Source organism: Amblyomma mixtum, chromosome 1 (assembly GCF_055824585.1).
Source record: "Amblyomma mixtum isolate Tamu chromosome 1, ASM5582458v1, whole genome shotgun sequence".
NCBI lineage: Eukaryota > Metazoa > Arthropoda > Arachnida > Ixodida > Ixodidae > Amblyomma > Amblyomma mixtum.
Genome location: NC_143012.1, coordinates 79,454,873 through 79,526,314, shown reverse-complemented (window position 1 = coordinate 79,526,314; position 71,442 = coordinate 79,454,873). Strand labels below are relative to the sequence as shown.

Here is a 71,442-nt window from a genome sequence, read left to right as displayed (position 1 = left end):
CTCGGCGCATTCCGCCTCGTTTGTCGGGCCGCTTGTGGTCGGACAAGCGAGGACAGCAGCCGAGCTAGGCGAGTGTTACACGTGTGGCGTATAGGCTGCTGCTTATAGAGGCGCCCTCGGTTTCGGGCTGGAGACAAAGGCGGTCCCATCCGATGCCGGTTTACAAAGGAGCATACAGCACGCGGGTCGCTCGCCTGCCGTGTAGTGCTATTGTTGCTACGGCAAGAGCGGCGCGCCTCTGGGACAGAGGTGAAGTTTCCAAAGACTGACTCAGTGATATCGAGTGGAGAGTAAGAAAGACTTACAGTGGACGACCACTAGACAGATTTTTACAGCGAAAGCTCTACTCTTCGCGCTGCAACTCCCAAGGTCAAGTGTGGTGCGCGTTTGACCTTGAGCCGATGGAGCGGAGGTGTGGCAAGTGACGTCAGACCACGTGACTTGATATGGAGAGGCACCGCAGCTGCGCTCGCTGGGAGCCTCGCTGTCATCCCACTGCTTCCTAGGCAGCTGTAATGTTTATACTTCCGGGCGGCAAAGTATAACTGACTAAAATCATGGGGGAATGCAAAGTAGTCTATTACGCGCGTATGCAGCCCTTTTTATTTGGCTCACGGAACTTTGGAGTTTATCTTTGCGCACCTACACGAGATCACTGTCCAAAAGATGGGCCTGGCGAGCACTACTCTTAAATCACTTCCTTCTGGGTTACAAAGAACCAACTTTCTGGAAGCCAAACTGCGGTTTCAGGACCTTTGCCGGCCAGTTTCTTATCAGTCTAGTAGCAGTCTACTTGCTCAGAGTGAGCAGTATACCTCAAGCGTTACTGTGAAACGGGTCGGGCTGGGCCCGGGCTGGGCTTCACTCCGGGATTCACGGGCCGGGCCGGGCTCGCTAGAGCGATAATTTAGCGGGCCTGGGCCGGGCCCGGGCTTGAAGCCGCGGGCCTGGGCCGGGCTTCAGGTCTCGGGCCCGGGCCGGGCTTGGGCCTCAGATTGAGGCCCGTGCAGTGCTCTAATAACAGCTGCCTCGCTGGCGCTCGGTCGCTGTCTCGCCATGGTTGAGGCGCGCGCTGGTCCTATTTCGGCGCCAAACTATGCGTAACCATACTTAACTGAGCTTTTGTTCATGTTACTAGGCTTAACAAGCGCTAAACCTCTGCTAGGTTTTTTAGACGTTTAAAAACAACTTCCCGTTGAAACAACGCGCTTGTCCGGAATTTCTGGGTATGAGTGAAAAATCTAGGTCACATTAAAAAAACTTGAAAACAATTAATTCTCCTTTTTCCGTGCTCCAAATTTTTCCTGAGCAATGTAGAAGCATTGTAGATTAGTATCAGCCGAAACCCAACTGCCAGCAGAAAATGCTTTTATATTATTTTGTTCTATATTTTGTTCCAAAAAATACCATTTTTACAATTTTTTTCAAAAAACGTATGCAAGGTTTGTAAGCCATATAAAATGATTAGTCCGCTGTCTGGGACGTGCACTATTTGATAAAAATGTCTGAAACTGAATAGGACATAATAGTCTAATGAAAGCAATTCAGAAGTTGCCAAAAAGTGCGATCTGCTTCTCGTGGGGAATCCAAAGGGAAGGTCGTTCGCACCGAGCCGAGCGTGGGAAGAACACTGTCGGCCATTTCCCAGCCAGTCATCATTTTTGGTGGGGTCATCGTGGGGTCAAACGACCTGTCGAAATTTCCGCTGCTGTTTCCGCCCCCGTGGTCAAACGCGAGTCGCAGGCTGAGTCATGACAATAGCTAATATTAAATGTAATTATTCTCAGCAATTTTTATCAAAGCAGTTTTGGGTTTAGGCGAGAAAAAACGGTAGTTGTACGCCATGACTAGGTAGGTACGTAACAACTTCTTTTTTTTGCGAGATTTCTGAGAGATTTTTTGGAAGCTATTGAGATCTGACGACTGTAAGCCCCAGCACCGCTGCTGCCTCCGCAGCCCAGGTGGCCATCCTCTCTTGAGCGGCGGCTTCCGAGCTGCGCAACAGTCTCCCACTGTACGGTTGTGGCGATTGTTGAGTACGTGAAGGGTAGGTGTTGACATTCAAACAAAAGTAAAACGGCGAGTTGAGCGAGTTGGTACACCTTGAGAAAAAAACAGCGCCGGAACAGGGACATAAGAAAAGAAGACGACAGCGTCTGTCCCGTCGTCTTCTTTTCTTGTATCCCTGTTCCTGCGCTGTTTTTTTCTCAAGGTGTTGACATTCCCAGAGGGAGTGTCGTGGTGTGGCTGGTTGTGAGCAGAATTCGCATGTAGATGTGCATCTATCTGGACCTTCTCAGCGAGCTATGGAAAGAAAAGTGATAGGAGTAACGTTAAGAGATCGGAAGCGGGCGGAGTGGGTGACTGAACAAACGCGGGTTAATGACATCCTGGTCGAAATCAAGAGGAAGAAATGGGCTTGGGTGGGCTGATGATATTAAGAAGTTTGCGAGGATACGGTGGCCGCAGCTTTGGGAGACATGGGAGAGGCCCTGCAATGGGCGTAGTCAGGCTGATGGTGATGATGATGATGATTCTGGAGAGCAGAAACGGGTGCGGGTAGGTATTTGTCTGTAGCCGTCGCCACGCGTTCGCTTGAGTTTTGGTCAGCACCTTGTGCGCGGGTGGATAGACGACGGTCCGCGACAGTCGGTATGCTGATGTAATTTCTTAGCAAGTTTGGAGGCTATCCCCGGATTCAGACTGCATCTCTCGCCCAGTTATTTCCCTCGCCCGATAGACCAATTCTCGGGCTGATGTGTGGGCAGTTGCATTACCTGGGAGTCCAGAGTGAGCTAGAGTCCACATTAGGTGATTTTCGATTGTGGTGAGAGAATGCGACGTGCACCTGGGGGGACACGGCCGCAGACAAAGTTGTGGACGGCTATGCTATCGCTGACAACTGAGCGGACGTCGACCGTAGCAAAAGCTAGGGCGATATGCCGCCTCCTCTGGGATGGTGCTCATTATGGAGCAGCTGCTCTTAATTGTTCCGTATTCGTCTGACGCCATCACCACCGATGATTGTTGTCCAGTAATGCAACTGCACTGCATGGCACGCTCTCACCAGCTCCTAAGAGGAACCCACTGGATGATTTGTGCTCTGTATTTTTTTTTTAAAGTGGCCTCTAAGAGCTGCGGAAACGAGTTGCTTCTTTAGAGTGAATTCGTGTTCAATGTCAGTACTAGCTCTCGCTGTTGTTCTGCGGTATTGTGTAACACGATGAAAGGCAGGTGACATATGTTAGTAGATTTGTATACCCAGCCGAAAATACCATTGGGAAAAATTGGAAAATTGGTTTTTGAGGAAAGGAACTGGCACAGTATCTGTCTCACATATATCGGCGCACACCTGGACCGCGCCGTAAGGGAAGGGAGGAAGGTAGGAGTGACAGAAAGAAGAAAAAGAGAAAGAGGTGCCGTAGTGGAGGTCTCTGGAATTATTTCAACCACCTGGGGATATTTAACGTGCACTGACATCGCACAGCACGTGGGTGCCCATAGGAAAATTCCAAATTGTATTTTTTGGAACCAATTAGGACCAACTGAACCGCACATTTCGTTCCAAAACGCAATTGGTTCCAACTGGAGCATGCAAGAGCTGTTGTTGAACGGTTGGCTCCCAACTGATGTGGCAGCTCTAAGTGGGCCACTGGCAAGCATGCATGTCACATAAGCTATAGGAACACTAAAGGCCTGAAGAGGCAACACAAAACCAGAGTGTTCAATCTACGTCCACTGAAATAACTTCTCTTCTGTCTTACGTACATACCATTCACTAAACCCTCCTCCTGAACCCAATGGCGCTGGTTCATTCGGTGAAGTTGTAATCACCACCGTAGAGATGGTGGAAATGATGAAAACAATTCAGTACATTAAGCCGGTAATATGTTTTCTTTTTTCCAGGAAACAATTTTTCGCTATTCTGTGCTTGTACGGAGTACTATGTAGATCTCAGTTGTGAAATCATTGCCTTCCAAGTGGGCCTTCCAATTGGAACATCCAATTGGATCTAATTGGAAGGTCATCCGATTGGAGGTCCAGTTGTGCGCTCCAATCGCACCTGCCAATTGAATGATACAAGTTGGCTGCTCAGTTGGATTCATGAGTCCAATTGCCTGACCTATCGAGTCCATTTGATTCCAGTCGGATCCATTTGAGATGCATGTCCTATTGAACCCAATGTTTCTTTTTTTTATTTTTTTGCCTGGGTTGGCACGTTTTTAAAAAATACTTATGGATCAATTACGTACACTATTCAGTTTGAACCTACAAAACCAATTAGACGATCCAGTCGCGGTTCCAATTGGATACAACTTGATCCAATTAGAACCTCAAGAACCAGCAGGATGATCTAGTAGGATTAACCCATTGTAAATAGGGAAACCAATAGACGATATGCGAAATGCGCAGCGCCATCTCTCGGCGCTCCGAGAACTAAGTCCTCCATGTTGGCACGGTACAGAAAACGAAACCGCTGCCCAGCGTTGGGTTAAAACGGCTGCGCTTCGTTTGAAAAGTAAAATGCCGATGCAGTGTTGCGCTACCCTCTCCACTGTGAAAAGACACTACGATGCGTGCCAGAACTAGGTGCGTTGAAGCTTTTCACTTTTCTATTTTTTTACTCCGTCCCAACGTCCCAACACAAAACGCCATGCGAGGTATCATGTGTCAGCACGCGGATCAGTGCGCAGCTTTCGCTTTCTGCGCTGATTTTTGACAAATCTCTCGAGGTGATTTGCGTTTAAATTAAGATAAGGACCACACCCTTTGTTGTCTCTGATCAAAATTAGAAGCCGATTTCGTGCATTTATCAACTCTCCGGTCGGGCGTGAATATATACAGACGCATACTTGAACAACGTAAAAGAGAAGGTAATTTTTTTGAGCGGGCCAATCGCTTGTGCCGTGGCGGAATAAGTTCACTCGAAGAACCATATGCCGATTACTGCTTAGTTTGCTACGTGTTCAGTTAAGTTTTTCCGGTGTTCAATTAGTTTTAGAAGGGCGAGCAAACTCTCTGGACCATATACGCATATGTTATGCACGTTAAGGAGTCTTTGTGAAGCAATACACCCTACGTATAAAAACTGAGGTGCGAATGGTTTATTTCTTGAGGATTCCTATACCTTCGATATCTGCGGCGACGAAAATCTAAAAAAAAGAAGCGAATAATATAGCTACTTTATTATGAAGGAGGGACGCATGTCTAAGCTAGATAGTACGTGCAACAGTGTTCTGAAAACGCTTCAGGCCATCAGATTTTATTATAGTTGTGGCAAGCTCCAACAGCTTGCTTCGCAACAAAGCCATTTGTCCAAGTTTGGGAGTAAGCTAATTAAGTTTTGGAAGCAACCGAACATGCTAATTTCGCCCCTGCACACACAGCTTGACCAGCGTATCGAGTCCGTGCATGCACCTACAGCTGTAACATCTTTCTCTAATCAAGCCGCCGCGGTGGCTCAGTGCTTATCTGAAAAAAAAAAAAAAGCTGCGTCTTTGCTTACAATATTTTGAATTATATGTGCATGCCTACTTTCCTCTTGTTAATGTCGACTGACTGCGTCTTAAGCAGGACGCGGTTTCAACGAATTGTGGCGAAAATCAACCGACGCCGGGCTCTGAAACGGTGACGTTGAAAACCGCGGATGCGCATTGCACATTACAGTAAAGGAATCGAATTACGCAGCTGGTCGAGGAATGCACGAAGCTCCTGGCGTCGGCGCGAAATAAACTTATCGCATATCGCACTGTCACAGAAGTTTGTCAACACACGTGCGCACTCACCGCAAAATAACCGCTCGCTACCCTACCAGATGAATTCGCGTCCACCTGGGAATAAAATAGCCATGATAATGCGTGATGCTTGAACTGGTGCTTTAATGCGAGCATTAAAACGACAACAGCACACGGTCACGGTTCGACTTTCCAACCCACTTTCGAGTGCGGATTATTGCGATCATCAGCGCCAGACTTCAAGCGAAGCTGAGGATGCGGTAGGAGTAAGCTGGCGCTTATTGAAAGCACCTACATTTGGTCGAAGATCAGCTGTGAAAACAACGCAGCAGCTAAAGCTTGCCTGTTGAAATTCCACTCGCAAGAAGAAAGTACGCATAGCAAACGATGCACCAGCTCGACGAGCTCGACCGCGCCAAGATGGAAACCGGAAGTTGTGGGCGCGGTGTTGCCAGACCGCCAAGCAATTTCGCATATCGTCTATTGGACTGCTCAATTGGAAGGGAAACCATTTGGACTCACCAGTGGCAGTATGAGAACTAACTGGAATCTCCAATTGGAATCAAATGGACTCAAATGTACTGCATAATTGGATTCATGAATCCAAATGGCTGTCCACCAGTCCAATAGACGATATGCGAAATTGCTTGGCGGTCTGGCAACACCGCGCCCACAACTTCCGGTTTCCATCTTGGCGCGGTCGAGCTCGTCGAGCTGGTGCATCTTTTGCTATGCGTACTTTCTTCTTGCGAGTGGAATTTCAACAGGCAAGCTTCAGCTGCTGCGTTGTTTTCACAGCTGATCTTCGACCAAATGTAGGTGCTTTCAATAAGCGCCAGCTTACTCCTACCGCAGCCTCAGCTTCGCTTGAAGTCTGGCGCTGATGATCGCAATAATCCGCACTCGAAAGTGGGTTGGAAAGTCGAACCGTGACCGTGTGCTGCTGTCGTTTTAATGCTCGCATTAAAGCACCAGTTCAAGTATCACGCATTATCATGGCTATTTTATTCCCAGGTGGACGCGAATTCATCTGGTAGGGTAGCGAGCGGTTATTTTGCGGTGAGTGCGCACGTGTGTTGACAAACTTCTGTGACAGTGCGAACTTTCGTTCGCGCCGACGCCAGGAGCTTCGTGCATTGCAGTATAATCACACAAAACCCTCGACCAGCTGCGTAATTCGATTCCTTTACTGTAATGTGCAATGCGCATCCGCGGTTTTCAACGTCACCGTTTCAGAGCCCGGCGTCGGTTGATTTTCGCCACAATTCGTTGAAACCGCGTCCTGCTTAAGACGCAGTCAGTCGACATTAACAAGAGGAAAGTAGGCATGCACATATAATTCAAAATATTGTAAGCAAAGACGCAGCTTCTTTTTTTTTTTCAGATAAGCACTGAGCCACCGCGGCGGCTTGATTATAGAAAGATGTTACAGCTGTAGATGCATGCACGGACTCGATACGCTGGTCAAGCTGTGTGTGCAGGGGCGAAATTAGCATGTTCGGTTGCTTCCGAAACTTAATTAGCTTACTCCTAAACTTGGACAAATGGCTTTGTTGCGAAGCAAGCTGTTGGAGCTTGCCACAACGATAATAAAATCTGATGGCCTGAAGCGTTTTCAGAACACTGTTGCACGTACTTGCTAGCTTAGACATGCGTCCTTCCTTCATAATAAAGTAGCTATATTATTCGCTTCTTTTTTTTTTTAGATTTTCGTCGCCGCATATATCGAAGGTATAGGAATCCTCAAGAAATAAACCATTCGCACCTCAGTTTTTATACGTAGGGTGTATTGCTTCACAAAGACTCCTTAACGCGCATAACATATGCGTATACGGTCCAGAGAGTTTGCTCGCCCTTCTAAAACTAATTGAACACGGGAAAAACTTAGGTGAACACGTAGCAAACTAAGCAGTAATCGGCATATGGTTCTTCGAGTGAACTTATTTCGCCACGGCACAAGCGATTGGCCCGCTCAAAAAAATTACCTTCTCTATTACGTTGTTCAAGTATGCGTCTATATATATTCACGCCCGACCGGAGAGTTTATAAATGCACGAAATCGGCTTCTAATTTTGATCAGGGACAACAAAGGCTGTGGTCCTTATCTTAATTTAAACGCAGATCACCTCGAGAGATTTGTCAAAAATCAGCGCAGAAAGCGAAAGCTGCGCACTGATCCGCGTGCTGACACATGATACCTAGCATGGCGTTTTGTGTTACTAAAACGTTGGGACGGAGTAAAAAAAATAGAAAAGTGAAAAGCTTGAACGCACCTAGTTCTGGCACGCATCGTAGTGTCTGTTCACAGTGGAGAGGGTAGCGCAACACTGCATCGGCATTTTACTTTTCAAACGAAGCGCAGCCGTTTTAACCCAACGCTGGGCAGCGGTTTCGTTTTCTGTACCGTGCCAACATGGAGGACTTAGTTCTCGGAGCGCCGAGAGATGGCGCTGCGCATTTCGCATATCGTCTATTAGTTCCAGTTGAATTCAATTGGAAAGCTCAGTTGGACCCAATGGTTTTTCTCAGCTGGGTAGCAAATCGAGTCGTGTTTTCCAACCTACATAACTTTCTTCTTTTGCTTTTCTTTACTCGAGAGAATTGCGTACAATTCTCTCAGGAGGCATAACAAAAGGCCCTTAAAGAGCCTGCACATGTGTATGCCACCCTGACAGCCCTATAAGGTTTCCAATGAGAGTTTTTGTTCAAATAACTGCTTTATCGGCAGTATGCTATGGTAGGTGAAATGTGGAAAAATGCTTTCTGTGTAAGGAACGTTAATTCAGTGCCCGTAACGCTCGGTTTCGCAAAGATAACAGCGAATTAATTTGTTTCGGTTGTTGTTAACCACGCCAAGGAAGAGTATGTGAATCGTGAATGTACATGGCCATAGTTAAATTTGTCGCTTATAGCTTTTGAAGGGAGGAGATACCTTAGTTTATTTAGTGTCTCCACAGCTCTGGAGACGCCTGTTCTTAGTGCGTCGACATGCAATGACCATGAAAGGTTCTCGTGAAACATGACTCCTAAGAAACGTATGGTATTTATTTACCTATTGGAGAGGCGGTTTTTTAAATTGCAGAGGTAGGGTAGGTAGATTTGTAGTTCCTTTAGCTTTGAACAATAAGTACAGAGGGCAAAACGCATGTCTAGAACACGTTCTGAGCGTGTTTCGGGCTGAACACGCGATAACTAGCGATAAGATTTGGTTAAAAATGGTCTGGATGTAAACATGTGCAGTTAAACTCATAAAATTTCATCGTCATTTTTTGTCTTCTTGGTCGCAGCAGCTTTGGGAGGGGCGGGACACACAGTTTGGTTGTTCAAGGCATGTGTTTTGCCCTCTGTACTTTACCTTTCCTCTATTCAGTTGAAGATTATTTGACTTTAACCAGAAAAGAAACATACATGGTCTGTTCTGAAAGTAGTAGGACTCATTTTTTTAAACAAAATTTATTCAAGAGAATAGTACAAACGATTACAATTTTTCAAGGTAGCACCCTTCCGCACCTACTCACTGCTGCTAATGAGTTTTACAATTTTCGTACGCCTCCAGGAACAATGCTGTTTAGCTCCCTCGTCACGGCCTGTTGACCCACCTCTACCGATCCGTGACGTTTCCCCTCGAGCGTCGATTTTATTCTCGGGAATAGAAAAAAGTCTGGCAGGGCCAAGTCGAGGCTGTAGGGGGCTGAGACAGCGTTGCCGCCTTGTGCGGGACAAAAAATCGGGGTCCTCATTCAGATGACGAAGAAGATCCTACCGGTTGGCCTTTTCCTCCTCTGACAACACTCCCGGCACCAACTTCGCGCACGCTTTCCTCATGGGTAAGTTTTCTGTCACGATCCCAAAAACTTGGGTTTGAGGAATGCTCAAGTCATCAGCAATCATTCTGATAGGTCACTGTTAAGTAAATGTTTCCCTCGCTACACATTTTCGTTGGTCTTGCTGGTCGAAGGACGTCTGAAGCGGTCGTCTTCCTCCACTCTTTCCTTACCTTCTCGGAAAAGCTTGTGCCTATCAAAAACACCTGATCTACCCATGGAAGCGTCACCGTAGGCCTCCTTAATCATGTTGTGAGTCTCTTTGCCCGTTTTACCAAGATTTACTCAAAATTTGATCGCGTATCGCTGATGCAGTAAACGCTCGACGATTCTGCGTGACGAGACGTTTCGACAGGGGTTCACAGTACAAGCGACCTCCTCTTTTTAACGGCCGAGAGCCGACTGCCGATTTTCCACAGCATTCCCAATATCCCCCTTCAACGATGCTGCACGCGCAGACCACCTCTCGTCCGACCGTTCGCCCAGGAAAAAACCAGTCCTACTACTTTCAGAACAGACCATGTATATTCGCCTCGGTGTATAATTTCATACAAAAATATGTAAAAAATAAAATCGGTTTACTTTACCTTGTCGAGTCGTTGTAATCGCATCAGCTAAGTAAACATGGCGCAGTAAAGAGGATAAGTCGTGTTGGCACCAAAGCTGTGTGGGCTCACAGAAGTGGGCTGTCATACGCACATTGGTTCGCGTGCCTTTAGAGTCGTCGCATTAAGCAGCCTTTTCAGCACTACTGTGCATTCTACTTCTGTGCACTCGACTTATGTGCAGCCGTGGCGGATCCTGCACAAAATATGGTTCGTTCGGCGGGGAATGACCCTTCTTTATTTTTGGCGCGAATAACACATGCGAAGATACGGTACTCAGCTCACTTCCACTATAAAGTAAGGCTGAAAAAGCGAGCGGTGGTGGTTCTTCATACCTCTGCGATCTTTCAATGCTGCATCGATTGCTAGTGACATTTCCTTCATAAATCTTATCTTGTGCCGTCAACATAGTAGACAGAGTACGCCAGGCGACGTTGAGAGTACGAAAACGCCGCTCAAAATTAAAACATCTGTAGTTGTGAGCAAGTGGCGCCATCGATTGCATGTTGTTTGCACTAGTTTCCAGCGGCGACGCCAAGCGCAAGCTGAGTGTAGCTCGGTGCCCAGCTGGACTTCGTGTCAGAGTCCAGAGTTCTAACTTTGGTTCTGACCCTCACCCACGATGGCCTTACCAAAAATAGCACTATACATGCTATACATAAACCTCCCACTTTCCCTTAAGCATGCTTAAGCCTCAGGCCATCATGCTATTATCCATGTCAATATATAGACTGATGAATGAATTTTCCTTTCGCCACATGTACCATAACTTTGAAGGAAGGAAAACGTTGATAAACACTCAGAAATTAATCGTGCTACATAAAATATATAAAGAGTCCCTCGTTGACAAATGACATACTTTTTTTTTTACTATCCAGATAGGTGAGCCAATGCACCAACTTTGATAAGAGGGTTAGTATCTGTTTTATATAGCTATGCAAATTAATCCGAGGTCAAGCATTTGATTTCCTGGGAATGCATGCGCATCAATGCTTGCAGCCGTATTTATGCAGGGGGAGGTTTAGCTACAGTCTGAGGAGGTTTCAGGAGCAGCAAAACAAAAAGCAGCAACAAATCTTTCGTTGAGTCAAACGCAGAACGAGCGAGCGTGGTTGGAAGACTGGAAAAGGTCGTGATAAATCAGAAAAGACAAGGCCGTGAGGGAAAATAATATATGTGCGTGCGGCAACTCCCGGAAGGAAGTCAAAATCGGGCTGAAAGGGCCCCCTGTGATGTACTGGGCGTTGACATGTCGCTGAACTGCGCAGTAGAGATTGCGAGAAAACCTTGTAAGACATAGTTGGCAACGGCTACCGTGGTGAACGACCGATCGTCCGTCCTTGCTCTGCCCCTAACGCTGAGTCATTTGAGATTGAATCAACGGTTCCGAAAACGAAACTAACGTGATATTTTTTTCACAAAAAGCACTTTATTTAATGACATTAAATACTAAATTTCGCTAAAATTTAACAAAATTTTAGCAATTTTAAACAAACTTAGGTGCAAAATTTAGTGTTTAGGCCACAATTGCTTATTTGTGGCACAGTTTTTTTTTTAGTTTATTTAATGAGGTTTGCAGACGGCACGCTTTCTCGAGGCCAAAAATGGCATCGGAACGTCGTCTGCTTCCGCAAAGGACGCAGAAACGCAAATTTTAACAGCTGTTAGCGCCAGTTGCGCTTCAAGTAGCGATCATCCTTAGCGTCGGCAACCCTAAAGCGCATTCCACTTGGTCACCTGACGAGCTTTTGCCGGGTTATTTTTGTATTTTTTGTTCCTGTTTCGCAATAGGGTTAAAAACCTAGAGCGCGTGAGCCCCCCTCTTGCCAGACGATGTAGTGATGGCGGCCGCGGAGGACCCCGAGCAGACCGTGTTTACGTTGGACTTGCTGCCGCACGAGGTGATCCTGCACATCCTGTCATTCCCGCAGATCGAAGTGGTCGATCTCCTGCGCTTCTCCGAAGTGTGCTCAAAATTCCGCGATGTCGTGTGCAGCAACGACCTGTGGAAGAAGAAGTTCGCTAGGCGGTAAGTCAAAGACCCCCGTGTTGAGCTCCGCGACAACTTCCATTTCTTTGCCACACGGAGCTTGTGTTTGTTGGGCGACGCGCGCTTTGTGGTGCGTTTACGTCGCGCTGTCATCACGCTGTCGTTTGACTGATCGGTTCTGTGTCGCACCAACAACATCGAGCAGCGTGTAGGGATGATATGAGAGCCGTCGCATCCGCTCTGTTAACCAGTGTGCATAGCGACAGACGCTGGTTACTATTCGCGATCAGCTGTTCACGAGTACCCCTAACGTGTAAAGTGCCGGACTATACCCCGCTCGCCAGCTGTCGGCGATTGTTTCGTGCGAACAATCGGCCATAAGCTGTTCTAATTAAGAAGCCATTCTGCGTTGCTAGGATCAAGAAACCGGACGAGAAACTGCAACGCATGATCGAAGAATATTGCGTGCGGTGTGTGTTAACTATTCGGTGTATTTCGGGAGCTCAGTTTGCGCAACGGAGCTTGGAAGCGAGCTCAAGCCTCGGTTGCTGGCGGAGTATCGAAGGTGCGCGTAGCGAGCGGGCGCCACGGTCGTCCTTGAACTGAAATACTCGTGGTCGTTGCGGCGTGGTGTGTAGCGTTGCGTACGCGCGCGCGCAGTTCGGGTCGCGTTGCTACTCCGGGATCACCTAGCGCCGCCGGGACAGGAATAGCCGCGGGTGGTCGCTGCCAGGATTGCGTACAGGTCAGGGTACGAGTGGGTGCGTAGTGCGCGGGGGTTACCCAACGCCGGACCTGCGTTGGAGCCCGAAATGGTTCGACTACGGGCGCGGACCCCCTGCGTAGCGCGTAGCTTTGGGTTGCGTGTACTTTAAATTTAGTTGCCCGTTGCGACGCGCGGTTCTGACGCACGTGGGGCTGTGACAGCTGTGGCAGCTGTAGCGTCTGACAGACGCTGTGACAGATGATGTGACATATGCACATCACCATAGATATATCTGACCTTATTCAAAACGTATTTTTTTTTGTGCAGATATCACATAACATTACTGAAAGATATCACATAACATTCCTGAAAGTATCACATAACATTCCTTTTTTAGGTCAGTGTACAATGAGCAGTTTGCCAGAGTACTGGCTTAAGCCAGAGTAGTAAAATTTTTAGTCACATTGTACAGCATCTTACCAACGATTGTAGCTTGACACTTTGACGTATTTTGAATACTGATTTTATGCTGGCCAACTCAGTAACAAACCAGGTGTTTCTTTTTCATTGCATTCTTCATGCTTATCGTGCCACATGTATTTGTCATCATTGCGTTGTTGAGAATTCGGAGTTAATATATCACTTCTATCAAAACTCCTGCATATGAGTGCCTACAGTCGGATACGACTCAAGAATGAAGCCTCAAATGCCCCTTAAAGGATAGGGGCAATCCGTAGTCAATATTACTAATTAATCCGATGTCATGCTACCATGACAGGTGATTAGCTATGGATTAAACATGATGTCATAAAAATCGGTCAATGCTATTGGCTGGAAGGCCAGCCTCATTTAAGGGGCATTTGTGTTTGCTTCCTAAGTTGTATCGGACTCCACATCATGAAAATTGGTCGACGCTGTTGTCTTCCCCACTGGCTTCCTTTGGGCAGAATTTGCCACTTTGTTGTTGATCGAGTTGTATTGAGCTACGGGGTTTAGGCATGACACCGCTCTTGACTGAAAGATGTGTATTTCATTGAGTAAAATTTCTTTTACTGTTTTGAATTGTTATGTGTACTATATTAGTTCATTAGTGGTTAATAAAGCGTCGAAAAAGTATTTTGTAATTTTTCAATCATAATGCCTTCCTTTGAATAGTTCTAAATAAGCCACTCACACCAACAGTGATAGCTCCCAAACAAACTAACGTACACCGTAATGCTTAGAACAGAGTCTGTGATGAGTTCACAGGCAATTATCGGAAGAAAGCTGAAAACGTACACTAAAATCGGCTTCCCCGAAAGTATGTATACTCACTCTTATAACAAGCCACAGCATGAAAAATTATTAGTCAATTTCAGTTATCCTAGTTCATTGCATGCCTTGATATGTAATAAATAAACATGCAAAGGTTCAAAAGAAAAGTTTTGCTGAGTGTAACTTCATTCATGTGAGCATAACATAAAAAAGAACAAATTTGCATATTCAGCAAAGTCCTAGAGTGCGAAAGTGCTCCACACCAGTAGGAAGGTTCTCCTTAAGCATTTCCTTCATCTTTTTTTTTGTATGTCTAGCAACTCGCCTTTTTCCTTTGTTTTTTTTTTTTTTTTTGCTGTTTCATTTAGCGTGGTGCAGGTAACAATTTAGCCTGTAACTTTTTAAAGGCATTAGTTAGAATTTTAATTCATTTTGTTAAAGTAGAATAATGTTTGCTGTTATAAAAATATATTAAAATGCAAAATGTCATTCTTAAAGAAAAGGGGCATTTCAAGAGTGTCGTCATGCCTTAAACCGAATTCCGGCTGATGTCTACGAGACACCAGAGATTTCAGAGATTTCGTTTCATTTTATTCTCTGTTTCATTAAGCTAAGCAAAGCATCTCTTGACCTTCACACTGTTACGTGCCCCCTAGTAGGCGAACTAAAAATGTATGCCAGTCTTTCCCCTTCCCCTCTCTCTCTCTCTCTCTCTCTACGTCTTGGCATCTGTACACGTGCCAGCTCATGACAGGTGTCCCTGAGCTAACCTGTCAGTAATGGTAGGATTGTCATCATCTTGTGTTGAAACGTATATGGTTGAGCAACCTGTGGGCTCACGTTTCTTTTTTGCGTCTAAAAATTAGTCTAACTTAGTAAGGCGGAAACTTGGGCTAGTTGGAATGCATTTGAAATCATATTTGCTAGCGCTTAATTGGACACAAGGGACAAAAGAACACGTACGCACAGGAGAGACGCTAGTCTTCAACTGCCGTTTATTGGAAAAAACATACAACTCTTCTCAAGGTTATAAAAATCACACACCTCTAGTAGTGGTGTCGTGCTTAAAGGTGCACTGAAGAGGAAACTGAACTCTTCTTTTTGCCGCAGGAACTCAATCTACACGCTCCGAGCATTCTTGGAAACTTCGACTTATTGCCCTGTGTGGCCGATTTTTCTTATTAAATCGAATTAACATCCGGCTCCCGCCTTTATTTTTTCAGGTCTCCCCGTACGGTGGGCGGAGTCGACCAACGCGGGGAGTACCTTTCAGCCAGCTCCGTGGAGGCTTTGCTTTCACTTTATTTTGTTTTTTAGGTTTCCGTGAATAAATAGTTTCATTCGCAGATAATATAGCCGCAAAATAAGCCCGCAGAAATAAAATTACGCGCGGACTATTTGCTTCTACGGATTACTATGTATTACTCTGCCGATGGCAGAGTGGCAAGCCGCCACGGGACTGGGTGAAAGGCACTCCACGCGTTGGTCGACTCCGCCCACCGTACGGGGAGAATTAAAAAAAAAAAGGCGGGAGCTGGACGTTAATTCGATTTAATTAGGGAAATCGGCCACACAGGGCAATAAATCGAAGTTTCTAAGAATGCTTGGAACGTGTAGATCGAGTTCCCGCGGCAAAAAGACGAGTTCAGATTCCTCTTCACCGCACCTTTAAGGTACAATCTCTCTTGTTTTAGACAGACTGGCAGATGGAGTGCTGACACAATTTGATTCTTCTATAGACAAGGCTTCAAAAATTTCTCGTCCTCATTGTGTTTTCATTGTGGCTAGTATGCATTGCAATCTCATACTGCAAATCTCATAGTATGCAACCTCATTGAACTCTGCACAAAGCCCAAGCAGGAAACCCACAGTGGTGTCGAGAACCGGCGCACCCAGAGTTACCGATGCTCACAGTGAAGCCAGCACTTTTTTCTTTCACAACACATTTTTTTGTGATAGTGCGGACGTCATTGTCACAAGACGGACGTACTGGTGGTCGCTACAAGTGGGCTTAATCCGCTGTCGGTTGATTGTAAACTTAACACATTCATATGGTGACTTTGTGTATCTTTTGGAACAGTGTAGCATAGACAAGTTATATTTTTTAAGATTTTCTGCTTGATATAGTACACACCATCTCCTGTCATTCACAACTTATTTATTTATTTCAGTGACAATTTATTTCCTAATTGTACTTTAGATAGAATTGAAAGCTGGGTGAATTGGTAGAGAGAGAGAAAAAAACTTTGCTTTGGTTTATGGGGTTTAACGTCCCAAAGCGACTCAGGCTATGAGAGACACCAGAAAAAAAAAAACTTTATTATGCATTTATACTTTTTGAAGCATGAAAGAATAAGTTTCTAGCTGTGTGTTTCAGATTTTAGGGTTTCTTCTTTGCTAGCTTTTTTGCTGTGGTAAACAGTTGTGAGTGTCCTTCGTCCTGTTTGCATGTGTTTTCTTCTTGTCCGTGTTTTTGTTGCAGTTAAGAAAGGATGTACACCTGCCGTGAAAAGTTTATGGAAGGTGACTTTTTAAAAGAAATTAGATTTTTTTTTTTTTTGCATCCAGGCACATTGCTTAAGATTTAATAGCGCAATGTGTAATTCATACAGTCTCAGATGAGCCGCCAACGTATATTCTGGGATGCGTTGAAAGGCGGCGAAGAAATTAAATGTTTTCGCTTCTGTTACCTTCCAAAAGCTTTTTGTCTCTGGTTGTACTTTGGTTATAGCATGTAGACTGTCTTAATTTGTTCCCTGTGCATATAATGCTAGATGCCCGTGTACTGTGCGATGTCAGTGCACGTTAAAGAACCCTAGGTGGTCGGAATTACCGGAGCCCTTCACTACGGCGTCCCTCGTAGCCTTAGGCCGCTTTGGGACATTAAAGGGACACTGAGGAGAAATTGAAGTTGACTTGCATCGACAGAATACCAGCTCCTGATTACAAAAACGCCATTCATACTGACAACAAAGCTCTTGTAACATAGAAAAGAGCAAGAACCAAAATACAGGTATCGCCGCCACAGGCCAAACTCGCAAGTACAAGCTTCATGGCGTCATAGAACAAAACAGTGTTGCTAGAACCAATAGTTATAGCAACACTAGGACACGAGAATCTACGAATCACTGAGGCGCAGCAAATGCATGCGCAAATCTCCTTGACGTCGCCAGATGGCGCCATGTACCCGATAGCTACGCGCGCTCCTGCAGCGCCGGGACCAATCAGCGCTTGCTCTCAGCGGTATGGGGGCTTCCGGTATTCCGCTAACGGTAACAAGGTACACGGTATGCTAAAGGCGTCTATTTGCGAGAACTTCGTTGACGACTTCGAGAACGGGATCCATTGTAACGCTGGCAAAACACCGGTGCAAATGTAAACGAAGCGACGGCCGCAATAGCCGATAGATGCCTTCAACGTGCGGCCGGCGGTAGCTTTCTTTTCGGCTGCTGCTGGGCCGCACTACTGGCCGCAAGAAATCACGGAGTCTGCGTTACGTCATGTGAATGTCATGTTTCACGTCACTTAGTTCTGTGTCGTCATAGCAGAATCCCAAGTTTGAATCAGAGCGGCGGGAAAAACTATTTCAACTTCGAATCCAAATTTCTTAGAAATAAATGCATCTTTCGCTGCCGGCCAAGTGGCAACAAAGCCATGAAATGCCGAACTATCGGATTTTGCTATAAAAAAATATTAATAGAGCTCTCCTCAGTGTCCCTTAAACCCCCATAAACCACAAGTACATCCAGTCTCAGTCCCCATCCTCAGGACCTCCTCCTCTAGCTCTAGACTGTCATTTTGTTGATAAGATTGATGTTGGATGTTGATAAGATTGATGTTGGATGTTGATAGGATTGATGTTGGATGTTGATAAGATTGATGTTGGATGTTGATAGGATTGATGTTGGATGTTGATAAGATTGATGTTGGATGTTGATAAGATTGGTGTTGGATGTTGATAAAACAAAGGTGATGTGACGTCTTTGTCACAGGTGGCCTGACTTGTTCCGCCAACACAATGCTACAAACACACGGTGGCGTGAAGAGTGCCTGGAGCGCTTGTCGTGCGGCCGCAAGCTCCGGTCCTGGGTGTCGCAGATGTCGCGCGACTTCTACGCCCACGATGAGCTCTCGGAGGATGCCTTCAAAGGGATCTCGTCCCTGAGCGACCACCCGCGGAAGCTGCTGTTCTTCAGCGACGAGCTGGCAGCCATCTTGGACAATGAGCAGCCGTGAGATCCTTGCGCTTTTCCGCTTTTGGTGGTTCATTTTATGTTGTGTTTACAACTGGACACACACCTTTGATAATAGTGCCCCCACTGTAAGCTTTTTTGCTGAATAATGTTGGATCACTTTGCCAGGTTTTCATGGTGTCATGGTGATGTTTGGCTGTCGTCTTCATAAATGACACCTCTCGCTTTCTTTTTACAGTTCATGTTGCACTGCTCATCTTGATGCAGCTTTTAGCATTGTGGACCCACTGGATCACATCTTTGTTACCATGAGACATTCGTAAATGTATTGTTTAAAAGCAGTAGTGTCCCTTCAGAACGAATTTGAAGGGGTGAGACAACGTTTGTGTTATCAGATGTTCATCTTAACAGAGGTGCCCCTAGGAAAGATATGTGAGCATGCTGGGTGTGTCCATATATATGTTACATGAAGACAGCTAATAAAATAGCCTGTTAGAGTTAGGGTAATTGAAAATACACTATTTACTGTGCTATGCGTGGAGTGAGTTCAAAACAGAGCATCAAACAAGCTCATATTGTTCTATTTGATATGGCATTAGTCTAGTTCGTTTTTTTGACTGTCTCTTTTTTTTCTCACTATATCCCAAAGCGAGCCCATTACACCTAGTGGCACGGTCAAAGACATTTTATTAGATCTTCTTACTCGTCCCAGCATACTCTATGTATCCCACAGCGGCTGCTATTTGCATGTATTTTTTTTTTCTGATTTTTGCTTTCCGTCCCGCTCCAAGCGCTTTGAAGGAGCCCAGCAGGGTAGGCGTGAGTCTCTCTCTTATCTCTTCTTATCAGCTGCATAGCTGTTACCAACACCACAAGCAGACAGACCACGCGTCTCTTTCCGTACGTCGCAGGCGATGTGCGCGGCACCGATATCTGGGCATCTCTGCACCACGATAAAGCGTGTTGTGACGCCGAATCAGTTAAAAAGGCGGCCCATGAGTTTTTGAGCCCAAATTCAACTGTCAGCTACCAAGTGCACTTTGCACGTACGTGTCTTTTAGCTGGTGGGAAACAGCACACAGCACGTGACGCACACGCGATGCCAAGATCTAGCCGTGTCAGGTCTGTGCTTCAGTGCAGGCGTGTAGATGCCCTGCCTTTTCCGCACCGGCAAGAGCACTGCCCACTGCAGGGCAAAGGCCTCTCCCATGTTCATATGAACATATGAACAAATCAGTTTGATCTTAAATACAGAAAACGATAAATTGAGTGCTAAATGGCTGAAATGTACTCCCAGCCGCTGCGGTGGCTCAGTGGTTACGGCGCTCGGCTGCTGACCCGAAAGACGCGGGTCCGATTCCGGCCGCGGCGGTTGAATTTCTTTGGAGGAGAAATTCTAGAGGCCCATGTACTGTGCGATGTCAGTGGACGTTGAAGAACCCCAGGTGGTCGAAATTTCCGGAGCTCTTCACTACGGCGTCCTTCATAGCCTGAGTTGCTTTGGGACCTTAAATCCCATAAACCAAACCAAACCAAATGTACTCCATCTTTGGGGTGATTCTTCTAAGTACACCAGGCTCAGACTGCACCCGTTGAAAGATGGCTGAGGACGACCGCTTTCTCCCCCCCCTCTGTGCAGGCACGAGGAGCTGACGCTGAAGTACTATGCCCGTCGGGTGCAGTGCCATGTCTGCCATGAGCACATGAAGCAGTGCTGGGAGTCCTACCTGGGGGGTGCCTCGGAGCCCAGCCTGGAGGAGGGCGCCCTGCTCCTCTCCCAGTGGTGCCAGCCCCTGCACCGGGTGCCCCGGGCATGGGTGGTCCACACCCTGGACGAGCTGGCACGCAGGGCCAAGGCCATCGTGGCCACCCGGCACCCCGGACACCCACTCGTCCGCTGCGACTGGCAGCTGAGCACCGCCGGTGAGGGGCCCTGATCACCACCTTTTCTTTAGCGGGATATCGTTAAGGGCCCCGTTAACCAGAAAATCCGGTGTCGGCCTTGTGAGCGAGAAACCACGAGCAAGGCTGTAGCAAGTGGTTCCCAGTGAGCAACCTAGGAGGCAGGTGGGCCGCCTATATCACGTGACCTTATTGCGGCATCACAACCTGCCCAGCGGATAGTAAGCAGAGTGCCCACCGTGTCAGGTGGTAGTTAGATTAATGACTAGTCTCTCTGGAAAAGAAACCTGGGCCGCACAAGGCCCACCGCTGGGAGCACCTGCCATCGCTTAACAGGTGCCACTGTGCCAGGAGGGGTACGAGGACTTCCAGGAATCTGTGAATGTAAAGTAAAGAATGACCGTCTGCATATATACGCCATCGTGTCATACCCTTGAGGCAGAGCTTAAGTGTCCCCTCCAATTTTACAGCACTAGCTGTAGTGGCCTGTTCTCTCAGGTTTCATGTTGTTGTTGTTGTCGTCGTCTGATCCGCATGCTCCAGTGCACATTGAAATATAGACAGAGCTGCTGGTTCCGGATTGATCGCTCTATGGCCACTCTACTATGGACTGCACCCAAATTCGTAACAGGGCCTTAATCTGGACATTCATGATTCTGTTAATCACTTCACAAACTAGCTAGCGCCGATCACCAGCTGTACCCTGACGGCAAGCAGCTGCAATTTTTTTCTCTGAATATTGTCTAGAAATTTTAAGTGTGGCTTAGTGGTTGGGAAATTGACTAAACACCATGTCTAACAGGTAAGAACAGGTGGTCTCTGAACATGTGGTCTCTGAACGGGCAGTCTCTGAATGGGCAGTCTCTGAACGGGCAGTCTCAAAACGCTCTCTCAAAGGAGGCTCTCTCAAGAGAGGCACTCTCGGAACAGGTGATTCAGAGCATGCAGTCTCACTAGGCACTTTCAGAACAGATGAGCTCAGCACAGATATTGTGTACATTTTTCATCGTGAACAAGGAACCCATAAGGATCCCAAAACAATAAGCAGCACTCTGACTTGGTTATTGAGTGAAGATTTGACTATTAGTGCTCTTTCTCCTTCATATAGCACTCATATAGTGCAAGCAGCATGACAATTTAATAGCAGCATCTGGCACTAAACTGGCTATAATCAGTACACAGCGGAAAGGTAGGAAGGAGTACAAGATAACAAAACTAATTTTTGGAGATACTGCTACAGATGTGCTTTCATTTTCTTCTCGAAACTCTCCCAGTACACATAATCTTCTCTGACATTAGAGGTGATGTTGGTGAAGTCAAGAAGTTTGTTGTGATGGATTACTTGCAGTTTGTGCAACAAAAGGGTTATATGAAATGAGCTGGAGAGACCCTTACCTGACAACAATGAGGATCACAGAGACGGCATGTGCTTAGCTGGCAGCTACTCGGAGCACCTACGACACTGCGGGGTTTTCCTTTTATACCCATATACCGTACACCTTACCTACTTGAGCCTTCAAAGGGACATGAGCTACCTGTTATATTAATTCGCCATAAAGATATGAATCATCATCATCATCAGCCTGACTACGCCCACTGCAGGCCAAAGGCGTCTCCCATGTATTCGTGTAGCAAAAAGCTACACGAATGCATCAGTAAATTGTAATTGCCTTCTGTCTCGCATTTCGGGGTTGTATAACTCTGTATATGTGTCCTCTTTTATGTGCTTTGTATATACGTATGTACTTTTTATATGTATACACTCTTTAATTTTGTATTGTATAGCATTTCTCTGTATATACCGCCTGTCGCTGCTCTGTAAACGTCTCCGGAACTCAGTCAAGGCCCAGTCGGTCCTTTTAGCCCGGAGAATGTTCCAGTGTATAACTGGAGAATAAATTGAATTGAAAAGTCAGTCGAATTTTACTAACAAAGTGAGATACTTTATCCCGGTGTTCCCTGTAATGTTGTGCATGCTCACAAGTGTTGTTGTTCATGGTTGGTGGTTGTTTTCACGCAGCCCTGTCGGAATCGAGGTGGAGCCCCAGTGAGTGCCGGTCGCTGCTTGTCTGCATCAACCAGGCCCTGTTCCACGAGTTTGGCCTGGCGGGTGACCGGCAGCACTACCACACTCCAGACAACTCCTTCATAGACAAGGTTGGGATGATCCCCCTCCTCCTCGTGTCTTCTTATTACAGTCGCATGGTGGCTGACATGTTCTGCTGTAGAGATTTTGCAGAGAGGCTTGTTCCAGTTAAATGGCTGACACCCCTTGAATTGTCCACTTATCAGTTATGGATTTACATAGTTCAATTTTGGATGTTACACAGTGTTCATGAGACGAGGCAGTAAGAGGCCTAGATTCTATTTGAAGTAGTCTTTTACTGACTTTAGCACATCAACAAGTGATGGCAGCTTAAAGACTGTGGCATATTATTTGCTTGTGAGTAACATACATTTTTAGAAATGCTCATGTTTTGTAGTCATGCCGTAGCACCATGAGAAGCAGCTCATTCACACTCACTCATGTATATTTTTCTCCTCTGCCCATTCACTCGCACTGACATTAACTGGTGTGAGTATAAATGAGGTGAAATGAGTACTCTCGTGAGTGAATGTGCTGGCCTTTGTTTATACTGCAGTGGCTCTGAATCCTTTTAGTATTGGGAAACCCACAATGTATTTCAGAAGTTTCTGAAGAACACTGCGCGCCTTGGCTTCCATCTGGTCCTGCCTAAGATGCATGCAAAAAAATTGCACGCAGACCCACGGCACCTCAGAAAATGCCCAAATTCAGTTAATAATGATTGGCTTTATAATGACACGCTTTGCTGTAAACAGTTGTGGTGTGATTAGCCTCAAAATAAAGTGGGTAACAGTAAGGTTGGTGATGCTCAGGGAACCCAGAAAGCGCTTCAGGAAAGTTCTGGGGAACCCAGTTTTGGGAATCCCCGCTGCAGTGCATTGTTTTGTTGTGCAGCGGTTCCATACCTTGGGCGTTGACAGTGTTTGGATGCCTTGTCTGCACATCCGACGTTGTTGAAAAGGCCTCTGACGTAAAATGGTGTGGACATCGATCCCCTCCCCCGCCAACCCAATGCAGGTTCTGGAGAAGAAGAGCGGCATTCCCCTGACGCTGTGCGTCATATACGAGGCCGTGGCCAGGCGCCTGGGCGTGCACTGCCTGCCGGTCAACTTCCCCACACACTTCCTGCTCAAGTGGCTCGAGCACCCTCAGTGAGTTCCAGCGCCAGCTCTCCATTTATATGCATTTCATTCTTTACTGATGCTCAAATTTTTTCCAACCTTCCTTGTAAGCATACTTGCAGTTTGTGTTTAACAAACGAGATAATGAAAGTTTGCTACAAAGTGGAAAAAAAAAATGTTTCTCCCCGAGCCAGAAAAAGCTGTGTTGAAATTATTTCCAGAGGATGTGGCACTGTCAAACTGGTGGTTCACAAAGTGAACACAACCTGAACAGCTGAGCCGTGGAAAAGTGCAGGCATGGATGCCCTGAAAGGGCCTTAGCAACAGACACAAATGCACATTGTACTTCTAGCGATGCAATAGACGAGCTGTCCTTTGAGTTTTGCTTGAAAGAGGGGTTGCAAGCTGAGAGTTGTGGCCTGTTTTTGGTTATGAAACAAATGCTTTGAAGCATAACTCGGCTCTGGACATCACCGTCTGGCTTTCATCATGTTCGCAGGTGATGCGCTGGTTTCGCATAAATAGTTCCACACATTTTTATGTGGCCGCCCCTTCTTCCAGTCGCCCTCACCAAGAGTGCCCTCAAATCTGACCCCAGAAGAGAGAAAGAGAGCTCCAAACGGAAAAGTTGTGTTGACAGAGTTGTCTGTGCTCTTCCCGCCTGGTAACTGTTAACACGATAGGGTTAAGGTTCCTGTTAAGTGAAAAGTGGCGCCGTGACTCGAAATCCTCATTGATCAAGAGGGTCGTGATGTCAGAGCCATATCAATTTCGCTTGAAAGAATAATTGATTGATTAAATGCTGGGATTGAACCCCTGTCCCTTGGGCTGTGAGCCAGACACGCTACCTCTATACGCCACCGAGATACCAAGATGCGCTCGTTCAGTGAGGCTAAACGGAGGCCTTGTATGAGCACTTTGCTTGGCACTGTGTGTAGAGTACTGTACAGCAGCACAAAGCGTACAGTACAGCAGCGCGTAGAGTACAGTACAGCAGCGCGTAGAGTACAGTACAGCAGCGCGTAGAGTACAGTACAGCAGCACGTAGAGTACTGTACAGCAGCACATAGAGTACAGTACAGCAGTACGTAGAGCACAGCGCGTAGAGTACAGTAGAGCAGCGTTTAGAGCACAGTACAGCAGCGCATAGTTCAGTAGGTTGCTAATTCATTGCCTTGATCAAGGTCACTCTCTAACAGTATTGTGTAACACTGTTAAGGTAACTTAAGTGTCCCCCTGACAAGTTTTTTCCCATCTTGCACACGTAGTAGTACATTGGTTGTCCTTGCACTGCAGGTTGCCAGAGGACCAGCGGTACACGTACATCGATGTCTACCACGGGGGCCGCTTCATGGACCAGGGCGAGTGCCCCTCACTGTGCCCAAACTTGCAGCTGGACAGGAACACCTGCTACAGCGCACTCCGCACACCCAAGGTTGGTTGGAATTCAATCAGTGAGTGCATCCACTTTGATTGCACTCAGTTTTTGATGCAAGAGCTTCACAGGTGCTTCACTTCGTTGTAAAAATGTGCTGATGATATCAGTGATGCCAGTACCCTATCATCCCTGGGTGGTCGAAGGAAAAAAATCTTTATTTAACAAATGTGGCTTAATGACATCCTAGCTGAAATCGAGAGCAAGAAATGGGCTTGGGCAGGGCATGTAATGCAAAGGCAAGATGACCGGTGGTCCCTAAGGGTAACGGAGTGGATTCCAAGGGATGGCAAGCGTAGCAGGGGGCGGCAGAAAGTTAGGTGGGCGGATGAGATTAAGAAGTTTGCGGTAGTAAGGTGGCCCCAACTGGCGAAGGACAGGGTTAATTGGAAAGACATGGGAGAGGCCTTTGCCCTGCAGTGGGGATAATCAGGCTGATGATGATGATGATGTATGCAGCCTACAGTTTGTGTGCTTATTTCCTCAAATGCTGTCTACACTTGAGGTTCTTTAATCACGCTATCCTTGAGAAAATGCATCTTCAAGCTCAAGTGTCTACCATGGCCAGTTTTCGGTGGCTAGCATGCATAAGTTAGCAGAAAGCAACAAGTCCGACATCAGCAACTGACCGCCACCTTAATCTTTTGAGGAGCTTCTCTGAACTACCGTAGGTGATGTCTGAACTGAGTGAGTTCCACATTGTAGGCGAATCTCTTCAGCCACTGTTTGCCGCCAGCATACAAGTAGCTCCGAACCCTCTGTGGGAGTAACACCATCACACTTTCTTGCAGAGCTATGAAGACACTGGAAAACTTCACTTTTGTGCAAAACTCACAACAGCAGAGTTTTCCATGACAGCCGAGTTTTCCAGTGTCTGCCACAACGTCACAACAGTGTGTGAAGGTGTCACTACCACAGAGGATTTGGAGCTACTGGAGTTTTCTACAACTCCACAGGGGTGTTTTGTTGGAAAAGTCCACATCGGGCACAGGTCGGTGCCCAAAGAACTGCCCTGTGAGTTCACGTCTCTCTCTCCTCCTTACGCATCATGATGTGCAGGTGCTGGTGCGGATGTGCTGGAACCTGGTGGAGTCGTGGCGTCAGTTTGAGGGCAACCTGGGCATGCAGGGCCTGCGCTACGCCCTCGAGCTGCTCGAGCTGTTTGAGGGCCGGGGCCGGCACCGCACCGACCCCATGCGGGGGGACATCGAGCACCGGCTGCTGCTGGCACGTGTCTACCTCCACCTGGGCATCAACTACGAACAGGTGGGGGAAGGGGGACGCAAATTGATAAGGATGTGTGTCGTGTCCCAAAGACTGGGCGGTGCTGTTTCTGGCTGATTCTGTCCCTTGGTAGATGGCTCAACAAACGGTCATCGCGGCTCAACACGTGGCCCCTAGTTTTCTACAGTTACTAGAGCAAATCATAAAGTCTTTGCCCCTATTTTTTATCAAGCAATATAAAGTACATACTGGTAATTACGAATGTATGTATTATTCTACGTACCCTACACTGTTTTTTAGATATAAGTCCCCATACCGCTAGGGCTTGGGTAGGGTATGTAATAACCGCTGGTCCTTAAGGGCAACGGAGTGGATTCCAAGAGAAGGCAAGCGTAGCAGGGGGCGGCAGAGAGTTAGGTGGGCGGATGAGATTAAGAAGTTTGCGGGAATACGGTGGCGGCAACTGCCGAAGGACAGGGTTAACTGGAGAGACATGGGAGAGGCCTCTGCCCTGCAGTGGGCGTAGTCAGGCTGATGATGATGATGATGATGATACTGCGGCAGACATTTCAGACATCACAGCACTAAATTTGAGATGCCCCTGTGGTAGAATTCGTCCGGCTGACTACGGAACCACGGTTGGACTGCTGTCTTTGTTATCACTGTCCTGCCAGGAACTTCTTCAGCGGACCGGAAACGTGGAAATCACTAGGGGCGAGGTCCGGACTGTGTGGTGGAGAGTCCACACTCTCGCAGTGAAATGACTAGAGCTTGTCAGCGGTTCTGACTGCCACATTAGGGCTCACATTGTCGTGAAGAATAATTGCGTTCTCCACATTGAGAATCCCTCAGCGTTTTTGCCTGATTGGAGCCAGCAGACAGCAGATGGCAGGCAAGTCCTAGAAAGGTCCACCGCTTGGAATACTTCACATTTAAAGCCGCAATTTGGCTAAAAAAAAAAATAGGGGCAAAGACTTGCTGATTCTCCCTCGTACAAGATAAATCAATGATTCTGAATTCTTTGCGGGATTGTGTATTAGCAGCCACATTCTAGCTTTTGGCTGATATTGTGTTTGTGGACAAAAGTGGGAATCGTGTGATGATAGCATTGTGAGTAATTTAATTGCGTGAATTCTCTTCAAATCTCAATCTGGTAATGAATCTGGTTGAATCTGGTAATGATTGAAATTCTACTGATGCTTTGACATGCTTGCTTCTGCATCCACTCAGACTAGCACATCAAACACAGCTTCTGTGGCAGCAACACGCCCATGTGCTGTTTTGGAAGAGTTGTGATACGAACGCCTGTTGCAAGCGTTGTGTTACCATATTTGCACAGATATACCGTGAATTTTCTCGTAAATCATCTGTTTCAGTATGTGCCTTGCATTATGTATTGAACCAAGCTAAGAATATTGTTAGAATTTTTCTTTTTTTTTTTTTGGTATGTGTGTGTTTTTGAGATACTGGCAGCCAGCTCGCCTTCTAGGCTTGCGAGCTGCTAGGAAAAGCCAACTTCTCGACGATCTTAGGCCATCGAGGTGAAGTGCACTGCACGCGTTGGCCAGAGAGTTGCCACAAAATTGAATAAAGGCAGCGTTGACTGCTGAGAAAGAAGAGAAGGCAGTCAAAACGCAGTGAGGAGTAGGGAAGAAAAGAAAAAAAAGGAGCAAACGGGCACAATTTGATGCAACACAAAACACGAAGCAGCAAATCAAGAAACGGCGGCACAGCAGCTGCTGCTGCGCAAAAGGCCGCATGTGTTAACGTGCAGGAGGCTTTCTGCAGAATATTGCAGATTCCTTGTTCTCGCCCCAGAAAAGTAAGGGCCTTAAGCATACTACTGGTTTGGATTGAGCCCATTGGTATTGGGATGTAATCTGAGCAGCTGATTCTGCTGATTGAAGCATAAACTATGTGTTGAGAGTGTGAAAAAAAGACTCCACACTCGGATAAACTCATCGAGTTGGCTGTTGATGTGCATGGTGGATTCAAACCTTGGCCACAATTTTTAGCCATTTCATACTTTGTGCTACGGCTTTAAGATCATGATGCTGATCCTCATAGGATGCTGTAATCTTCAGAAAGAGCTGTGGGTTTCAAGCAGCTCTTAACAATGCCTTTGAGTGAGTGGAAGAGTGGGAGGGGCATTTGTTGGAATGTGCCATGTTCATTGCCGCCTTTGTTTGTTCACTTTTCTTTGTTTGGTCACATCACACACCCTTGAATGCGCTTCATCCTAAGCCATCACCACCAGCTGGCCTCGAGTGTATGCGACTCAGTGACTTCCGTTCTTAAAGGGCAACTGCAGCACTTTTTTGAGAATTTCGCGATATTCAAAATTCAAATCTATATAGGCTGTAGGCGAAGCATGCCAAATTTTTTTGCGCTAGCAATTAAAATAGTGATGTAATCGATGATTGAATTTTGCGCTTCTCCTCAATGCACCGGAGGAGTGCAGGGAAATTCAGCGTGATGTCACGGAAGGTATGATTTCAAATTACCGCTGTCGTCAGCCACACCCTGCCCTGACTCGTTAGCCGCTGCCAAACAACTCTCGGCAGGGTTTGCTTTCGGTGGCGTTGGTTTTCTTCCTTCAGAGCAGGCGTTTGTGCCTTGGAAATGTACCGATACCTTCGATGACGTCATCATGCACCCCCCACTTGGTGTTATGGGCTGCGGAGAAGCTTGAAGGCCGTTCGGATATTAATCGGCGGTTACTTCACTATTTCAAGTGCTAGCCCAAAAAGACTTTGCATGCTTTACCTGCAAGTTTCACACATTCGACCCTCTGAAGCTCGTTAGTTTCTAAAACCTATGCAGTTTCCCTTTAAGACCCAACTCTGATCCGTCATCTTCTCGCTCTTCTTTTTCCCTTACCCTGCATGGGGGCTCTCTTCACAGATCCTGAGCCTCCTGAAGGGCATCGAGGCAGCCCACCCGGCGTCCAGTGGCATAGTGGCGTACATGTACCGCACCGCCCAGAGCCAGATGGTGGCCCAGCAGCAGAGGAAGGAGAGCCGCTCCCAGAGGCACCCTCGCAAGCTGCGCTCCACTCCTCGCTCACACGCCAGGGTGGCCTACGCCGTCGGCATGATCATGTGCCACAAGAAGTGAGTGTAGTACTTCACGCACGGGCCTCGCTCTCTCTTGGCTTTTTCCGGTGTGTGGTGTCCCAGAGCTGAGTGCATCATAGGGGAAGGGCCACTTCCACTGATGCCTCTGATTCTTCACCATTTCACGCTAGCCATGATCACTTTATCGCATGAAATTTTCGAGGGCCCTAAATATGAATGCCTACACATGAAGGCAAAGAAGAGCCCCATGTGACAACTCAACTTTGGCTGTTTATGTCATGAAGATATTGCCTACTGAGAGCCGAGAGAAGAGTGGTTTGGTTTACAGGGGTTTAATGTCTCAAAGCAACTCAGGTCATGAGGGACGCCGTAGTGGAGGGCTTCAGAAATTTCGACCACCTGGGGTTCTTTAACGTGCACTGACATCGCACAGTACACGGGCCTCTAAAATTTCTCCTCCATCGAAATGCAACTACCGCAGCTGGGTTCGAGCCCACGTCTTTTGGGTCAGCAGCCATCCGCCGTAACCACTGAGCCACCGCGCCGGCTCCGAGAGAATTACGAGTTGATAGTTTGTATTGCACATGAGAGAAGCCAAAGTTAAATGAATGCATACAAGGTGCATGCAACATGTAAATCATGTTTCCCAAGGAGGTTTCGTGCCTTAAAGGGGTACTGTGACATTTTCCAGACTGCCAGTTTTTCGCTTTTCAGAAATTTCTTTGTGCCATGCAGATGTCAGTTTGAAAACAGTTATAGAAATCTGCAAGCAGGAGTTAGAGTTATTGACATGTTGAAGGGCAGGTTTCAAAGGAGGCTTCAAATGCAGTTTGAAGCAGCTTGTTGCACCCAATTTAAGAGAAGCTGGGATGCCATGTTGTGCAGAACCAGCTTTAAAACACACTATATCTGGGAAATCATGGTGGTGATGTTACATGCTGGAATCATGTATAGCAAAGTGCTCTTCCTTTTGTTTCCAATAGATTCAGCATTTCTTCAGTGCATCAATGCTCTAAAGTTGGAAGTCAAACGATTCCGCTTTGTTTTGAATTCGGACCTCAATAAAAGTTAACGTTCCAAGCACGACAAACCTCGTCTCCTTCTGCAGTTGCTGGATGAAAGTGCTTCTGATTTAGGGAGTTTTTTAGTGAAAAGCAGGGGAGCTTAATCTAGCTCTGGGGTGCTTGTCTTCTCCTATGGACTTCTGGTGATTCCAAGATCGAAACTTCCTTCATCCAAGGCAGGTATACTCTGCCCGTAGGCTGTCGTTGTAGGCAACACCACATTGCATAATGTTATTCTAGTTAGAAGGGCACAGGCACCAGACTCTCAGGTCAGGCTCTTATTCCTGTTTGCTGATTTCAGTGCCTAAAGCCTTAAGAATAACCGAATGGGAGATGGTCCGCAGTATGTATGCTTCACATAATTTCTGGTAGTACTGTTATTGTTCTAAAGTTTTCAGTTTCGGTAGGCTGTAGCTTCAAAGCACAGTTCACTAGTTACATGCACTATCAGAACAGTGACACTGTTGCTTCGTTGTCAGCTATGAGTGCAGTGTGACTTGTCTACTATGCGTTTTATGTTGTAACCTGCAGAAAACAACTCTAGGAGAAAAGCACTGTTATGGTAAATTATAGTAGGATACGACTTGAAAAAACAGCGGTTGCTAACACTGGGCCACAGTCCGCTGCATCCTGTATTACTCTACTGACCAATCTCAACAGTAAATGAAATCGGTTTTTTAATATTTGATTATATTAAACAAGCTATGGTACCAAAATTCTATAACTTATATTTTTTTTTTTTCTTGCAATAAGCTTCTTGTTTAGGTATACAAAAAATGTTTCAACAACGGACTACTTTTCAGTCGTGGAGGAATTCTGTGCACTGGTCCTGAATGTGGGCGGAGCTTCACTGTAGACTTGAGTTGTATCCGACTGCAGCTAGAGCACACTGAGGCATGTCTTCTCTTTCTCTGTCATTCCTGAGGCCCTGCTTGTCATTACTAGCAGAAAAAAAAAAAACCTGGACAGCTCCTGTCTGTATTCTTTCAACAATACCCATTTGGAGATATATCTCATAACGGTTGGCATAACTACATTCTCATTGTGGAAATTCGCTTGTTAGAGTATTTTGAAATGCTGATGGGGAGCCTGCTGAAATGATGCTTAAGGCTTATGGACTGTGTTGGGAAGATCTTGTGACACTGCAGGTAGTGAACAAGACTTTGTGCTGCCATTTGCCGCTGCTCAGGTACCACTACCAGTGCGTCATCTACGGCTGGGACGGCAAGTGCGCGGCCAACCGGGACTGGATCTTCCAGATGGGCGTGCACAACCTCAACCACGAGGACAGGCAACCCTTCTACAATGTGCTGGTGGAGGACGGCTCCAACCGATACGCTGCTCAAGGTACTACACTCTTCTCCCATTCCTCCCATCTCCCAGCAAAGTGCACCCTCAATTTGATGGGAGTGAGACGCAAAAAAGGCCACTACCGTCTGGAAGACGTTGAAGTAATGAGCGCTAGCTGAAACTGTCGCCATTTCATCCCCTGACGTCATACTCACATAGTTCCACCTCTAGGCACCATACTGGACCGTGACGTCATCATTGGCATGCGGCAGGTGGTTGTTTCTACAGTGCTATTGTAGATGGCACTACAAGTCTCAATGCGAGATGTGCTGTTTCCTAGTTGCTGCCACAGATGGCGCTATGATCTCAGGGTGGTAGCAGACCCCACGAAATCTCGAAACGTGATGAGTAAGAGGTAGCGCTCTTAAAACGCTCACGTGCTGGGATGTTGCTGCACACTAGAGAACTCCAGGAATTCGAAATTTGTCCACAGCCCTCTCCACTCCGGCACATTCTCATAGTGCTTTTTGTTGTTTTGGCATGCGGAAGCTCACTGACCTGACATACGCTAGTGTGGCCTAACCTGCTTCTCCATCTACCTGCAGTATACTAGTAGTATATGTACTTCTTTCAGTCATAACAAAGGTGATCATGATCATTGTCATCATCAGCCAGTCTGCATCTACAATAGGCCTCCCTCACTGGCCTCCAACTAGTCCCTTCCTGCAGCGGCTGTGAAGACACTATTTCAGTGAATTCCCTTACCTCGTTTACCTTCCTGTCCATGTGCTACCCCATGGCTGCATTTCCTTCCTTTTGCTGTCCACCCTGTTACTCCATCAGACCAATGGTTATCTGCTCTGTGCATTGTGTGCATTGCTCAAGTACCGTTGATCCTCTTGATTTCAGGCAGGACTTCAGGTAGTGATAGGTGTAACATTAAGACATTGGAAGAGGGCGGAGTGGGTGAGGGAACAAACGCGGGTTAACGACATCCTAGTCGAAATCAAGAGGAAGAAGTGGGCAGTGCATGTAATGCGAAGGCAGGATAACCGCTGGTCCTTAAGGGTGACGGAGTGGACTCCAAGAGAAGGCAAGTGTAGCAGGGGGCGGCAGAAAGTTAGGTGGGCTGATGAGATTAAGAAGTTTGCGGGGATACAGTGGCCACATCTGGCGAAGGACAGGGTTAACTGGAGAGACATGGGAGAGGCCTTCGCCCTGCAGTGGGCGTAGTCTGGCTGATGATGATGATGATGACGGTGAAGCTGTAACGGACAGAAGAATGGGAGCTCACTCACTGCAAAAGTAAGCGAAATAAATAATGGAAATAATAAGGTGCAACAGTCAACACCCCCTGTGGCTATAATCTCTTTGCTGCAAGCCTTTCTGTGTGCACCCTATATTAAAAGAGTTGAAGCAGTGGCTTTTTGCAGCTCAAATTCACTGCTGGAAACTGCCATTGCCAGAGGAGGCAATCATCTCCACTTAAGAAGCATTGTGACTGGAAGGAAACATTTGAGACAATCAGCTCCACTTAAAAGACATTACGACTGGAATGAAAGATTTAACACAACATTTAAAGGGACACTGAGGAGAGCACTATTAATATTTTTTTTATAGTAAAATCCGATAGTTCAGCATTTCATGGCTTTGTTGCCACTTGGCCGGCAGTGAAAGATGCATTTATTTCTAAGAAATTTGGATTCGAAGTTGAAAAAGTTTCTCCCGCCGCTCTGATTCAAACTTGGGATTCTCCTATGACGACACAGGACTAAGTGACGTGAAACATGACGTGCGCATGATGTAGCGCAGACTCCGTGATTTCTGGCGGCCAGCAGTGCGGCCTAGCAGCAGGCGAAAAGAAAGCTACCGCCGGCCGCACGTTGAAGGCATCTTTCGGCTATTGCGGCTGTCGCTACAGTCGCTTCGATTACGTTTGCACTGGCGTTTTGCCAGCGTTACGATGGATCTCGTTCTCGAAGTCGTCAACGAAGTTCTCGCAAATAGACACCTTTAGCATACCGTGTACCTTGTTACCGCTAGCGGAATACCGGGAGCCCGCCTACCACCGGAAAACAGGCGCTGATTTGTCCCAATGCTTCAGGAGCGCGCGTAGCTGCCGGGCACGTGGCGCCATCTGGCGACGTCAAGGAGATTTGCGCATGCATTGGCTGCGCCTCAGTGATTTATGGTTTCTCGGCTCCTGGTGTTGCTAGAACCATTGGTTCTAGCAACACTGTTTTGTCCTATGATCTCATCACGCTTGTACTTGCGAGTTTGGCCTGTGGCGGCGATACCTGTATTTTGGTTCTTGCTCTTTTCTATGTTACAAGAGCTTTGTTGTCAGTATGAGTGGCGTTTTTGTAATCAGGAGCTGGTATTGTGTCGATACAAGCCAACTTCAATTTCTCCTCAGTGTCCCTTTAACGTATGGATTTCATTTTCACAGCTCATGTTAACATTTCATGCACTTTATTTAATGAATTTGCAGATTTCTCTTTAGCAACTTGGCAGATTTTGCCTTAACCACTTGAAATTCTATTGCATGGTCCTTTGCATCAGTACAACAATTGCTGTTTACAGTGTAAGAGGAAAGGCAGTAGGGAACATTCGTACTAACCCAGTTGCTACCTATGTCCCCTTCCATTTTATTTTGTCCATTATCCAGCTGCACTGTTCCTACACGTGAAGCATGCACCAAAAGGTTCCAACAAAAATGCATGCTAGCAATTTATATTGCCAGGTCTCTTATATGTATTTTGTAGTTTTATGTGCTCCACAGTGCCAGTTTCGCTTAGCATATTTTGCAACTGAGTACTTGTACCTAGTTGCGAAGAAGTGGTAGAGACGTGCAAATGGTTTTCTAGATTAGTTGTATCAACTCCACTCTGGACTTTTCTGTCTGAGCAGTAGCTGTTTGTTGTACTCATTTGTGCTGTTACAAGACTGGTTACTTAGGGCTAGTAGTTTGTGCTTTCTCCACAGTTATGACTCTACCTTTAGGGAGCAGTAAATTTGACTAGACATTTTCAAGTGTTTAGCACGTTAATATCTAGGGTTTTATCTTTTGAAAGGTAGTGCTTTCAAGGTTACAAAGTCAATGTGTATCTTATTGATCAAATTCGCTGTGAACTTCTACCTCTTTTGTTGTTCAGTTTTTCTCGTTCCATTCAAACTCTTTTAATCAAAAGAGAGGGTCGGTTTTTTTTTTTTTTACAAAAGAAGGAAGTTCAAGCTTTATTGTATCAGACATTGTAAAATAGCACGTGCTGTACATACATTGAACAATATACCGTAAAAACCCGCGTGCCATCGAGGGCGTTCGAGATGCCGCACTTCTTAAGCCCGCTTCAGCCGCCTGGTTGGCGTCACTGCAGGCTCACCTGAGCGCATCCACTCTGCGTAGCACCACCTGACTGCGTCCTTGAACGGTTTGTTTACACAACCATCAAACGGCCGCGAAAGCTTTGTCGCGTTCCGCTGCACGCGAAAAGGGCTTCTTTCTGTTGTGGCCATCCACGAATGCTTCCTTCGACGACACCAAACTGCCTCCCGGCCGCACCGTTGCCGATGTTCTCCGCAGCCAAAATCGCTTGAACGTAGCCGAGTACTGTTTCTGAGACCGTGACATCGTGCTCTCTAAAACAATATCCACTTCACGAAGCGTGCCTTACATGCGAGCACGTGCGTTGTCAACAGGCGCACCCAACGGATCAACAAAGAAACGACGTCGTGACGTCGTTTGTCGAGAGTAACAAAGCCAAGCCGTAGCCACGCGCCAATAGCGAAGCCAAGCCGTAGCCACGCCGCAAAAACGAAACCAAAACTTCCAGCAACTTCGAAAATTTTTGTTCGGATCCGTAAATAGTACGAGGCGGAAATTTAGGACGCTAATTATGGGTAAAAAACCTCGTATTATACGCGGGTTTTTATGGTAGTAGTTGCTGTAGCATAGACATGGAAACTCCTTCCTTTTTGTTGTGGAAGCTTCCAACTGTGGTAGCGCATCTAATACATCTGCTGTTTTTATTTGACACAGAAAACCTGGAGATGTCTTCAAGCCCGGCAGTGATCACGCACCCAGACATAGGGAAGTACTTTGAGCGTTTCTGCGGAACGCACTACCTCCCGAACGCTGAGAAGGAGTACGAATACCCCGAAGACGCCGAGGTGCGAGATGAACTGCTGCTGCAGACCTGCCACTGCAGTGACGATGAAGAAGAAGACGAATCTTGCAGCGTCTAGGGTTGCCTCGTTGAGCCCGCTCTTTTCAGCTGTTCGATCGGAGATCGTCAGCGGATGGGAGACTCGTTTTCCTTGGGAGCCATGTGTTCCAAGGATGCCCTTGTGGTTCAAGCCTGAGGTGAATGAAACTGCATGTGTTGAGGCTGTAATGAACAGTGTCTGTGGCGGCGTCAAGCAGAGAGGTTACCGGACTTGAGAGTTGGACAGTAGTTATTGGAGCCTCTTCATTTACTACGTTGCAGTTCTTGAGTCCTAAAACTGGGCCATACCATACTTTTTTTTGGTTTATTTTTCCAATGTGTCAGATTCTGGAGTTAACAGGGGCAGCAGTGCTTGCTTAATGTGCGGCCCTTTTACGTTTCTGGTGTACAGCAGTGTGGTTGTGCGGAAAGGAATCGTGTCATGGCAGTTTTTGTGTTATCAGTGCTGCCTTTATGGTGACGTTTACTGTATCAATGATGCAGGGGATTCAGTGAACATTTTTGTTTTCCCTTAGGGCAGCTTTCAAGGTGGTTGGTGATGTCATTCGGTAATTGTGTTCAACACGTTCTCTCGTAATGTGCTCACTCAGAGTGCAAGGATGTACATTTTATTTACGAACTTAAGCGGAGGCCGGATGACTTGCTTTGTGGGCAACTTTTGTCACGTGACAGACCTTTTAGTTCAGCATGCTGCCAGAGTGTAATGTGCATATGTGTGCCTGGGAAGTAGTCCATCATTCTGTAACGCCTTTCTGCCAGTTACCGGGCTCAAAATTCCTTGAACAATTGAAAGCACTTACACTGTATATGCTGCTTCCTGGGGAAAGGTTTTAGTGCAGAATTTGTGTTGCTATCAAGAAAATGGGCATCAACTTTCTGGGTAGTTCGTGCGTTACTTCTTTGACTTTCGCTCAGTTGGGGGCGCTTTGAACTGTCACAATGAAATCAACGTGCTGGATTTACTCTCATTGGTTAATCATCACTGGAGCTTGGGCAGGTATAGCCACTTCTCATATTTGCCTGACGCGTGATTCTGTTTTGTCAACAGTACAGACCTGCAGCTTCCTGTCGAACAGCGCCATCTAGTGTTAAACGGGAGAAATTTTTGAGAACAGATAAGAGTATGATTAAAGGTGTTCATTCCCATTGATTCTATGGCACAGTGGATTAGCGCTGTGTTTTTCAATGCGTGAGAAAGCAATCTAAATCCTCTTGCTCAAAATAATTTTTCTCCTCTTTATTTATTTTTTTTAACAGCATGCAAATCATTTACCATTGCCCCCAGTTGTATATGTTGCCTCTTAGGTTAGGTACTGAGATGCTATTGAGTATATATATCATATAACGTCACCTTTTAAAGGGACACTGACGAAAGTTCCACGGAATTATTCTTCTCAGTAAAAATTGAGTTGACGTTTTTACAGCCCCAAAAAACATACTTAAGGGCGAGAAAATTGGATTTAAATGTCTTCCCATCAGTCAGTTTAAACTCGCGACGTCCTTACCAAAAAGCACTGTTTGCAACCGTTTTGGAGAGACTGCGGTCTAGCATAACCTCTGACGCACAAAAAATATGGTGTCGACACGCACATTTTACTTAGGAAATCAACTGTTTATGGCTTCTCCTGTATTTCGTTTTTCGATCTTTTTCCAGCTTTTAGAAGCTCCGTTTTCAGTGATAATGTCCTCTTTGTGATTTGAGCATGGTATGTTATCGATAAAGGCCAACTTCAGTTTGTCCTCAGTCTGCCTTTAAGCATATGGTTAGTTATTGTAATAGTGTGCGGTCTAAGCAGTTCTTTACTAGGCAGCTCTCTGATTAGATTTATTATTCACAATGCCCTTTGTAATGTACTATAGGCCATCTCCAAAACTCTTGCCTTTCTAACAAATCACTCAACCTAAACTTTGTCTTGTACTCCTGCAGAATTGAACTCAGTGGTGTTGCGCCTTTTTGTTTGCTGTAGTTGCAGTTTAACTGGCTTGTTGACCGCACAAATTGAATACGCAGTGACCAAGCCGACCACTGCCTCTTCTTGAGTTTCCATTGTGCACAAAAGTAGCTTGCAGGCTTAGCTAGCAAGCAAATCATTGCTGTTGCCTACTACAGGAATCGCCTCAATGACGAAATTTAACCAAATGAATGCTGTACACAAAATATATTATGAAACTTGTCACGTGCACATCTCTTGGTGGAAGTAGATTTGCTTGATTGCTTGCGGTCTTTGTTAATATTTCTATAGATTTACATCATTGTTCAGGTTCTTTTCTTTTAATGGTACTCAAGTATAAAAATGTTGCTATGCGTATTACATGAGAAATTTCATATCAAAGCGTGCTATTTCGTATTCATGTTTACACTGCATTAGGGCTACTTTGTTTAGGCTACTTTGAAACATGATTTAGGCATTTGAGCTCGGGGTGCATTGTCAAATCGGAGTGCTCGTAACGATTTTGGGATGTTTTGTCAAATTAATTTATTCTTATGGAGAACAGTAAACACTGGCCTATCTGCTATTCAAACCCCTGGGTAGTGTATGAAAGAGACATTCATTCCTGAACAAATCTGCATGCTGGAAATACCTAACGAAACAGGCAGGAATAGACGGGCCTTGAACTTGCAAAGTGTATGGGTCGCAAAGTACTATTTCTTGGCTGGAACACATACACGAGGCAGTCAGCAGCTCACCCAAGGTGCAAGCCCACCCTGCTCATATTGCCAATGCCTGTCACCTTGCTCAGCACTTTTTCAATGGCTCATGTTTGGAGAGCACAGGCCAACGTTGTAGATGCTAGAGCCTTACCTTGCTCACTTATTTTTTTCCTACTTGCCCAAACACACGCTCGTGCTGTCATTGTCCCGTGTTCCTCGAGACGTTTCTAGACGTTTCTAGACGTTTGTACCTTGCACTCTCTCCCTTTCCGGAACTTTGTCACACTTACCTCAGAGACTACCGAATACTGCAACCATACTTACTGTAAATTGATTGCTGTTGTTGCGCTACTACTCTTTCTACTGAGCATGCGTGCACAGCGTGTAATTTGCATAGTTCCCTTTTTCACGGCAAGTGTACACCAGGGTGAATGTGCAAGCGTCTCAGTAATCCCAGGACTTTTGTGGTCAACCCAGCTCCTCTTAAAGAGCGGGAAATCTCTGCTAAACGCAAAGTGCCGTAAGATTCTGTTTTGCAGCTGTGGTTATGTCTCTTGCAAAGTTTGTCGCAAAAGACGTGGAATTCATTTGAATCTCCGTAGTGTCGTCGTTGTTTGAAGGTCAGATCATGTCTCTTGTATGTCGTACGACACAAAGAATATGGATTCGAGCAAATACATTGTGTGCGGAGTTGCATGTAATTGCTGCTTGCTTTGTGTTCTTGAAGTAAAAGTTATTTGTTGAAAGTCTGTGATGTGCAAAAAAACTGTCGCTTGCTGCCGAGACAGTTTACTTTGTAATCTTTTTGTTTTTAATCGGCCAAAAAATAATCGGCCGCCTGAAGGGTGTGACGTGCGGGACTCGTGCACTGGCCTGTTATATAAAAAGAATGTGCAATTTGGTGTTCTGTGTGTTACATAGTGCAGTTTTCCTCGTTCTGTTGGCCTTTTATTTGTCGTGGTGCGCGTGACTGTAATGTTACCACGGATGTGCCGCATGCAATTCAATGTGCGCACATGTGTGTATTGTACTGGACGCCCTCTCCTTTTCCCAACGTGCGTGTAGCAAGGAGGGAGCACTGTCTATACATATTCCAAGTTTATACGCAAAAATAAAGGCAACAGTGAGAATGTGGTTGCGGTGTTGTGACATTCACTACGTGCAATCCTATAAGTCGGTTGCACATTGTGGTGCTGTGGAATGCACAAAGCAGAGACGACCTGAAAGCACTGGACCTGAAAGCACTGCATGTGCTGATGTTGACCATAGCAACGAATATCACCCACTACACCGTTTGTCAGACGGCTACCACATCCTGCGACCATTCTTCAGAAAGTGATCAAATCTGTGGACTTCCATGAGTGGACTTCCTGCTTCCAAGGAAGCAGGAGATGTACCTACACAGTTAGCCTACTCAAGAAGTCAACAGAACAAATAAGCCGCATGATAAAGAGGGTATCACAGAACAGAAGCAGGATGAAAGAAAGCGACACGATCAAGCTCGTCAGAAGCCTGATAGTCAGCAGAGTCACGTACTCGTTGCCATACCACCGCATGACCAAGAAAGACAAAGAACAGACGGAGGCGCTGCTAAGAATGGCGTACAAGACGGCACTCCACCTGCCAAGAAACACATCAAATGAAAAGCTGCTACAAATGGGCCTAAACAACACATTCGAAGAACTAACGGAAGCCCAGCTAAGTGCGCAAATAGCCAGGCTCCAGCAGACAGCCACCGGCCGCAATCTCCTAAAGAGATTAGGGCACAATGTAGAAGGGATCGTAGATAGAACAGCTAGCATTCCAGACGAGGTCCGCCAGACACTAGACATCAGCCCTCTGCCGAGAAACATGGATCCCAACCTCCATGCCGCTAGAAGGCAGGCCAGGGCAGACTATGTGAAGCGGAACCTAGCCACAATGGAAAACACAGTATACACAGATGCGGCCCTCTATCCATGGGACCACAGGACCAGAAAGTTCCGAGTCGCGGCAGCAGTGGTAGACCACATGGGGGAACCAATTAGCAGCGCGACATTAAGACACTGTACGGTAACGGAGGGGGAGGAAGCTGCCGTAGCTCTAGCGGCGGCCGAAGGCTACCGTAGGAACAAGTCTTTGATAATCCTAACAGACTCCAAAGCAGCATGCAGGAACTGCATACAGGGCAAAATAAGCAAGGAAGCGCTGAGCATCCTCCTCGAAGCAAAGCTTCCAAATAAGACCTTAAGACACAGGATTTTCTGGATACCGGCACACACCGGGATAGAGGGTAACTCGAGGGTAGACATCCTAGTTCGCGAGATCACGAGCCGAGCAGGGCAGTCAGAAACCCTGGAGGACCCCATGACGGTGGAACCAACGTATGCAGAAATATTAAACTACCACAGAGGGCGGAGATTCAAATACCCACCACCCCACACATCATTAACACAGCACGAGGCGGTCTGCTGGAGGAGACTGCAAGCAGGGACTTTCCGCAATTTATACATACTACACAAGATGTTCCCTACACAATACAGGGACACATGTCCGTGGTGCGGAGCAACCCTCATGCTATATCACATCACATGGGAATGCGAACGGAACAGAGCATTTCACAAGCTAAATGACCCGAATGCGGAACAATGGGAGGGCCTGCTGACCAGCAGCGAGCTCACGGCCCAAAGGGCACTGGTGCAGCACGCCTGCGAAGCAGCAAGACTCAGCGGTGCCCTGGAATAGGGGCGTCGACCTTGTGAAGAGGCCGAAGACATGACGACATCGGCCCACCGCTAAAACCTGGTTTTTGGAGCAATAAATGTTTTTCACTCACTCACTCACTCCATGAGTACCTAACAGACAGCCAGTAGCACTGGAACGAAGCATCATTGTTGTCCTTGGAAACAGCTCACTTGTTAGCTAACAGACTGCGGAGCTATCTATTGACCACCATTGGTCATAATGAGCATGCCAGTTTGGCCTAAAGTTTTACAACTGCTCTTGTGAAAATGTCTTCATTTTCACTCTCACCACCAATACATTTCTTTCCGAAATTTCAGGAAGTTGAACTACTACACTGCCTCGACAAAATCAGATGTGCTATTCTTCCTACACAGGCAGGTGCTAAAAAAATGGTTCTGTGAGCTTAATCTTAGCACATAACGCTAGCCCTGTGAGCAGCGAACGCTGCTACAAGTAACGCAGACATGCATGCAGCTTGTTTGTTCTTTTCTTGGAGGCAATGCACATGAGCATGTACGGCAGTGTGTCCTAGCTTGCACATTTCCTAGTGATAGCCATGACTGATGTCCATTTAGAGTCTGTGCTCTCTGGAATGCAAAGCCACCGTGCAGTTTTGCAAAATTTTGCAATGCAAACGGTAATAAGCAGTATTTTAAGGCGAAAGCCTTTAATGTCTCATCGTTGTAAGCAGCAGTTGTCAACAGAAATGTCACGCTTTTCAATTGGTCGAAACGGTCGTGACGTCACAGTGCGCGAATTTCAAACGGGGCCAATTGTACTTTGGCTAGCAACCATGCAACCAATTGAAGGGATCGTATAGTGATGCTGTAAGTGGTACTGAGTTTAGTTAATTGCTTAATTACCCAATTGGCCTAATTAACTTTTCTAGTCATGTCATATAAATAAATAAAACCGAGTAGGAAATTGGTCGAGCTCGGGAATCGAACCCTGGTCTTCGGCGTGCGAGATGAGCATGCTATCCACTCCGCCATGCCAGCTCGATGGTTTGGAATGAACAAAGGCGGGTCTAGTGAATACGGTGTCTTCGCTCACTCCCAGCCTCCTCCCTTTGCTCCTGGCGAGGTTTAGGTGTCCACCGAGGTATGAGAGACAGATACATTTCCTTTCCTCAAAAACCAATTTACCGACGAGCGAGGCGAGGCGTAGAACCGAATGGGTGATGACTCCCTGGCAGCGTTGCAAGACGCTGTCGCGTTCCACTCTTAGAGGCGAAGCTTACCATCTGAACCACACATCAGTGACCACACTTTAGGTTAAAAAAGTGCCCCCCTGAATTTTCATTTCCTTCTTTACGGGCCCTCTTTGTCTTCTTTCACGCCCTTCCTCTACGGTGCGGTTCAGGTGTCCACCGAGATGACAGAGAATTACTGCGCCATTTCATTTCCTCAAAAAGGGTTGCGTTCAAAGGGCAAGGCATCGCGCGGAACGAACAACGGGTGGTGGTGTTCCGTGGACTCCCTGGCAGCGCTACAACAGGCTGTCGCGTTCCACTTCTAAAGGCGAAACTTAAGTGTCTATAATTAGCAGTTAATTAGTATTCAGGCATTAATCAGTAATTAAGCATTAATTAGTGATTCGTCCTCACTTAGTAATTACTACTCAATTATATGTGACGCCACCAGTGCCACAGAGGCAGTGAAAGTGGTGCGGAAAGCACTTTCGCCTCTACGCACTTTAGACCGTTAAAGTGCCCCCGACTTTTTTATAAATTAGACAGAGCACGGTGTCTTACCCTCTTTTATCAATCTTCACCAAAGAATGGTGGCATTCTCAAACTTAAACTCAGCTACGTATCAAGCACAAGTTGTGCTTAAGATGAAGCTGCCCTTGGAGGCAATGCAGGACTGAAATGTGCACACTTAAAAAGAACTTTCAAGGGACTCAAAGAGCTTCAAAAGCTTTCAAGGCACCTGGTTTGCAAAGCCAAGCTCTTGTCTTTTGTTAGAAAGCGTTCTAAGAAGCAGCAATCAATGTCCTAGGCTGCAAGACACCGCCCATATACGTGGCAAGCTTTTGTGTAAATATGTAAGAGGCAGTATGCATTATGAAGGTCCAAGATTGATCTAAATTTCATAGTCTTCGGTCTTCTGAATTTTCGGCTCTTTGCTTCCAAATGCCTGCATTGCTTTGCAGAATACAGAACTGCCAGTTTGCTGTGTACAGTGCACGACTGGTGCAGTCATTCCCAACATGCAGTGAAGTCAAGGCATGCCATCAAGATTTTTAAACATGTATTATTTCAAAGATAAAGGCAAATATACATAGGTATTCACCAGGCTGGTGAAAACATCATGAGTGCATTCTTTCGCACAAATAAATATGCACAGTGAAGGCATGAACGCAACAGTGGCATACAGTCGTAATGGCAGTCTTAGCAAAACAGTCGCACTGTGGAACGTGTGTACATATATGCCCATCTTGTTACAAAGTTCTCCATAATGCCAGTACTCCTAAACTATGTACATTGGAGTCACTCAAGTGAGAGTTTGGTTACCTTAGGTAAATAAATGCATGTCAGCCTTTAGTTAAGGCCACAATCTGCAGTCTAGGCTGGTGTAGAAGACGACTTAGTTTTTGCCAGCGAATTATTTAAAAAGCTTAAAAATGTACCACGCAATCTTTAAAAGGAAAACCATTCAGAAAAACTTATTTTTGCCCAAGCATGCATCAAGCATGCAAGTGATTACTGCTTGCATGCAAATAAGGTGTTCCCATTCATAGTAAAACAAGCTGTAGGGTAGCCATTACATACACTTCAGCCTGATAGGACATTTTAGTGCTCAAAACAATAAAAGCTTGTGCTTGTACTTTCATGTTTGCCAGATTGCTAGCTTTAGTGTTGTATACGTGGTGTGGTATAGTATGGTGAGGTAAAGTGTACTTTTGGCTAAGGCAAAAAGAGTCTGCTATGAGGTATGTTGTGAAAGAGGCTTAAATTTGCCTTTCAATGTTCAATTATTACATTATTGTAGCAATTGATGGTGATGAACGAGTTAGTCTCTTAGAATTGACTGGTTGGACTCTCCAACTGAAAATATGAGGTCATTTGGCAAAAGTAACCATTATATGGAAACAGAAGTCTATCGCATCTTGCTCATCTGCATGTATGGTTTGCATAAATGCTTTAGATATGCACACCATGGTCCCTTGTTTAGATATACAGGTGAATAGCAAGAAATATACTGATGCATACTTTCCCTGCCTTGCTAGTAAAATGATGTACAGATTGTAAGTCCATAAATACGCAGTTCCTTTATATACACATTCAATGATTTAGTAAACTTACATATGTACACACACAAAGCACAAGCATTTCAGACAAGAGGTACACTAACACTAGCAACGCCTATGGTAGGTTCGTGGCTAGCATCACTTTGGAAGCTCCGGGCAACTATTAGCTGCCCTAAGGCAAGTGCGGGTTTCGATGTAACAAGTGTGATTTAATTGCACTTTGGATTATGCTTCGAGCTGACTCAAAAACTTTGGTAAGACATCAGCATAGCAAGGTTATCTGGTGGTATGTTGCGTGCATCGCTTGCAACAGTACAAAGAGCCAGTCGCGAAGGGTGACTGTGCTTTCTTAGCTGCGTTTTTTGAAAGCAACAAACCACCAGAAAACATAAATGGCGGTACCATGTTTTCTTTCTTTTCTAGTTCACAAAAACGTAGCAGTTGCGCTTTTGAAATTAAAACTGTGGGTAGCATTTCAGCACACCACAACAAGCGCTGTCAGGAACTACCTGAACGAGTGAATATTAAGGCCACTAAAATTGCCACGAGGTCAAACATCACAAATGCGCACAGTCAAAATGACTACACCGCTGACAGCACTTTGAACACATCACACACAAGAAACTGCTTGCAACAGTGCTATAGAACTAACAGTGACGATGAGAACAAACAGAGAGGGACTGCACGAAAGTGAGACCAGCTCACTTGAATTTATACAAAACATGTTCTGACCACAGTAAGCAGCCCTTGTTTTTTTTTCTTCTTTTCTCTGAGAAAGCAAACATGCACAACACATTGCTTTTACTAATGCGATGATGGAAATCGTCCTCAGTCCAGGCTGGTGTTATTTGTCGCAGCCTCCTTGCATTAAACACGTGAATGTCATGCTCACAAGTGACTTTTCATTGGAGGCCAGTCCTTGCACACGTGCCAGTTCGTAGGACAACCCAGTGGACACTGAAACACCCTCGGATGTCTCACAGATGTTCAGGACGTCTTGGACGTCCTGCAGATGTCTTGGATGTCCTGCAGATGTTCAGGATGTTTTGGACGTCCTGCGGATGTTCAGGATGTCTTGGACGTCCTGCGGATGTTTAGGATGTCTACAGGACGTCCAAGGAAGGTTCAGTGCCCATCGGGAAGGCACTTCACACACTTCACCAACGTTGTGGCAGTGCACCTCCACAGGCTTGGTACGCTGAAGATGTTGCCACTGGATTCCTACTTTGATTCTCGGACGACTTGGGGGCACCAGAAGCATGAAAATAAAACGGTGAATAACCATTTCTCCCTCACACACCTACACCACTTTTTCAAGGCAGGCCACGGGGTCTGCACAGTCTAAAGTTCACAGCACACTTCCCTCCGCTTCTATGAGGAACTCTCACACGGGCTGTTGCAGTCACTGTTGCTGCTAAGAGTCAGTCGGAGAATGCTTCGAAGCAGCTCGTAGAACTTCGATGCAGTGCTTCCGGCTTCTGTCTCCCAACAAAGGCCAAAGGCGTAATTCCGAGGCAGGGTTTGGTCGTTATCACAGGTTTAAAGTACAGCGCACTGTACAGTGTCTCTTGGGGCGGTGAACTCCACCGGGATTGACTGCGCGAACGTCAGAGACCACAATGGTTCGGTGTTCATCGTGCGCCCGCTGATAGAGCCAGGAACAGGAGGACAGCTGTACAGAGTGTAGCCGTCGTGGGGCGAGCTCCTCCAGAAATGCCCACACTGCTTCCCGGGATTTCATTCAGCCTTGGACGGCCTGAAAAGATGAAAACAGAAGAAAAAAAGAGCGTTAATTGGGTGAAGTCATGATCATCAAGCTAACTAAATCCACTGCAGGACAAAGGACTATCCCACTATCCCGAATTAGCTCTCTCTGTGCCAGCTAAAATCCCAATTTTATCTGGCTACCATTTTCCTTGCTTTCCCTTGCAATCCACTCCGTTACCCTGAGGAGTAGAATCTTGATGACACAATTACGGCAGACACGAATTTCGGGATGATACAAATTTGTTAAATTGCCTGGCTAGACTGCATTGTGTGCAATGTGCAGAATAACGAGTGTTCTGAGCACAATCCCGCCTCACTACAGATGATACGAACGAGCAAACCGTAACCGCACTCTCGGGTACTAAGCGCTGCCTGCACATAGCCATGCATGGTAACCGCACGACCCCAGATATCGCCGAAGCCACGATCTCCAGTCACATGGTACGCACGGTAAGCAGTCTGCCCACAAGTGCCTAGGTTATGAGTAAGTGGTTGCGTAAGACTCATGTACCGCCGATGTTGCAATCGCCAGTCGTGCGGTGCACATTGTGAGTAGTAAGCAGTAGCATGCAGCCACAAATAAATCCCATCCATTGTAAACTGATCTGTGCGAATGCATTTCCTGTGCTCCTTTATACGGATCTTTCTCGTTTCACATGATACCAATATTTTTCGCAACCCTGCGAGATTCGTATCATTGAGATTCTACCGCACAGTTGAACCTCGCTAAAACAAAGTTGAAGTGACTCGGAGATTACTTCGCTATAGCCATAGCTTCGTTTCAGCCCGTGTTGACCGAGCTTCCAATGGTAATCATCATTCCTTCGTTACATCCATTATTTCGTTTTGAATCGTTTCTTTATAACGATGTTCAAATGTATACAAATATTCTGATGCATACCAGTGACAGCCTTCCAGGTCTTGGTGCTGGGCTGCTGTGTCTCTGCCCGGTACCAGTACGGGTCGTGGGTGTTGGGGTGCAGCGGAGGCACCAGCGGACGACCTCCAATCTTCCGCGGCGGCGGAGCAGGTACCCGCACAGGGGGCGGACGAGGCGGAAGCACGGTGTTGCACGATGCTGCGAGAGAGGCACGAAAACATTAGCACACTGGACACAACAGCAAAGTCCAAGCGAACTGCTCCCTCTCCATTGTGTAGCAAAGTAATCTTGAGCATAGATGTTGTCCTCACAACTGCACTAAGTACAGCCTGTCACAAGCTTGCACATTATTTTGACTGCTTGCCTAAATGAGGAGTTCTGATGACTATAAAACAAGGCCTCTGGATGGCAAAGTCTGGGTGCTCTAATGCAGCAAAAAGATTTTTAAACTAAATGTAAGCCATCTACATCTACACTTCTGTATAGCGATTCTAGTTTTGTTCGCATCTAACTGCTGGACACGTATCGTTAATCCTGCTTTTGGAATGATTGATCGTTTCTTTCACTGCTGTGGCATAGCGTTAAACCTTCTTGCAAATGTTTACATATTTGGGTTAAACAGGGAGGGCTGAGATGTAATGGGAACTGCCTAATTGGAGCTGCCAATCTACTTGAACTGACAACTTCAGTCTCGTCAACTTCATGTATAATTAAAGGGCTTCCATTAATTTGAACCTCGCACAATTCAAAAAAATTTTCAGACCCCCTTTAGATTTGAAGTATCGAGAGTTGAAACTGCAAAGATAGCCATAGTTCAAAGGAGGAGGCGGAGTTAGTATGATAAGCAGCTACTGGAGATAGCCTTGCTTGGAATCCGCACCTCATAACACTTGCTCAGCATAATGCAAAGCCCTTTTTGTTTCTGGCAGTGGTGAAGTGCCTACCACAAATGTGAGCTAGGCGTAAAGATTGAAGAGTTGCCTCACCTTGCTTAGTGATCTTCATCCCGTAGAGGAGCGGATCTTCACCACGCATGCAGCTTTCACCTGCCTCCTTGATGTAGGCCTCATCTCCGCTCCGTATAATTTTTCCGGACTGTTGAAAAGAAAACAAAACATGATATTATTCTCAACAGAGTTGCAGTCATCGGATGGATGAGCAGTTTCACTCGAGGTGCACATTAACAACACAAAAAGAAAGCTCTATACAAGGTCTGTCGTAAGGCACAGAAGCTGCTCTCGACTATTGACTGCTCTATTATGGTGCACAATGAAAAATACCAAGTGCATACCAGTTCATTTGACATTGAGAGAGGGAAGAGTTGGGCTGTGCATGCATATATGTGTAATTACACCATCAGTATTGTCATGATCATTAGCTAACAAGAGAATTAGTTAAACTAATTTACCTTTCAAGTTGCTAAATAGAAATGACAAGGTTTCACTGGGAAAGCTTGTGCTTCAAGAGAAAGACGTGACCAGTTTCTGAAAATATTAAATGCATATTTTCGTCTTTTTCCTCTCATGGTAAGCCTATATACACTATTCAAATGCATGCCTCAGTCATCGGCACAGTTATTGGCATAGTTATTGAATGGCACAGAATGCAGTTTTGTTTTTTGTTTTGCTAACAACACAATTACAAGCAGTTTCTCAACCATCTGTACTGTTCGCACATTACCTGCATCATGTAATTAATGGTAGAAATGCTAATTTTGTAATGATTTTGGGAGCATAAAATGATTTCATCTGTTTATGTGAGAGCCAACTGCCTGTTCGTTTGCCCTTGAGAGAGAGAAGACCTGGGCAATATGCATGCAAATACATGTAAACACCATCAGTATAGTCAACATGTTCCATATGGCAAGGATTCAGGGGACCAAACTTACAAAGCACTGGTATCCCGGGATGTCTCGTCGTTGCGTATATGTGTATGTGACGCCCTCTTCCTCCCAGCTACCAAGGCACCGGTACTCGCGTTCTGCATCAGGAAAAGAAGAAGAGGAGGTTAGCAACACAGATTGGTAACAGAATACCTCTGAGAACTCCTTTTCACGGCCTAAGAGCCATCCCCTCTAAATACACATAACTTCACTCCCTCCACTGCACAAAATGACACTGTGTCTTTGGAGGCTTTGTCACTACAAGGATCATTTTGTGTGTGACATTGTTCGATTTGTCACATATATTACACTGAAGTTGTCTGAAAACTTCAAGCAGTGTGGGTGACCAGATAAAGTCACACAAAGGTATAGCAAGTGCCAAATAATTCATGCAGTGATGGCACCTCTGCTAATCAAAAAAGAAGATATGAAAAATTAGATTGCCAGGCAGAAGTCACGCACGCACCAGGCACTTCAGAACACTGCATCCTGTCCTGCCTTAAAAAAAAATTCTAGTAACAGAACTAATAGTCTATTGCATTCAGATACCCAATGCAATCACTCCTTTCCTGCCATTAAATGCCAAAAATGCTACAGGCTTTGACTAGGTTGGCTTTGAGCATATCTGGCAGCCGGAGATGGCACTGTTTTCTCTAACCTTACCTAGTGTTCTTATGTGCAAACTTTTTTCAAAAAGCAGCTTCTGCCAATAAGCACACTGAAAATCACAGTCACCAGGTTTCCCTCTTTTTTTTTGTACAGCATATTGTGTGGGTAAGTATAATTTCATGGTAACTTATGTTCACCACTATGTGAGTCATGCTGTAGATGCAAAAACGCTATTAGTGTAAAAGGAAACGCGTTCCGAGTTGCAAAAGTATACAACTCAAGAACACAGTTTTACTGCAGTCGGATACAACTCAAGAACACAGCCAATGGCGTCGCCCGACAGTCATGACGTCATGGAAGTCGCGGTTAATCCTATTCATTTCCTAGCTCACGAAGGCACCTGCCAGTTGCCTGCAACGTCACGCTAGAGGATTAAGCGCGGGTCAGTGGAAGAAGTCAGAGCAGCGGCGCATCAGCAGTGTGAAGGCGGAAATATTGACTGCCAACAGGTGCACCAGCGTGAAGTTAATAGCACTGCATGACGCACTGGTGTGCTACGCCTGCTACTCTCGAGTTGGCGGGTGCTCACGAATCTTCTCAAGGTCGCTCGTTCGTTTGCAGACTGGAAAAGACCAAGTAAGTCGCAGTCTGAGATAATAGCTTCTCAATGCGCGATGGTTCACTACAGTGTTTGGGTTGTTAAGTTGGCACTGTTGCTTCAAGCGTCAATTTGTGAATTAAATATCCTGTTCCGCGCTGCTGAGTAATAGCACGGCATCGCGGCTAACTTCAAGTCAATGCTGCTGTCAGCAGCTGGCTCTACCGGCTTCACGCCACCGCTCCCGCTTTTTTTTCTAATAACCTTACTTCTAGTTCACTGTAGTCATGACCATGGCCATAGCAAGCGGTTAACACCATGGTCTGAATGGTCTCGTTTGAGGGGCATTGACCGCTGCGATCTAAAGTTGTACTTGACAATAGCAAACGCGCAACCGCTTTCGGCTTCTTTTTTAGATGCCATGCAGGACAGTCAGACGCAGTCAGACGTACATGCGATGCCGCCGCTATGTTCGCTTACAAGTTTCAGACCGTGGCCTGCATGGCCAACGGTTTCGACCCCTGTAAGATTTACAGTAAGTGATACAAATCACCTGCACACTATGCGCGGCCTAAACTGGCCTAAACCGAGCGCGGATTCTCGGGCCACCGGCAATCTCTGGCAGGGGGCGTGGAAAAGCAGTGGGTTATCACAAAGGTGACATAAGGTTAAAAGCGTTGGAGCAAAAATGTATTTAAAGAAAATGGCTAATCTATAGACTGATTTATAATACCCTTAAAGACAGAAATATAAAGAAAAACCCGGGCATGATGGCATTCGGCACTACCCCGCTTCAAAGAGGAAGCTTCTATCTTTCATCCACCCACCCATCTATCTATCCATCTATCCATGGGTGCAATAAAAACTGCTTCCTCCTCTCGCTAGGCTGTGTTGTAACGCTGCGATCGACACGGCCCATGGCGCGTCTTTTCAAAATGCAGTCGGGGCAGTGATGCAATGAACTGAAAGAAGCCCATTTAATGGCTCAAACAGCACGATTAGCCAATTCCAGAACTGGCAGGAGTATTCTTACCAGGCTCGGAATTAACTTTCAACCTACGAATAACGATGCTAAAGTAGATTTACCCCGCGACTATAGGACGGCCCTACTAATCAAACCACTCCCCAAAAACATGCACCCCTTACACCATGAGGGTAGAAGACAAGCAAGAGCCAAAGCCTTACATAACAAATACAGACAGTGCGCTGGAACACTTTATGTAGATGCGGCAGAATACAAAAATACCAATGCCTTTGCAATTGTGGTTGTGAACGAGAATGGTGACCACATCGTCTCGGCGACAATCAAAACGAAATCCTCTGAAACGGCAGAAGAGGCGGCTATAGCCCTCGCCCTAGCGCATACCCAAGGGAGCATCATCTTCAGCGATTCCAAAATGGGTATCAATAATTTCGCTAAAGGGCGAATTACAAACACCTCCCTTAGAATCCTTAACGCAACCAAATTCTCACCAAATTATTCCGAATTGATATGGGTCCCAGCCCATTCGGGGAATCCGGGGAACGAGGCAGCCCACAATAAAGCCCGAGGTTTCGTCGACCGGGCAGTGGATGAGTCTGGCTCCCTGAATTTCACGAAGGACTCCATGATCACATATCATGATCTCACCAATCATTTTAAACTAGAGAGGAGAATTTTCCCCCCTCCAGACAAAAGACTTACTAAAGAACAAGAGGTTACGTGGCGTCGTCTACAGACGAGATCGATACGCACCCCATCACTCCTCGCGCACATTTATCCAGATCTTTACAACCCAAACTGCAAACACTGTGGCCACCGTGCTACCTACGATCACATCCTGTGGGACTGCAAAATAGAGCCACCTCCGGGTGATCTAGTTACAGCTCCTTCTCTCGAGCGGTGGGAGACCGTGCTGGCTAGCTCTGACCCCAGAACGCAAGTTTTGGCGGTGGAGTGGGCTGACAAAGTCGTCGAGGGCTATGTACTCTCGACCACTTAACGCGACCTCTTGCCAAGCTCTTCCCGGCGAATAAAATGTTTTACAATCAATCAATCAGGTGAACTTCGTGCCAGGCAGTGCGCAGTAGCGCCATTCTCCCTGACGTGGAGCTGTATACGTCAGAAACACCGCAGGGCCTCACCTTCGTAAACGTGCGTCCTGTTGTCGCAGCTGCTGACCGAGTAGAACATGATGTCCGGGTTGTTGCAGTCGGAGGCGACGCGCGCACACAGCCCCGTGGTGCCCGGGATGACGCCCGTGTAGTCGCCCGTGATGGGACACGCGGCCAGCGAAGACACTGTCCCTGCACGTGACAAGTGAAAGCGGCGCACGTCTCTGTAATTGCGATCCTATGGAAAAATTCAGGGGGGCACTTTGTCGACCTAAAGTGCGGTGAGGCGGCTGTTACGTCGCAACTGCAGCTCTGCACCATGGCAACATTCCCGCATGCTTTGTCGCGAATGCCACTTCGCGATAGCGGTTTACCTCGATCGAAACGGGACTATAGGCTCCATCGGCGCTCGGTCACCACGGAGTTCGGCGGCTTCCGGCATATTACACCCACGCCAAGCACACTTATGAGCGACGTGCCGCCGCGGTGGCACAGTGGTTATGGTGCTCGGCTGCTGACCCGAAAGACGCGGGTTCGATCCCGGCCGTGGCGGCTAGAATTTCTTTGGAGGAGAAATTCCAGAGGCCCGTGTACTGTTCGATGTCAGTGCATGTTAGAGAACCCCAGGTGGTTGAAATTTCCGGAGCCCTCCACTACGGCGTCTCTCATAGCCTGAGTCGCTTTGGGATGTTAAACCCCCTAAACCAAACAAAACCAAATCATGCCGGAATTTTGACAACCTACGCTTAGCGCGCGCGGAACGGCGACGGCAAACCGACCGAAGCGGGACTATAGGCTCCTCCCACGCTTGGCCGCCACTGAGTTCGGCGGCTTCCGGCATGTTGTACCAACGCCGACGCCGAGCACACTCGCAGGTGGTGTGAATCTCGTTGCGACTGCTGCTGCAGTTCCACCGCTGGGGCGGCGCGAACGCGAAGAACCAAAATCTCGAAAACGAAACTATGCCGGGTTGGCTTCAGGGCATGTTTCTGTCATCCGCGTTGCCCTTGTCGCCTGCGGCTTAACGATGCAATTTCTAGTTTCCAACAGACGAGAATTGCGTAGGATTAAAGCGACGGCTGCAGTGAAAACAGCGCAGAAGCGCGCGCATGCGCCCAAACTTCGCCCAATCCGCGTGCCACCCCTCTTCCTTGCTGCCTCCCTTCCACCAACAATTGCTCAGGCAGACGGAGACCCGTCGCAGGGAATTCATAGGATATTCTGTGCATGCGAATTAACACGGATGTTGCTGCTCTTACTAGAAGTAAAAAGAAAAAGGGGCAGACAACGATGCACATTTTTTTTTTCTCACATGCGCTCCTGACTGCTGCGTTTCCTGGATGTTGCGTTTTTTAAGCATGCAACGCTTTTAGCCCCCCTTGTGGGTGCGCCGCGGTCAGACCGGAGGGTGTACACGCTGGCGAACCTAAACCACCTATGGCGAAACTTTCAATTCATCCCCTTATGTTTACATGCTGCTCTGCCGCCGCAGTAGCGCATGCGTAAACAGCGTCTCTAGAATGCTACTGCGCATGCGTGGAGCGCGAAGCTCATCGCAGCGTCGGACTTCAGGCGCTGGTTTGAAATCACTTCAGTCGTCATATAAGATTAAAAATGCATTAGCTAACCGCCGCGCGTGGAAAGCTACAAAGGATAGTTAGAAGGACACTGCGCCGTACGGAAATGACGTGGCACTCACTTCCTTGCGTCACCCACGTGGTGGTGGTGAACTGTTCGTCACTGCAGAGAGCGTCCGAAGGGTGCGCGCTGGGGTTGGATCCTGGGAAAAGAGCGAAATCGCGATGTTAATTGCTAACACCGTTTCTGCGCTATAGCGGAAATAGTTACAACAATGCGTCCATTAGGAATGCGGCTGTGTGGTGAGGGCTGCCTCAGTGATCAGTTTGTCGGCAATCGATACCTAATATATATGCAAAAAGTCTCTCAATCCGTGGACGCATGAAATTTTTTAAATTTTAATTATAAGGGTAATAACAGAGCAATCATTTAAAATAGAAGATAAATCGACAGAGAATAGAAAGAACGTCTCCGAGATGGTGGACGCATGATTCTTTTTTACTTTTTTATAAGGGTAATAACAGAGTAATCATTTAGGATAGAAGATAAATCACCAGAGAATAAAAAGAACCGCACACCATCGAAAGGAATCAGCCAACAGCGACATGCAGAGTTCCTTGGTTCAACCCCCACTGAGGGTCGGTTATGTCCTATTATTTTTTTTTTTTTTGTAGATAATAAGATAACAGGCAGGTAAGATAAGACACAAACGATAAAATTCAGCATCCCTTCGTGTTTCGCGTTGAACGTTTTGATTGAAGTGTGGAAAACTTACCTAGCTGGAATTCCATGACGTTGAGGGACCGACGCCGCAGCCAAAGGCAATAGTAGAGTTCTTCACCACTGTGTAAGGATAAAGAAAATGTGTAAGCATAGTTTGTGCATCACAGAAACATCTGAACTGATGCGGAACAAGCAAGACGAACAATGGGGAGCCACTATACTGCTCTGGTGTTCATGTAGATGCATCAGACTACATGCATCCCCATGATAGTGACACACATGTATTCTGGTACAACACGAGTCGTATAGCGCTCAGTAATCACTACAAGCCAAAAGACAGATAATGACATAGTTCGAAGCGAAAACTAAAAGACACTGATAAAACGAAACAGGTGAAATTATTTTGCAAAGTGCTCAGCTTTACGCTCTATGGGGGTTTAACGTCCCAAAGCGACTCAAGCTATGAGAGACACCGTAGTGGGGGGCTCCGGAAATTTCGACCACCTGGAGTTCTTTACCGTGCACTGACATCGCACAGCACATGGGCCTCTAGTCCGTGTCTTAGCCCGATGCTTATTTGTTATGTTCTACCATAGTCCTTCAATGCTTTTATGGTCATGAAACTGCTCCGTAACGCTATGGGAGAGCTTCATATGTTGACCGCGCCTTCCACGAGGCGGCGCTAAGAGTCCTGAGGGGGCAACGACGCGGGGGAGCGAGCGTCTCTACGGCCGCGAGTCTACGGGCGGAATGGGACTCCGGCAGTGCGGCAGCAACTATTTTCTCTTTTCACTCTGTCTTCGTTTGCAAAATAAGTACAGTGCACGTGACGCGCAAGCCTGCGATGCCGAATACTTGCTGAGTTACGGGTTGCCACTCCGGCTACGGAGGTACGCAGGAAAAGGCCTCGCTGTTCTGTCTCACGAGGGACGCCGAACAGCGTAAAATAAGGAAGCAGGCGATACCCCGACAGGAAAGAGGTGGATTTAGCTTCGACTCCAAGCATGTCCGTGTCTGCGAGAGGCATTTTGCCCCGCTGATTCGGTCTCACGAGTTTGTGATCAACAGAGAAGCAGTGTCGCTGCAATGCGAGAAACCGAAACTCAGGCCCGGCGTCGTCCCACGGATATTCGAAGGCCTACAGCGTACTTTGGAGAGAATATGTGACGATGTTGCATTTCAGACAACTGTACTCTTCAATGTGCTTATAACTCTTGGTGCGAAAGCACTACTTCATAGGGTGAAACCCAACCAAAAATCTTGTGGCGTCCCTGAATTTAAGGGTGCAGAAATAAAATAAATATTGCCGCGACTGGAAATTTCGTACCCCCGGTGGCGCGAACGGATCAGCTTCGCTGGCCACTGCACGAAAGCACTGTGCTATCGCAGCAGCCGATCACGCCTCGTGTTGTTGTTGTTGTCGCCTCAAAAACGATGGCACATACCCGCGGTGGGAGATTGGCCAGGGTTTCGTGCAGATCCAAACAGGAAAAAACTAAACTGTAACACACTCTCGCGCTGCGCGCATTGTGCACCGTCGTCTTCATCAACGTCCACCTTCGGAACGAACACATCAAACCAGCTTAACCTCGATCAGAGCCTAACTTCAGCCTAATATCGTCGCCAGACGTGCCAACGACCCAGCAAAACAAAACCATGAGCCAAGCAGCCTAAACACATGCGTTCGCACGTCTGCTGGGTTTAACCAAGTTGAACACCTAGAGCTTTTTATTTTTTTTACATGTTTCGCCGTGATTTCTATCACTGCTCATTTTTGGTATATTGCGTGGCCGCTTACAGCTTGTCTCTTATTTTGGTAGCGCGAAACGAGCACATGAGGAATGAACAACAAAAATTCACAATTTCCTTGCACTCGTCAGCGCCTCCGTTGTCACAGCGTGACAAAGTGTAAATAAATGGCTTATGCAGCAAGAGTCTTCAGCAGCTGGCTTTGCCACCTCCGAAAGTGTCATCAAAAAAAAAAAAGAGATAGCACCATCAAACTACCGGTGCATTCGTCATGTGATCGCTCTTGTCGCGCGCACTCCAGTTCTTAAAATACCGCCATAACATTTTGTTTTCAGCATTATTGAGATTGCAGAATTTATCACAAGGTAAACGCCAGCCTTAAGCAGCCTTGTGCACTTAGATGACTCGGCCGAGACAGGCGCAACCCAGACACATATAGATATGTTACCGATCGCTACGCTAGATCTTCCAGAATAACGTTGTAGGCAAGTTGCGGTAAAAATGAATGCGAAGGTTGGACCAATGTACAAAAATTGCTTTTTTTGTGAAAAGCAACGAGAGAAAGTAAGCGCGTTAATTGTTTGCCAGAAAACAGTCGCTAACAAGGTTCACTATATAGTGGCCGTCGTCGAACGCAGAGGGTTGTTAGTGTCTCGACGTTGCAGTCAAGATTTCAGGTGATAACCGGTAAAGCAGCGTCCATCCTAAGCCCAAATACCGATCCCCAGAAAGCACAACTGCCAAGCGAATATGAGCCTGTTGGCCGGAAAACAGCCGCTGCAAGCAGGGCTCGCGCAGCGACTCGTGCCCCCTCGCCGACAGCCGCGCCACTAGCGGCGCGCGCTGTCCCTATATGAAACTTTGGCCGGAGTTTCGTGACCAGAAAGAACATTGAAGGACTCTGGTTCTACCGACGAAGACGAACGTCTGGACTTGCTTAACTTTAGCAGATTGGTGACCTTTCTAGAGGGATAAACACTTTCTCTCTCTAGCTCTTTAGGCAGCATATAAATGAAAAGGCCCCAGAGACGTGCTCGGGTCAAGTGTGGATAACGTACTGAATAACGTACATACCCTTACAAAATTTTTTTAAGCAGTCTATAGTGTCCACAGACTTCTTTCTATAAAGTCTATACACTCTCTTTAGATAAATCCTAGAGAACAGTTTATAGGCAATACAAATGCTATACAGGCAGTCTATAGACATTCTATAGACTGTCTATAGATTTATGACCATACACTTTTTGTAGAATTTTGTCTATAGCCAGTCTATAGACTACGAATAGAGAAAAATAAATATCTACAGGAACGCAATAGAGTCTATAAGAAGTCTATAGAGCATTTTTATAAGGGATATATAGACTGACCACTGGGTGACCCCGTAGACGAGCAGCCGGTCGTTGGGGGTGCTGTTCTGCCGGGTGACGCATCGCGCGGTGAGCGTGACGAAGCGGTCCGTGTCCCGGAAGACCAGGGTGCCGGCCTCGACGCGGACCCGCTCCCACTGGCCCTGGCTCCACTCGGGGAAGCGACACGTGGCCGACTCCACCTCGGCAGGTAGGCTGCGCTCGGGCACTGCGTCCAAAGAAGGGGGCAGCATACGGAGATATAGTATACTGTGTCACGGGGACGAAGACTGTATACATACTTTGGCCTTCGGGACTCCGACCACGGCCGACGTACAACATTCGCACACACACACAAAAGAAACATAGCGACTTGCTTCTAAATCGTATAAGTGGATAGCAAGGATTAGATTTTGTGCTCATGAGCACTGCTTGTATAATCAGGTAAAAGCGTTGATTGGCTTGCAGGCGTTTTCATCATGGTGAAGTACACCCCCGTCAAAAGTATACAGTCCAAAGGGTTTGCTTGCGAGGCCTTCAGCGTGCCTGGTTATGCATACTCAGCGGCAGTAATCTCTCCTCCCAAGCTCTGCATTGCTAGACGCTCTGGGGAGCCCCACTAAACAGCTTAGAAGCGAAACCCTTGGTCTGTATACTTTTGACAGGGGCTGTACGTAATATAGTTACACTAAATCTGAAAGTGTAGCACCGAACTCCGAACTTGATAACATTTAGCATTTATTTATCGTGACATTTCACGTGCGCGTGTAGCAAGGGTATAAAAGGTCTACCAAGGCTCGGCAGCAGACCTCGTGGCCTGGGAACTTTTGAGCAAGACTGTATGCGCGTCTATGGCATATCTGCGCTGACCGCGCATAAAAACCTAATCGTTCTGGAGGTTCTATGCGCTACGGCTTTCACTCATGAACCTCCGCAAAGAGTCCAATAGTTTGTGCACGATAATGTATAGCAGAGTATAGCAGCAGATCAATCCCATCCGCGGTTTAAATTTCCGGTGCACCAATAAGCGTTTTACTAAGCTGCAGTACCGCTTCAAAGACTTGAAACAAGCAGCACGCTAACAAGACAACCGGGGAAAGGACGTGAGTTGCACATATAACAAGGACAAATGTGTACACTTGTGACGGACTCACCTGGAGTGAGCACCAGAGACTCGTATCCGCTGGTGGCCGACGTCAACTGCGTGGTGCAGGTCGAGTCCGACGACAGCGCCACGTACACGCGTCCCGTGCCAGGCTCCTCGCGGTACAGCTGCGGCAGAGGGAAAGGGAAAGAGAAAAGAATACAAAGTTGCAGGCACGCAGAAGTAAAACCGCGCTGGGTGGGGTCCAAGCTGCCGTCGAAATGCATTCCGAAACTATGGTCTCCCACAGAAGTCCCTGTATTCTATCGAGGTTGTATACGCTCTATACTTTCCTACATACCAAGCTCACCTACTAGGTGACGTGGATACCGTATCCCATATGCAGTTTACGCTATTCGTGGCAGCGTGTACGCTTACAAAGACACAGGTGGTATTATAGTTATCCATGTGGGCTTAGACATGGGCTTTCGTGCAACGGCGTACTGAAAAGTTGGAGAAAATTCTTTAGCCCTTCTTACTATAAATTCGGCCGCGTTTCGACGGAGTCGAAGAGCAAAACGTGCCCGTGTACTGTGCGATGTTAATGCGCGTTAAATATCCGCAGGAGGTCGAAATTATTCCGGAGCCCTCCACTAATACAGCACCTCTTTCTCTGTTTTCTTCTTTCACTCCCTCCTTCCTCCCTTGCTTTACGGCGGGGGTTGAGGTGACCACCAAGAAGTGAAACAGTTCCGCCATTTCCTTCCCTCAAAACCAATTTTCTTTTACCAACGGCACGGTTCAGGTGTTTGCACGGCGAGAAAGAGACATATAGAGAAAATTACTGCGCCTTTCCCTTCTCAGAACTTCCTCCTCGCTTGAACGTTTTATTAGTCGAGGATACGAGCGATTCTACAGGCTGCTCTCGTATCGTTACGTTGCCTGCTCGTAGCGTACAGCAGAATACACACTGTCACATACTGAGGAAATAAAAACAACACGTATGTTCGTAATCCTGTCTCACTCTCTTTCAGCGAGTAATGCCATATTGTCTAGATAGCCCGCCACTAACCTCCGGGTCCGACCCGCTCTTCACGTGATAAGAAACGTCTAGAGCAAAGAAAGACAAAACCATATGTTCCTCTATTCCCTGTGTGCCTTCGCCGACACCGCATATTTCGTGACGTATCCGCCTCCGCTTGGTCCAGGCGGAATGGGTCAGCAAAACGGAACTGAAAGTAAACGCTCGGCCCAGCACCCAAAATGCAGCCTTGCACGCATGACGCATATCTCTGGCGGCGGGGATGAGTATTATACACCCCGCGTTTCGCCGCCGCGGCCACTTTCGCCATGACAGAAATGATGGGGCGCCAAGAAATGCGGCCGTGCCGCTAGCCCGAGCACACACATCGCTCTTGTCAAATAAATACGGTACGCGGGACCACGCCATGGGCGTTTTTTGTTGGGACAGCCGCTAAGCCTCGTCGCTCGCAGCCCCACTTTCTCGTCTGCTATGCGCTCCGCCCGTTTTCCCAGCGCGTCGTCTGCTATTGCGCCGACGACGAAGAGGGGGCGCTGCTGAGCCGCAACTGAGAATTAGGGTTAGCGCTCGCGCGGGAGGACAACGGAAGGCAGGAAAGGTCGCCGTGCGCACAAAGCTCGTCCCGTGTGCGCATATCTTCCGCAGTCAGCGCGCTTTCTGCGTTTCATTGTCTTCTTGAGGCCGCGCGCTTCAACCCGCTTTTTTATCCGGCCGCGAAGCGCGCTCTCTCTCTCTCTCTATCTGTGTGTACGGCTTAGTGAGGACAAAAAAGAGTGAGCACGTTTCGTAACCCGCGTTATATGGACAAGCAGAAGTCAGCCAAAAGAACAGTAACGCGCGCACAACAGGAAAGAATAAAACAGTGGTACGAAGGACGAGCCTCGGCCAACGAGACAAACCACGCCGCGTTGACTATGTGAGGGACACGTTGTGCGCGTATACATAAGACAGCCGTCCTTCGCTATCTATCCACGCTTCTTTCTTTCCCTTTCACCCGCGTCGTCTGCTATCAGCGGCCGTGAATCGTCTGCTACGCCGCTGCCCGCGTCGTCTGCTCCGTCGACGCCCAGCGCCGGGATCGTGGGAGAACGACCTCGCCGGGGAGGCCTTTCCTGCCAAACAAACGCCCAACTATGCCTGCTGGAAGCCATCGTGCGGCACAGCACAGCTAGGCTTCAGCTGCCACGCATATATCCGAGGCGTCGGCGTCGGCCTCTCTTTGAGGCCTCCGCAGTGTTTGTGTACATAAGCTATACACACTGCTGGCGCACATTACTCGAGGACGATAAATAAGCGCTTTGCCGCCTTCCAGGAACCCTCCCATCCGCCCCCACTTCTTCCGCTTATTCTTCTTATCGTTTCTGACCTCGCGTGCGGTTTGAATTGTGAAGAGGATGCCGCCCGTGTTTGACTTGCGACGTTGAGAGAAAGGCGCGTGGCCATTGGCTCGCGCGCCAGTGACGTCAGGCAGCTATGGATTCAGCCAGACGACGGAGTCCATCCCGCGTCTAACGCCTGTCATCGGCTCGCTGTATGCGAAGAGAACGCCTTTGCAAGTGAGCGTTCGCGTGAAATAAATAAAAATAAAACAAGAATGAGCCGAACTCGCAGGGTGTGCGAAATACCAAAGGCCGCAATTACGACCATCGATGATTTTCTTGCCTTTTTAGTTCAGTTCTACGGGGCGCCTTGCGTTCTGTTTGACTCCGAGACCGGCGGCGGAGTGCTTGGAAGTTCACGGGGCGGTCCCTCGCGGCCCCGCAGTTAAAACGCGAGATGAGTGTTTGTTTATGGCGAAGCCGGTCATATTCTGCGGTTCTATTTACTGCCGACATTTTACTTACTTTTCATGTTTGTACCTTTTTTCTCAGTTTTTTTTTTTTTTCTTACAGGCGCCAACAAACGGATGCGCGCTGCCTGACGAAAAACGACGGGACGCTATTTTTTGCAGGAATCGCCTTTTCGGACAGACGTGCCCGTAAGTGCTTGAGTCGGTATTATAAGTTGCTGCGAGCTCCTGGCCGCGTCATTTCCGAAAAAAGAAAAGAAAAGAAATGGCCTGAAGCGGGAAAGACATTTGTTTTTTCTTGTTTTTTTTTTCTTCGGCGCGCGAACTAGAGCAGACGATGAGGAAACGAACGGCGGAAAGGCAAGTATACAACCGGGGAAAAGGAATAGAATGAAGAAATAATAAAAAAATGCTCAGAACTGTTTCCTTCTTTGTGATGACAGACTCTCGGAAGGAAAAAAAAAAGCAAGAACCTGCAGTTCGCTGGGACGAAACACGAAAGGGCTTTCCGTTCCTCCACTGCTTCGCATTCGTCGTCGTATTCTCTTCTTCTCTTCCTCCGTTATTTCTTCCTTTTTTTCTTCTTCTTGTTTTCTCGAAAGAATAGAGGACGGCCTTGCGTCCGCTAAGCCTTGCGCGCTAAGTTAATTACGCGCTGGGACGGACTGTCTTCCATGCGGCTAATGTTCCTCGGAATTACGGGGAAAAGGAAGAAGCGCGGGAAAAAAAAGAATTAAGAAAAATGAGGAAGAAAAAGGGGGGGGGGGCTGCAATTTGCGAGCTCGGAATGGTTCGTCGTAGACCGACACCGAAGTGCTATTACGGGAGTCGGATAATTAAACCAAAGGTATACGCAGGAACAGAGGAGCAACGGAGCAAAGAAAAAGGCAGTTCGAGGAAACGTGGATGCAGTGCAAAATGGGTTCCCATTATATATAGTTAGGCGGCCCTTTAAGTTCCGTCGTCAGCCGTCGTTTTCATATATAGTATGGTATTATAATGGCTGAATAACCACTGCTTTCAGGATACGCTCATTCCTTTGTTGTTGTTGTTTTTTTGCTGCAACCTGTAAGAGGTGGAATTACTCGGCGCATAATGTAAAGTTTGCTGCACGGCCTCTTGAAACTGGCTTGGGTGTCCGTTCAGATCCTAAGTACTCGAAAAAATGGTTAATATCGTGTTCAGATCGTCCGCATAACGGCTATAAAGCACAGCGGGCTCAGGATCGATATAATTGCGGTATTTACGCCCCATGACTCGCCGCTTAAGCGTTCAGGAACGCCTACGAACGCTTTGAGCTACGGATTTATTACCTCAAGAACCTCCGTTAACGTATGTGAACCGAAATCTCGACGTATACTAGCGTCTCGCTCCCACATCGACGTTAAGGCCCCAACCATTGTTCAGGCACCGAACCCTCAACCTTTTGCTCGAAAGAAAAAAAGCTCCAACTCGCTTGCGGTTTTACACACACTGCTGGATCAAAAACCAAAGTTCCTTCCCGAGGGATAATTGAGTATAACTCTTTCTGAGTCGTTAAAGTCAAAGGATGTTCCAGGAGGTGTTAAATACCTACTTAAGCTCTCTTACGCTTGTGCCTAATTAAGCTTATTTCGCTATCAACAGCCTAATTATCTACTCTTGTGATTAGTGTCCGCAGATGTGAGAACACCGGGATGTGTGAAAAAGAACTGCCCCTTTGTAAGGCAGCTCCTTTGTCTTTTAGGCTAACGGCTGCCCTCTCCGCACCTGCTTTCAGATAGTCTGAAATGACCTTCGACCATGCAAACTCCTTATAAACGACCGTTGTTATGGCTCTGTCACGTCAGCAAAAAGTGTCAGCAATTTTGTCCGCACGATTACGTCGTTCTCTGAAGAGACGTGTAAAAGTGTGATTGTGACAAATAGTGTGTGATAAAATGGTGCCGTGGGAAAATTTTGACTGATGAGGTGCGATTAGTTCATTAATTAAACGCCAAAAATCCGAAAAAATACACTTAGACGTCAAAATAGCCATGAACGCCGATACAGTACATGGACGTCAGAACAGCCACGGACGTCGATACAGTATGCGGACGACATTTTGCTTTCGCATTGCTGCAATGCGGGTCGCCGCAGTCACCTCAAAGTTCTTTTTTTATATATATACTAAGCGGTGTACACACTCGTGCACGCCGGCTGCCAGCCGGTGTCGTGACTGACGTCAGTGACGTCACGCCACTGCTGGAAGAGCGCTCGGAACCCGGCACAGAGTTCGAATCCTTGTGGGTGGGCGGCGACGACGACCGTGGAACGCGATTAGAGGCCAAAAGGTACAACACGCGAGAGGATTGAGCTTTTTTTTTTTTGTAATTCCTTTCTTTCAGTCCCTGTTCCTTTCCGTATTTATTTTCTCCTTTTCGTTCGCTGCGGCGGTGAGCGGGGCTCAGTTCTTCAAGGTGCTTTAAGACGCCCGTAATGGCCGCTGTGCTCCCGAGCCGCCCGAGACAAACCGCGGAAATGGTTCAAACAGGCGTGCCTGGAATGTGCTACCCCCCCCCCCCCCCCCTCTCTCTCTCTCTCTCGCTATGCGTTGAGAAGGGAACGGACGCAGAATAGATACGTGCATACCACGGCCTGTCGTGTTCGCGAAACCGACCGCGGTCATGGCTGTGTATAATGACCCTGGCCGGAGCGAAATATTGGAAACGGCGAACCAAAGAGGAATATTGTCGGTTCGCGGTCCGTGAAGCCGTGATTTCTCATTACCGCCCCCCCCCCCCCCCCCTCTCTCTGTTTTGAGCGCGATTCGGCTTTGTTGTTTCTTTACTTCTCGAGTTCACGCCTGTTAAACACTGGAAGCGGTCTTTAAACGTTCAGAACAACCAAAGACGCCGTCACGGGCGACGCGTCCGCGGTGCGGTTCGGTCCGGCGATCACACAATGTCAAGTTTGATTGTGCAGAACGGCGTCAGGCTGTAACCTTGTCTTCGCGGTTTCCCATGCTTTCAGCAACTGGCACAACGCTTGCAGGGTCACTGAAGGCTCGCAGACAATCAAAGCTATTCGTTTTTTTTTCTTCTCTTACACGCACGAGAACGGGGCTTCGAATCGAACGGCGGCCTTCACGGTTGAAAGAGCGTGCGAATCTGAGCGTTGTTGCTGGCCCGGTTGTATTTCCTCTTGGACATGTGCTGACACAAGCGAAAACGAACGCATATATGAAGGGAAAAAATGCAGGAATTGTTGTTCAATCCTATATATTCTAAATATTAAATCGTAGTAAAATGTGTTCGAGTACTTTGCTTCATTTCCGCATACAGTATTTCTGTGTTAATGACGCAGTAAAAACGCGACAAACTAAAATTGCATCAAGCACTTCGGACTTCGATGAAGTACACACGGCGCGGCGCGCAGTCGGGATCGATCATATCCTTTCCATACCAGCTTTCCCGGGATTATTATTATTATTATTATTATTATTATTATTATTATTATTATTATTATTATTATTATTAGTCACATTTGATGTGTCCTAGCACCATCAACTAGCGCCATCTATAGGCCATCAGTAGCGAACACCTCGTCACTAAATAGAGATATTTTGTTTTTCACAGAGAGAAAACTAAAGCGTTCAGTGAGATGGCGCGCGAAGATGTTGATACTAGCGGCATAATTTTCCTATAAGGGCCACATAACCTGACTTGCCCGCGGTAAATGCTTCCTCCGCTCACATCGACTACTCCAGACGGCCATAGGAATTCAAAAGGGTGTGCAGGACATTCAAAATTTCCGCGGTAAATTTCTATGTTCAGCACCACGAAGCACGCAATGGCAGCCGTGCGAACTAGAAGCGTTTACCAGATTTTCCAGGCTTGCTTACAAACTTCTTGAACTTACAAACTTCTTACAAACTACCTCTGCACTGCACAAATGCGCGAACCGTAGCCGGGGTCATCGCGGAGAGATAGAGAGATAGATAGTAGTGTCACTACTCACCCCGCATCGGTATCGAGGCCTGGACTCCGGGTCCCTGCGGAGGTCCATGAGGGCCAGGTAGCGGTCACCACCGCGGCCGCTCTCCCAGTCGCCCAGGCACAGGAAGCTCACATCTGCATTGCACGGCGGAAGGGAAAGGAGGAGGAGGAAAAGGGGGAACGCGTCCATTAGTGGTGGCAGCGGAAGAACACGCAAAGGCACGTAAACGCGAAGGATGAGTCTTTGACCGTCCCTGGTCCTGGTACGAAACAAGACAGACAGAAAGACAGATATGTGTTTTTGACTTGATTAATTATTTGGAAATGAATGAATTTTCACTTGGCTGGGTAGTTAGTTAGGTAGCGTCATGATGCTTACAGGGCTACAAGCTACAGATTTCAAAACTACAATATTTTAACGTATTGTATTGTCTTGCATTGTATGTACAGCGTTTTTCAAAAGTTCGGAGCCCAGGGGGTTTTCTTTTGAGCCACACTGTGTTGTTCTTAATGAATCTCTAGCGCTCCAAATTTCCTCAACATGAGAAGATTTCTGGTACTGCCTCCTTCAATAGGTAGAACTTCCATGAATGCTCCTGGAGTTTCAATATAAAGCTTTGAAGTGAACCCCCTGGGCTCTAAACTTTTGACAAAGACTGTACTGCATTGTATCGCCTTGCATTGCCTCGCATAGTACTGTATTTGATTATATTGTATTGTATTGTATTGTATTGTATTGTATTGTATTGTATTGTATTGTATTGTATTGTATTGTATTGTATTGTATTGTACTGTGTACGTGCGCAATGCCTCACCGAAGTCCGGGAAGGAGCACTGCCGGAAGCGCACGGTGAGCCCGTCCCCGCGCGGGCAGTTGCTCAGCTCGGACGAGTAGGGCTCGGCGCAGCGGAACTCCTCGCCGTTGGCGCTGTACTGGAAGCGGTAGCGGCCGTTGATGGGGCAGAACATCGGGCGCAGGGAGGTCGACGCCGTGACTCCTCCGATCCCGGGCATCGCCGGCGAAGGCGGCGACAGTGGCTCGCCCAGAAGCAGGCCGTTGCCCTTGAGGTGCTCCTCCGTGTGCTTCCCTGAAACGCCACAAGGAGCATTCAGTGTTAGCGGATGACTCTTCCGTGTCCTGAAAGAAGCACTCGTGTACAGCCCACGTCATGCGCAAGTGATGAGACGTCATCGGGACGTTGTCAGGACGTTGTTAGGACGTTATTGGGACATTGTTGGGACCTTGTCAGGAGGCTGTGACTGAGGCTTCCCTCTCACCCTTTGTTTATACTGTGCTGTCAAGTGCTCCGTCTTCCCTGCCCTCTACGCATACCGTGAGAACCATAGACTCGACACTACAGCCACGTCGAAAGTACTGTACACAGTCTGCCTTGCATTCCGTCCTATGGTGCACGTACGCATCACGTGCACAGGCTACGAGAAGTTACATTTCCATGGCTCGATTGCGTGGTCATTGAACTTCTAGCGGTGGATGTATAGGCGGTAAAGCGTATACAACGTTCTGTCCCGCCTGTTGTGGTATCGTAGACCGTCCGCCTCGAATGCCGGAGGTAATGGGTTCGAATCCCAGTGCCGCCGGGGAACCACCGGTTTTCTAATGGGCCCAACCCTTCGGCGATCAGAAGCCCGACTTTCTCAGGTGCGACGTAGTACACATTTGGGGAAAGATGCCGTTCGCTCTTTAACCAAAGCGTCACGAGACAGGGAAAAAACCTCGTACGTGGGAGTTAGCAGAAGCACTCACTGTAGAGGATGATTTCTGTGAACCGCCGCTCGGAGACGGCCCGGTCGTCGGGGCACGTTGCTCGGGCTGCTTCCTCGTTGGTGTAGCACCGGGCGAGGCCTGCAAAGGGGCAGATTTGCACGGTCGGTAAGGCGTGAAAACCAGGGCGTACACTGCGCACGAGGAAAAAGCGGGCTACTGCAACGCGTACGCGCAGATACTAGACAGATTTAGCATACCGGAGATGTACAGCAGACCAAATCTTTAGCTGGCGTGCGTGCTGGTGAGCTTGAGTAGCGGCCCGGGACGCAGGCCCTTATAAGCCGAAAATCCTTTTTTTTTTATACATTTCCAGCGGAAGTTCCTTGAAACCTTATAGTTAACGACACGTCTATAGGGCTGACCACCCCGGTGAAGCGCACGCTTTAGATGTGCGTTCACTCATTCCCAAATGCCATCAGATATTTCTGCTTCTAGGCAATTCGTCCGTTGTTGTCCGTCTCGTGCGCGTACAAGATTGAGCTCGCGAAAAGAAAAGAGAACAATTAAGAGTGAACCCTACATCTATATTAGTGGCAGCAGTTCCTTTAAGGAATTAGCGGCGATCATCATCACAATCTAGGTTGCGTCCACATACAGGACAAAAGCCCTTTCCATTGATCATCCATCCAATTAGGCTCCTCCTATTACGAGTGACGGATGAGCCCTAATGACCGCTGAGGCAACAATGGCCAAAAGAATAACTCTCCGGGACAACCGCGAAGTGCCGACAGGAGTGCTGCAGCCTGTTGCGGAATCGGGGCGGCTTACCTTCCGCGTGAATCTGGATCACGTTGGGGGTCTTGAGCGTCAGGTGGAAGCAGCGCATGCAGTCCTCCGTGCCCGTGCTGCAAGAAGACATGAGCAAGCGGAAACGAACTTTCAGTTGGCTTCGAACGTTCACGGTGAACTTTTCGTGGAGGAACGAAATGTTCGAACCTTCAGTCGACCTCTGCTTTCGAACGGCCGCTTTCAGTACACGTCACACGGTTCGCTGAGCTCTCCCCACGAATGTGCTATGTCAGTGCACGTTAAAGAACCCCAGGAGGTCGAAATTTCCGGAGCCCTTCACTACGGCGTCCCTCATAGCCTGAGTTGCTTTGAGACGTTAAACCCCATAAACCAAACCAAACCCACGAATGTGCTGGCGAAGGTTGTTACACTTATGCACATATATCATATGTACCGAGCGGTTGATAGAGAACAATATCTGTAATAGCAGACGTCTTCTGCCTCTCTTGGTAACATTTATCTTCTCGGGCAAAGACGTAATCTCCCTATAGCAGCGATATCTTTGTTGACTCATAGGCGTGCAAGAGGGAACTTACTCTCTCCCCCCCCCCCCCCCCCAATAGACACCGGGAGGAGGGGTGAAAATTTTGTACCATAGTGTTCCCTGCTACCTGGAAGATATGAACAAGCGCTACCATATACCCCTCCCCCCCTCTCCACCCTTTATGCAGAGACCTGTGCACGTCTATGTGTTAAATAACATGGTTAATTGACATCGGAGTGCAGGGATATGTTATGCTGTGTAAAGATTTTGTCGCTATCAGAACGTCACTCTCGTCATCTCGCCGCAGAGGACTGTTGGACACCCTAATCAGTCAATCACAAGTGTGCAGCCCGATTCCGCTAATGTTACGAGTCCTGTAGCGTAACCCCATAGGGTGCACTTGAAACAGAAAGCAAAATGTGAAAATTAACGACCGAAATTTGTAAGAACACTTCGACAAGACAACTGGTCTTCGCCAGGGGACCTTATAACGACGACCAGTTCTCTCGAGGAAACTTCGACGCTGGTGTGAAGTTGTTTAGGTTTATTGGGGTTTAACGACCCAAAGCAACTCAGGCAACGAGGGACGCCGTGGTGAAGGGCTCCGGAAATTTCGACCACCAGCAGTTCTTTAACGTGCACTGACATCGCACAGTACACGGGCCTCTGGAATTTCGCCTCCATCGAAATTCAGCCGCCGTGGCCGGCATCGAACCCGCGTCTTTCGGGCCAGCAGCCGAGCACCATAACCACTGAGCCACCGCGGCGGCTGCTGTTGATAGAGAATGATATCTATATATAACAGCAGACGTCTTCTGCCTCTCTTGGTAACATTTATCTTCTCAGGCGGAGACGTAATCTCCCTACAGCAGCGATATCCTTGTGGACTCATAGGCGATCGAAGAGAATGGGGGGGGGGGGGGAGTGAACTGCCCCCCCCCCCCCCCAATTGACGTGAGGAAGTTGGGCGCAAATTTTGTACCATATTGTTCCCTTTTACCCGGAAGATATGAACGAGCGCTACCATATACCAGCCTCCCCCCACCCTCCCTATCCTTTATGAAGAAACCTGTGCACGCCTATGTGTGAACTAGTCTGGTTAATTGATATCGGAGCGAAGCGGAATTTTCCGCTGTGTAAAGATACTGAACATCACTCTCGTCTGCTCGCCGCTGGTGTTTGCACAACTCAATAACGAAGCGTAAAATTTCGCTAAAAAGAGGTTCTCTAACCAATGGCGTCAATCTATGGTCACGAAGTTGTATTCAGCTGCCTTGCACAATGCGACGTTTAACCACGATGTCATCACAGAATAGGTCATGACACTATTGACTGGCAGGCCTCCTTTGGAGGACATTTGCCGCTTCGTTAACAGTTGTGTTCCTCTGCTGTCCCAGTCATATACAGCATGCAGCGTATCGAGTCCCCGTACCTGTCTTTGAGGATGACGTGGTGTCCCCGACGGCGGTGACACCGTCCCCAGGGCGGGATGGCGTCCACCTCGACGGTGATCTCCGAGTAGGACACCACGGAGCCGCCGTAGGCGGCCGTCGCCTGCGTCTGCATCAGGAAAGTTCCATGCAGTTCCACGGGGAAGTAGCACACGGCCGAACCTGTGCAGAGGTGGACAAGAGAGGGAGGAACACGTTGAATACACTCGTGCATGGTATACGGTGCAGTGAAATGGAGAGAACATGGCGCAGTATACACGGCTATATGGAGCGGTCTCTACACAATGCAGTATAATTTGCTCCTTGAGGGAGCACATGAATGGTCGACATGGACGATGTATAGTGTATTCCAAAGAATGAATGAGACGGGAAAAAGGCTGGGTTGGGCTTGTTGAAAAGTGCGAAGACACAAGGAACCATCGTCGTAATCCGTATAGACATCAAATCGCTTGCACAAGAAAGGATTGAAGCACGTGTGAAAATATGCAGCGCGATAAATTCAGGGTGTACACAGGTGACGGGTTATGTGAAAGACCACACACTGACAACAGCATACATCCAAGCGGTTTGTTTGCTGGTTTCTTTCTTTCTTTCTTTCTTTCTTTCTTTCTTTCTTTCTTTCTTTCTTTCTTTCTTTCTTTCTTTCTTTCTTTCTTTCTTTCTTTCTTTCTTTCTTTCTTTCTTTCTTTCTTCCTTTCTTTCTTCCTTTCTTTCTTTCTTTCTTTCTCTCTCTCTCTCTTTCTTTCTTTCTCTCTCTCTCTTTCTTTCTTTCTTTCTCCCCATGGTACACGGATGAGCCCTTTCTGCAGTCTCTTCAGTGCGTGCCAGTAGTTCGTCTGGTTGGTGAGCGGCCTTGAGAAATTCGCAGCGTCACGCTGCTATGGTTGTTCTCGTTCTGTAAAGCTGGCGGCGAATAAGAGAACTATAGCACAGGTGCGCCCCCTATAGAACGCGATAGAATTCGTGCGCGTTAGAACGCGAACGCAATAGGACGTGATGCGCGTAATAAAAGGCCGGCCGTCGCTGAACAGATCTCACGCAACCCAGCTGCATCGCGACCCTGTTCAGCTAGTTTATACAACTCGTGCTTATAGTTATCAGGCCGGCAAGATGTCGGTGCGCGCACGCGAGAGCTTCTTGGTCGGGACGCTCTTTGAATGTCCGCGGGGTGCTCCTAAGGGAACAAAAAAAAACGAACAAACAAAAAAGCTCGTCTCCTTTGATGCAAACTTTGCGTACCACGCAACTCGTTGTTGTCGGCGCCGCGCAGAAGAACCTTAGGTGCTGAATAGGCGGGAGCTAGGTGCCGAAGATGCGCGAAGCCTTGTGTGTATAGACAAGGCTTTGAACAAGCCCTTTCGGCTAGGATGCGCGCCCTGTTTGCGGGTGGTACGAGCACGCGAGCTGTTCACGTCGGTTCGTGCACTCTTTTGTCAGGGCTCCGATGGGCCCTTGACAACCCGTTGTGCACACC

At 47.2% G+C, this 71,442-nt stretch overlaps 2 protein-coding genes across 2 annotated transcripts; one reads left to right on the top strand and one right to left on the bottom strand.

Moving 5' to 3' along the window:
- Nucleotides 1–11,771: 11,771 nt before the first annotated feature.
- Nucleotides 11,772–37,288, top strand: LOC149366889 (F-box only protein 21-like). Its single transcript, XM_089552921.1, has 10 exons — nucleotides 11,772–12,193; nucleotides 18,107–18,346; nucleotides 19,947–20,230; nucleotides 22,230–22,366; nucleotides 23,313–23,446; nucleotides 24,713–24,851; nucleotides 25,911–26,117; nucleotides 28,980–29,188; nucleotides 31,406–31,563; nucleotides 35,546–37,288. Exons 1-10 carry the CDS (start codon nucleotides 12,006–12,008, stop codon nucleotides 35,749–35,751), a joined length of 1,902 nt encoding a protein of 633 aa, XP_089409047.1. The 5' UTR covers nucleotides 11,772–12,005; the 3' UTR covers nucleotides 35,752–37,288.
- Nucleotides 37,289–44,356: 7,068 nt separating this feature from the next.
- On the bottom strand, nucleotides 44,357–70,182 carry LOC149366888 (uncharacterized). Its single transcript, XM_089572147.1, has 14 exons — nucleotides 69,950–70,182; nucleotides 68,013–68,089; nucleotides 67,224–67,322; nucleotides 66,274–66,546; nucleotides 65,481–65,593; nucleotides 58,742–58,859; nucleotides 57,609–57,816; nucleotides 54,545–54,612; nucleotides 53,891–53,971; nucleotides 52,222–52,383; nucleotides 48,897–48,988; nucleotides 47,995–48,103; nucleotides 47,030–47,206; nucleotides 44,357–46,117 (listed from the first exon to the last, which is right to left on the bottom strand). Exons 1-14 carry the CDS (start codon nucleotides 70,180–70,182, stop codon nucleotides 45,993–45,995), a joined length of 1,935 nt encoding a protein of 644 aa, XP_089428273.1. The 3' UTR covers nucleotides 44,357–45,992.
- Between the last annotated feature and the right edge of the window lie 1,260 nt (nucleotides 70,183–71,442).

What these genes read in the sequence shown, in the direction of transcription:
- LOC149366889 (XM_089552921.1), top strand. Translation starts at nt 12,006, where the DNA reads ATGGCGGCCGCGGAGGACCCCGAGCAGACCGTGTTTACGTTGGACTTG. An exon ending in AAGAAGAAGTTCGCTAGGCG is followed by an intron (nt 12,194 to 18,106) that starts GTAAGTCAAAGA and finishes TCTTTGTCACAG; the next exon opens with GTGGCCTGACTTGTTCCGCC. An exon ending in CAACCGATACGCTGCTCAAG is followed by an intron (nt 31,564 to 35,545) that starts GTACTACACTCT and finishes TATTTGACACAG; the next exon opens with AAAACCTGGAGATGTCTTCA.
- LOC149366888 (XM_089572147.1), bottom strand. Translation starts at nt 70,182, where the DNA reads ATGCACGAGTGTATTCAACGTGTTCCTCCCTCTCTTGTCCACCTCTGC. An exon ending in CACAGAAATCATCCTCTACA is followed by an intron (nt 66,547 to 67,223) that starts GTGAGTGCTTCT and finishes GTGGCGTTTCAG; the next exon opens with GGAAGCACACGGAGGAGCAC. An exon ending in GGCCTCGATACCGATGCGGG is followed by an intron (nt 58,860 to 65,480) that starts GTGAGTAGTGAC and finishes CCTCTGCCGCAG; the next exon opens with CTGTACCGCGAGGAGCCTGG.